The following is a 72,089-nucleotide window of genomic DNA, read 5'->3' on the forward strand; positions in this document are numbered from 1 at the left end:
TCTTCAGAACTGAAGGATTAGTGAATAGTCCTACTAGACCCAGGCTGAAGGCTCTAAAGAGTCAGGGAGCCACTTGTATTAAGAAGCTGGAAATGATCACAATAAACCAAATGGGATAAAACACAAGCGTAAAGATACCAACTGAACTCAAAAAGACTCCGACTGTACAACGTGAAGCAACATTACCAACATGACAGATAAAATAAACAAAACATGATTCATAATGACCTTAAAGAGATGCAAAATGACACAAGGTGAAGTTAAATATTTGCACGATACTCAGATGAAGATGCAAAACATATTTCATATGTTCATATTTCCATGGTTTCTGGTTGATCCGAGTGTTGGGGGTATTTTAGGTGTCCGTGTTTTCTGATCTGTCTATACCTGAGGTCAATATAATGTTGCCCCTTACCACACGGCCTCCAGGGTCACGGGTATGCAATGAAAATAGCACATATTTAAAACCAAGCCATATCCAGGAACTGCAGTCTTTCACAAGCAGAAGACATTAAGGATGAAATCATTTCGAGAAACAAACTAAGTGCATTCCCATACGTATCTACCCACTGCCTACCCCGGGCTTTCCAGCTGTCAGTCTGATCACTCTGCTTCACCACAGATTTATTCTTGGCTTTTACTAGATGCTTAGAGCAAAGGGGTCAAAGTTTTCAAAGGCAGACCTAATAATAGCTTTGACAAAACAGGTTGGGGCATTACCAGAAATAATAGAAATGTTAATAATTTAAGAGCAAGCTGAAGGCAATAGCTTTATAACTTCCTTGAGAATATAACAGGAAATGCAAACGGAGAGTGCAAGAAGACGTCTTGCAGGCTGCTCAGTGCGAAGAGGATCCTTATAACCGAATCATCCCGAGTGACATCAAACTTAAGACCGGACAATATAACCAAGGTTTGCCATAATCAGTTTTCCAACCAGAAACTGATGAGAATCTTCCAGTCTTCTAACAGGCTAGCAGCTGGATTTACATATAGGATGCAGTCGATTTTGTTTAACTAGATTGGCTACAAGCATCTAATTGAAGCCAGGCTGAGATGTTACACTCTTACATGTGATGAAGTTTCTTACATGTGATTAAGTTGGCTGCAGTTTCTTTCAGTTTCTTCCGAATATAAACTTAATCGCACCGCAATTTCACCAACTTCTTGTGCTGATGTGATGAGCTTCATAGTGGGAAAACATGCCCAGACTTCTCAAAAGCAAACATAAAACTGCGTCATATTTTTATCTTCCAAAAAACGATAACCATTAATCTTGCATAAAGACTGACATACTTCAAATTGCAATGTACTAGTGAGGTATACTGTATATCAAAGTGTAGCGCAGTACCGTAGATCTATTTAGATTTGTTGTCTTCTCAAAATGTATTTATGGCCAAATAAACAAATCAATCAATCAAGAAGATAGACGCATGAATACGTGGGATATAAAGGTTTATGTGGCTTCTCTTTCACAGCCCCAGCCCTCAAATTCCTCCGGCAGAGTAACTGTAAGAAGTCTCTCGACTGCATTAGCGGAAAAAAGCTCCCAGTTTGTGGGCAGAGGAATGCAGCTCGCATCCTTGCCATAGCAGCCGTAAAGGTAATGTGCTCGCGTGTTGGCGCTTGTCGAGGAGAGTGCACCTCCCTCTTCTGTATTAATAACCGCATGTCCTATTGCTGTATCAACTGGGCTCTGTTTTACTAGGCCTGGGTTTGCTTATGGGAAGACAAGATGATGAACGTCCCACACCTCTTGCTTTAATTTACACAATAACTTCCCCCAAAGTCTGTTTCACTGAAGTATTCCCCGTCCATGAATTAAAAACACCCATACAACCCCCACTATGTCATCCCCCACATATTATAAATGTCAGGAGCATACTTTGGCAAAGAAAAAAAATACACGTGGTTTAAAGAGGATCAGCAAGAGTATTGCATTTATGACTGAGTACGCAGACATTTTTGTGCACAACAAAAATAGTTAAAAATAGATCTGTTTACCTTTCAGAGTATTAAATTATGCTGCCAGTGAGTTCACAAATCCTGACAGGAAAAGAGCTGACTGCTCCTTTTTGGGGAGGGGGGGGGGGGGGGGGGTGATGTTGAAAAAAAATGTTTATATAAGAGCATCACCCTTGACAATTGACTTATACATAGAAGGAATTGTTATTAAGATACAGTCAACTGTCAGAATCGTGCTGTGAAAGAGAAAATCACTGGTGATGACAATGATGGCTTCCTTTCTGTCTAATATAAACATACCAGCATGATCACTTTTTCCCCCTAGGGCAAAGTCATTGTTCCATTTTGAAAGCTCTCTGTGAATGCTTGAAACGCTGCCTTGATATTTTTTCCCTCTGCTCTTTATTTGCTTGTAGCCAGGTGATGTGCCAACCTGTCACATCAAGCACACACAGCCTTACTTCCTCAGAGCAAAGGTCAAAACAATCGTCACGGGATGGGTGTGTGTGTGCGTGTGCGTGGGGGGGGTTATAGATCACACCCACGAGTTTTAGTTTGATAAATTAAGTTCAAACCAACTGCAGAAAGAGTCTCTCTCAAACCTTTCTGTAACAAATAAATGACCTATTTGCAGAAGCAAGAGATCTAAAATTCATGTGTGAAAACAAAAGATTTTGAATCCGTCTAAATGAAAAGTCTAAAAGGTCTAAGGCTGTTGTTCTATTTTGGATATTACATGAAGTTGAGCTGGTTTGATCGTAGATAATAACATGCTAATCAAAACCTAAAACAAAAACAGACCTTTTTTTCTGTCCCAAATCATGTCACTTCATATTACATGACTGAAAAAGCTAAAAGACCAAAAAAAAGAACGTTATATTTGCCTGCCACTTGGGGCCGCCAAAGTGCAGATGTGTTGGTTAAGAAATGTTTCATTACTGCATGTCCTATTTTCGAAGGACAAATACATTTCCAATGTCTCTTTAACGTAACAACAACAGAAATTACAAGTTATAAAACTGACCACATGTGTTATCTACACAAACGTTACATAGGGTTAGAACATAATAACATCTGCTGGAAAGGGTTTAGAAAAAAAAAAAACTCAACACACAGATGTCTCTAAAATCACACATCCCTTTGGGTCATAAGAAAAAAGAGGGCGGAAATGTACATGCCTGCAGAGACATGACCTTACATTTCTTTCCACCAGAGACAGTGCATGAAAATATTGTCCTCGGTTAGATGTCCCGCAGGTAAACCCCAGGTAAAACACAATCTGACTGATAAAGCCTGATTTGACTGGACTCACAAAGTTTCGCTGAACTTCTCGTGTCAGCAATGCGCTACTAAATATTGGCAGTCATTCTAAAAGAAATAAATAAAAAAAAATTAAAAATTGCAAAAACAATCAAAGTAGACATTTCTAAAGAAACTAAATAAATAAAGTGGTTGTGCTTGCCATCACTGCTTCTAGCTATCAAAACTGAAGCTGTAGAAGTACAGACTTGGCCGTTGTGAGTAGAGTGATATAGTCAATCTGACAGTAGTGCTAGCATTCCCTGAAGGCAGTTTAAAGAACAGTGTAGAATGAGATTGCATAATCCATCCTTCAGTCTCATGGAAAAGAGAGCCTGATCTCTGAGAAAGATACTGACACTTCCAAGTTGTCTTTAGAGAAGCATGTGGAGTAACGCTCTTGGCAGAAACGCAGGCGATTGTATGAAATGGAAATTTGTAGCTTAATTGATACTAGTTGCTACAAGCCGTAATAACAGAGAATGTGATGAGGGAGTGACAAGGCATGTATGAATTTTAAAAAAAAAATGGATATGAAAGTTTGCATTGTGATACATTTTTGAATAGATTTAACAGACTTTTTAGTTTTTGGTCTTCTCATAAAAAATTCAAATGGTAGAAGACTTTAGACCTGCATGCAGAAGGCATGCAAATGTGAAATGTGCTTACAAAGCTTGAATAAAAGGCACCCGCAAACTGGCAAACACAGACAATCACAATTTATGTTTCATAAGGTTTAAATATTACAGGCTGTGCTCATTTCCACCTTCAAATTTTTATTACTGAACTCTCAAAATAATTATTGTGTATCTCATAGTGCAGTGCCTCCCTTCATTTTCTCCCTGTAAGTCAGTTCTCATCTGGCTGACTGCACCCCAGAAACAGAACAGCAGGTGAGTGCACTGTGTCTCTGAGATGACCAGATTCGGGTTAACGCCGCTCAATGTCATCACACAGAGCCAAGAGTAGAAATACTGTCTGAAATTGAGAGTTTCACGAAGTCTTGAATCTGAGCTTTTGGCTATGGAGTACTTGCACATATGCAAAACTCATTATTTCAAACTTTGGTCATGTTTAATCCACTATTGTAATTGTATATATACAAGAGAACGTATGGTAAAGCAAAGAGGGTCTTTTAAAATATAACTGCTGGAGCTCGAGCAGAAGCTGCCAAACTATCGTAAGGATCCGATAAGCCTCTGGCTTGTCTAGATATATATTGCATTGTATCTGCCAGAAATATTCAGTTCTGCCATGGTTTAGCGATCAAGTAAATCCAGGTGAAAGCTGCAGAATGCTAATGCTTCTTTCAATAATACAATAATATAAAGAAAAGCAAAAGAAAAAAAGTGGAAAATGTAAAAACGGTTATCCACTTTAGTTTGCATTATTTCTAATATAATTTTGCTCTGAAGTTTTGTTCAGCCTAGTTCTGTTAAACTACGTGTATTTGGGGTTAAACTCTGTTACTGGTCAACTGCATAATACGACATCCTGGTTTGTGTTACAAAAGTATTCAGTTTCCTCAAAAGACGTTTTAAACAACTATTTAAGGTCCCTCTGTGTTTTTTTTCCAAGGTTTTACAGCAGATTGTTTGAATGTAGAAGAACAGCTTGTGCCTATTAGATGCTATCTACAGTTCCTCCTCTTCCCCACTTCCATTTCACGTGTTGTGAAAACAGTTATTTGTGTACAGTGGTGTCTGACATGCAGCTGTTCGTGTCTTTACGATTTGCAAAGAACACAATCTCTGTAGCTTTAAGTAGTATTTTAAAAAAATATATTTGTGTATATGTTTTAGCTTCAAGTCCTCTGAAGAGTACAAATACTGGAAGTTATTTACTGCAGATTTCTTAGCCCCGTACATTTCTTCACACACACACTATAAGATTGTTAATAAGGGAGATGGTGGTACAGTACCCAGCACAAACAGCCTATGCTGTGTACCACTTACACTCTGTTCAATGGGGGTACAAATGCACTCAAACAAAACACACCTGTTCTTCTCAGAGCGCAAACACGAACACACACACAAAGGCAGGATGCAGTCCTCACAGCAGACTGAATTCGGTCCTCTATCGCGTGACACCTGGACTAAAGAGAAGGGCAATATTTCCCTAATGGCTGAATGTTGTGGTTGGCTGGCACATGCTGGGTATGGATACCTGCAGTCTCACATGTGTACAGCCCACCTGCTGTGCGTCTGTGTGGTTTAACTCTTATCGTAAGGCACTGACTGACTAATGAAGGATTAAAGGGTCATTTCATATAAATTGGATAAGTAAAACATATTTCCACTCACCCTGGTGCCATTAAAGTTTGCAGGGTGTTTATATATGAAAGCTTTGAGAAGCCAGTTTCTTATTTCTGCCTTATTCTAAAGCAATGATGCCATTTTAGGGAAAAAATAGTCCCACTTGCAGAGTTGAGGATATTGAACGTGAAGTTGTGATCACCTGCACTGGAGTGGGGAAGAGCTTTTCGGTGTAGCTGAGCACAAACATCCAAAAACACTAGGCATGGCTGCCCACCCTCCCCACTCCCATTACAGTGAAGATGCGGGCCTGAGTAGGTGTCTCTTTGTCTCAGCATCTCAGATCCTCTCTTTTCTTTGCCTTTTCCCTTTTATGCACACACACGTGGGCTTTTGAAAAGACATTCAGGGTTTAACTTTTTCGTTTTTTCTCACTTAACCGTAGTGGTGACACTTTGAACCTTCACGTAGTTGCTAATTACTTAACAAAGCAACTTTTATGGAGGCAGCTGTAGTTGATCACACTACAATTACACCACACCCAAGCCCATCTTTTCATAGGCATGGTTTGCTCAACTGGCACGGTATGGATCACCTAGTGAGTACGCTCAATGAGGAACTAGACACCTGCTTTCTTCTGGGCTTTTTGGGCAGAGGCCTTGGTCAAACACAGGTCTCTTTAATGTGTTTAGCAAAGGTCATTCACCTGAGTGAGTACGGTTTAAATCTTCTGTTAAACAGAAAGACTCGGTTCATAGACTTCTTTCTAGCTGTTGTCAAGCATATGCGTATACTTTTTGCTTATTTCGTGGAAGTGACTTGGACTGTAGAGGAAGGGAGAGCTGCAGGGTGGATGTTTTTTTCCTTTTATACGTTTCTGCTTCCTGCAGTTTTAAGAGTTATGAAGATCACTAGAACTGGGAAGCGTTCGTGTTTCTTGTCCTTGCATCCTTTTGTTGATTTGTACCATTTAGTTTTTACCTTTTCAAACCGGTTTCTAAAGATAATCTTTGCTTTTAGTGCCCTTCTTTCTTGGTATCTACCTGACCGATGCCTAATTTACTGGTAATGGATGCCGGTAACTGAAGTGGAATTAAATCCTGCAAGTCAATACTCCCATTTTCTCGCCACACTTAGAGAAAGTTGTAAGCCTACTTCTATAGCACCTATATTTGAACGTGCTTTCAGTGGGATTTCAATGTGCAAGAGTGTGTCAATACCTCCAGGCTGGTTCAGTCAAACCCTGGACTGGAATTCAAGTGAACTACAATAGGGGGATTTCCACGTGCTTCGCAATCGTCTTGTTTGGAACATAAAATTGTGCGTCATCCCGTGGCTGCATCTGCTAGTGCGCCTCACTTCCTCGTGGCTAGGGGGCAAAAACTCTTCAGCTGGCAGTGAAGTAATGCTTGACTCACACTTCAGGTAAAAGCTTAATCAATTTATATCATTATGAGTCTGGCTTTGAAGTTAACGCCTGGACTTCAGTGCCACCCAGTGGAGACTACAAAGGTGGATGGTTCGTCACCTTGGACTTAAATTTCTTTTAACAGCCAGATGTGTGTTGATAATTCTGTTAATGTAGTCAGAACAGATTCTTGCAAATATTTTAAAAGAAACATAGCGTTCCCTAACCTCAGCTCTTTGGCAATGTTAAGGAACTTTACAAAGGACTGACTCAAAATATAAAGGTTGTGGAACTCTGGTATTTGGAAGCATCAGGAGATAGATAATCACAGAGTTTTCATTTAGTCTGTGACAAAAAGGCCAAATCTGGCGAATTTTGAAAGGTAATGTAGCCCATATGCTTCATAATTGTTTCTTTATGCTGAAATTTCACAGCCATGTTTTCAACAAAGGAAACTAACAACAATAACATGGATAAATTGCAAACAAATGTAAAAGGTTAATGATAAATGTAGTGTAAAAGTTCATGTAGTGATGGACAACTTAACATGCTTAACATCTGACAGTCACTGGTGTTTATGCTTAGTTTCCAGTACATGAGGTTTAATGGGGGGTGGTTTTGTGACAAAGCGAATTTATGGGCATAATAAGTTCCATATGAACGCAGCCTATTTTCGATTCATGATAATAAAAATACACTTATACCTCAGTCATCTTATATACAATATATATGGTCCAACAGTCATTTTTTACAGTTAGGTCCATAATTTGTTTGAAAAAGATCATTCCTGAATATTGTTTACAAAAACATAGAGGGACATTTTAATCAAAGCGCAGCATCAAGTCAATTAAACTTCTGGGATATTGATCTGGTGGGTAAAGAAGCAGAGGAGGTTATTAATCATTTTAAGTGCTTCGGTGTTGATGAAATTCCCAACAAGTGCACTACAGAGGCAACAATGAGACAAACCCCAAAACAGGATTGGCTTTCCAGGCGGACGCCAATGACAGCTCTTTCTTGTTTTTTCAGTAGTTTTGTATTTTGCTCGACATGGTATTATGATGCAATACCTGGGCCCTGCATTGGTTTGTTGGTTTCATCTCATTTTTTCCTTTTAGATTTCCTTCTAGCAAAATCTAATCCGGCCTTTCAATTCTTGAGTGTAACCAGTGGTTTGCACTTTGCACCTTATGTAAACCACTGGTTTAACTCTCTGTATTTTTCTACTCATGATGGCATTTTATGACCGTCAACATGGACAACGAAATGCCTAACGTTTTGAAATTGTTTTCAACTTGGTTAACGGTAGCCTACCTAAAGTTGCAATCTCTTTGAAGCTTGTATTTTAAAATTATAGTCAAAAGCTTAATAATACAAATTCAGATTTCAATTGTATTTGTGCGGTCTTAAATCTGAAATCATCCCAAGATATTGTCTGCTTAATTTGTCATGAAATAACAATGGAACAGGCCTCACCTGCCCATCAAACTGCTCATTATTCAACAATCAAATTAATTCTGAGCCCCTGAAAAGGAGACTGTATAAAAATGTCTGTAATTCCGAAACTGCTGGTGCATGATTTTTTTTTTTAATTAAACCCACTTAATTACAGCTGAAAGTTGCCACTTCAGTCACATAGTTACAAATGTGACTATAATCACACTGACAAATGGTGTTGTCTACAGTAAAGAGGGCAGAATGTAAGTCAAAGACTTACTAGAATTTATTTTATTCAGGTAAATGTTACAGATAAGTACAAAAAAAGGACGCACATGTTCCTCTCAACAAACCATTAACAATAAACTAAGTTTGATGTAGTAAATGGACACAATGCATTTTATTTTAACACACAATGGGTCAGCCAAGCTACCTAATTACAATTTATACTTGACTACATCACACAGTAAATTAAAATTTCATGTGGCTTTGTTTTGTCATCCAGTCAAACTGAAGATGGGTACTAGCTTACAGTTTGTATTTTATGTCACAGGAAAAAAAAGACAACCATTTGGATGGTGAACTAAATTCAGTGAAGTGCCATTACATGGTTTGGGACAAAGCTCACTCAGTAAAGCGATACATGCATCACCTGCTCATCATGTACTGCCAAAAAATGAAAAACAGCTCCGTTACAAAGAGTTTGCTCCTATTATCCCTTACATTTTTTACAGCCAAATTAAACCAGATGTTTGTGATTACAAAAAATATTTAAAAATAATGAGCCTTAAACATGCGTCAGCTTGTTACAAATAACAATCACTTTTTCGCACTTGGACTTGTTTAAGGTCCTGGCTTCACCGTTGCCCAAAATATGACAAACTTACACACATCGTGTGTAAAACGAAAGATCAACAACAATCAGAACAATATTCCAGACATTTTAAAAAGGTTGAAGATTTTTTTTTTACTAGAACACAATATGTGAAACAAAGACTAAGAAAACAGCTCAAAGCTGTAAAAGAAATGATTAGAAAGGGCAGGATAAAACCTAAACTGCAATTGTCGAGCTGCCAGTCTTGTAAATAAAAGCAAGAAATATTTTTACACAACACAATGTTCATTAGGACTGATATGACAGAAGTATTAAAAAAGAAATCACTCAAACACGTGCAAAGCAAAAGGACAAAAGACTGGGCCTGGCAACCTGCTGCTACTGAAACCTCAGTGTAAAGAAGACATCACTAACAATTATTAATTACATTTGGGTAAATTACAGGGCCAACTTCCATTATTAAAATTGAAGTAATACATTTTATAGCAAAAACGCTTTCTAGATAATGCAGAGTTTGAGCATATCAATTTAATTGGTTTAAGATGTGGAACATTTTGATATTAAATGAGAATAGAAACACATCATAAGCTCAGCATGAACGAGAGTTTGTTGTCATCAGAGGACTGATATATGACTGCAAACAATTACAGATATAAGTTCTTAAATTTTTTTAAGGTGATGACATGCTACTCTGATGTAATTCTCTGATACATCATACTGTACTAATATTATTAATACGTTTGTAATGTTTTCTGATGCATTACAGTACATTCAAATATAATGCAAAACAGCATTAGGGCCAATATACTCCTGGAGTTAGCAATCTGTTTTGATTTTATATGAAATATACAATAAACAAAAACATTTTAGTCAGAGCACCTGCGTTGTAAGTATTTTAATGAGAGTTGTTCATGTTGTGGACATAAATACACAACGGGGATCTGTGATAATTTTACTCTGCAAAAATTGTTTTTTAATGCATTTATTTTTGTGACATCTTTTTGTCTGTTTGCTTAATTTTTGCTGGGAGAAACATATTTATTGGTTTTGCTGGCCAAGCTGTTAAAAAAATATAATTGTATTGTATTATATTATAATGACTGATTGTGGTTTGACTAAAACGATACGGTATTCAAAAAAACGCATGTACAATCTGTAAGTCTGTAAGCGGAAATGTTTTTTCTTCAAAGCTGAAATAAATAACAACTTTTATTGTCACTAACTGATTCAATTTTTCAGCTGTCAAACGGTCCTCTTTTATTAGCTGTCTTCACCATTTACATATGCGCTGCTCAAATTCACACAAAACAGGTTTATCTCAGTTTACAGTAGAGATACATTCCCCAGTCAAAAGTTTAAGACCACTTGAAAAATGGCAACAACAAAAAAAATCTGATTTTACATGGTTGAATCTTAACAAGGTTGCAAACAGAGCTTCAACGTGTAAGAAGAAATGGGAGCAAGACAAAACATTTTTTGGAGCATGCAATTTATTGAAAACAACGCTGTAAAACAGACTGTTTCAGTTTAAGTGTTGTTTTCAATAAATTGCATGCGCAAAAAGTTGAAGCTCTACTTGGAACCTTGTTAAGATCCAACCAGGCAAAGTATGATTTTTGGCCATTTTTCAGGTGGTGTTAAACGTTTGATCAGGACTGTATTTAAAGGCACATTCTGCATAACCTCCTCTTGCAATAATGACTGAATATGATAAACAGATGCTAATCAACCAATTTCACACATTTCCACCCAGATGCTGTTTCAATGTGACCTGCATCTTCTTCAGTATTTGAAGAAAGTGGGACGTTCAATGAGGATATCACCACCTACAGGCAAGGAAAGGAATAGCTTCTGTATTGTGACACTTACACCACCTGCAGGCAGCGTTTCAACAGTTTTAAAATTTTGTTTACTTTTTGTCAAGCACATTTGTGTTAGTGAGTCCTTCTGCTGGTATAAAAATAATACTGTTTTGCCAACAGGGCGTACGAAAGAACTAGCAACTACTAACTAGGTTAGGTTCTAAGTTTGACCTGTTTTTGGTTTTGAATACTTCAAGTATAAGATTTATTGTTAACTAATAATGATCATATTCAGTGATACACAGGAGCTACATAAATCTACAGGTAGTATAAATTTTAGAAACTTTTCCTTTCCTGTAGTAGCAACACAGACCCCGCCCATTGTGATGCACGCAGCTTCCCCTTGCAGCAAATCTACAGTCTGCTAAACATGAATCGAGTCTGTGAAAGAACCAACTCAATAAAGTCCTTTCAGTCTAGGAAAAAACGAAGAAGAAAAACATTGAAACCTAAATCTATGCATTGATGGCTTTACCATATTTCAGCACTCAGTCCATTTTCATCTGATCATAGTCCTTCACAGGGCTGAAAGAAGGAGACCGATTAGGAAATCTAGCCGACTGTGCCTTTAAATGCCTTATAGGATGCAAATGTACAAATGCTTTAATGTATGTGTATGTTACTTCTTCTCAGTCTTCAGTGTTTGCACAAAACTCCAAAGATCCTTGACCACCTGTGGAAGGAGAGGGAAAAGAGGGATAACACCAAAATAAGAAACAAGAAAAGAAAGAGAAAAATTACAAATTATCTAAATGAAGTGCTACACAGCATGAGACACATGACTCACTTTTACTACAACATGCTTTTGTGCGTCTCGGCTGTGGGAACACTGAATTTGGATGGGGCTGTTGGGGGAACAACGAGGGGCTGGGTGGGGGCAGCATTACATACCAGAGTATATGACTAGGTGCTCCAGGTCTGACAGATCTCAGCCTTGGCTGATGAAACCAAAGCACTTCCACAGATGTTTCTACACAGTGGGATCAACAAGCTCTCCCTGACCCAACTCCACCCCCACTCTTTCCCTTGTCCACCCAACCCATGTGCCGCTCTAAAGAGCTTTCACCTGCTCTCATAACTGTACAGTTATTATTTAAACACTGCAAAGCAATCACATATGAATGTTCAAATAGCTCGGTTCAAGTGATCGCCATCTAACAGATGCCTTAATACAGAAAACACAACTTCACTATCTGACACACTGCCCAGAATCATTAAGTCTGCAGTGATCATCTAAGGGTTTAAGGGTGATTAATTCATGCTTTGCAAAATAATGTGCAGGGGATGTTGTTTTTCTTCTGAAACGACAGAAGCCGCATTAGAAAAGATTTAAGGCTTGCATTTGGTCAAAGGCCTTGAAAGCGAAAAAGGCTGGTACCACGCACATACCACCAGTCGCTTCATTAGGGCTACAAAAGACACACTTCCATTAAATCACCGTGAAAGAGTTTGCCTTGGCAGGTGTACTCCCAAATCCATCTCGCAAGAGCCCACCGAAACAGTGTGAATATAATTCAAAGAGTACACACTGTGCTGGAGAAACATTTGAGGCAAACTGAACAGAATAAGGTATGAGGACAGTGAGAGGAAGAATAACGTATGCCCGGTTATACATCACGGCAATGAGCTCTTACAGATAAAACGAGTTTGGGCATAAATGCGACTGCTAACACTCTACATCTGAAGGAGTATTTCTAGAAACCTGGCGGAAAACAGCCACTCTCGAGTGAGCGTTTACGAGACAGATTACACAGACTGCAGAACAGCAGAAAATTGATGAGAACTGCACATGGGATAAAAATGTACAAACTTAAAGGGAGCACATATACACACCCCTTATTATGCTCATCTCAGGCATATATCTGGTGTGAGCACAGGCCTCTCTCACCTGCTATTCAAAGCTTTTATTTACAAGGGACAGCCAATCGGACAAACGCTGGCTTAAATGGAAGCTAAAGGGGCTCCAACATATTGGATAAAGATTATTTTGAACTGTGCGGGATGAAAAACTATTCTAGCAGGGCCCAAAAAGATATACATGAAGTTGGAAATAAGCACAACAGGTCCGCTTTAATAATTTACATAAGCAAAAAGCTCTCACAACACTGTACAAAGATTACTTACTTGTTTGTCTGAGATTTTAAAAGCACTTCTCAAGTAATTCTCAAACTTCGGCTCTGTCTTTGGAAGTGGCTTTCCCTGAAGAAAAGGACCATTAAATCATCATAATCTTAACTGTCATTAAATTATGAAGGATCATTTAAAAACAAATAAAAAAAACAGCAGCCTTACCTCCTTGGCTGCAGTTGACAACTTGCTCTTAATCTCAGGCAGAGATTTAGATGGGCCGGGCTGTTGTTTGTCTTTTCCCGGAGCAGGTATCTGGAAACGTACATCAGCTAGATAAGATACTAGAAATTTACAGAGCTATAGATAAAATGATGGCTTCCGATTATGCCACAGCATTTCATCGTTAACACAAGCTCAGTTCTTGCCATCAGTATTATTTTGCTAAAATGAACCAAACACACAGTTGCTAAATTTAGCATGCTGCTGATTAATTAATCTGTTGACCAACAGGCCAGTGTGGGCAAAAGCCCTGTCGTGACCCACTTAGTCTTGGTCTGTGTTTAAAGCCTTGGCGTGGGCAACCAGCTGGAAGGGGATAAAAGAATTGGAGAGGACAACAAATTCTAACCTTATTACACCATCATCCTTTTTTTAACAAATACATCAGGTACAAATTATGTTTTGATTGTCTGCAAGCAGGAGAGGGCAAGCCCTGACTCTCCAATGAGCAATTCAGGTTGTTTGTCAAGTGTTTTTCATTGAAGAAAAGTTTCTCAAACACTGAATTCAAAAGAAAAAAAGTGCAACTTTAGCTTTTATGGCTGCTGTCAGTAAAAGATTTCTACTGAATATCAAATTATTGATTTGCACAAATAAAGCGACAGATTTTCTTTTCAACAGATAGTACTGTCTGGGCAAAACGCAGCCACTCATTTCTGTATATTTTCTTTGGAAAATGGAAAACAGGTGCAGTGATTTATTGAAACATGTAAACATAAATGGAAATACAGTATATCAGGTAAAAACAGAGTTTGCTTTCTGCCGCTCAAAATATAAAGAAATTATGTGCAGCTCAAGAATTTTGCACAGTACTGTATTTACTACCAATGGTCAGGATTAAAAAAACAATACTATCACCAGATTTGCAACACAAATGTTTTATTTCAAAACACAAAGACTTTGCTGTGTTTCTGAGGAAGAGAAGTGCGAGCACTGAACTAGTAGGCCAATAGGTGTGTCCAGACCTGGGCAGCCAACGACTCAGGTCCTCAATTAGCAAGTGTCTGAATGTGACACAACAAAAACACACATACACCATACTCTGTTACTGCATGTTATGCAAGCCATGGAGCTTGCCCCTACATGCAAAGCGGAGTGTGGAATTCAGCGAAATTGCAGGGTTTCATTGATAGCCAGAGACACATCGGAAAGATGACAGTGTATAGATGTACAGAGAAACTCTATACCCACTCTATAGTCAACCAACTGTATGTCTGTGTGCCTGCATTACGACACTATACTATTTCATGGTGACATCTAGCAGCTCACTAGTTAACAAAGACATAGAAATCACTATGTTTGTAGTGTCATTCCTACTGGAACTAGTGGTCATTATATGTATCTTTAATTTTAGATACTGAGTCAAAATGTGCTGATTGCAAAAAAGAACAATAACTGCATAACATAATATATGTAATGTCTTGCCATGCATAACCTAAGTTTAACAGGCCTTCCAGGAGAAGCTATCATCTTCCAAATACCAGACCCAAAATGTTGCAATTAGTCGTACACGTGTAGCCACAATGCCCTGTCCCTGCCTCTGAGAGATCAGGTTCTTTTTTAATAGCAGAGATTAAAAGGTATAAAATGAACAAAACCTTGGCACACACATACCACACTAAGAAAATGGCCTTTTTTCTGGCTCCTAGCCAAACAAATGCACTACACGTTTATTATTTACAGGCAGCTCTCCACTTCCAAGGGACAGCTGTGGACCTGAAACAGCTGATAAACACACAAAGCCAACAAGCTTTTTCATCTGGCCCAGACACTGATTACAGATGCCATGAGACATGGAACTTAATCACAAGCACACTATCATTTGATGTAATCTCTCATCTTCGAACCAGTGCAAATACATGGTTGTGACATTTTTGCTCATCAAGGCTGTTCAGGGATAGTAATTGTCATTTTGCTGGAATGAAAACCTTGGAGGCACAAGTAGGGGGAAAATGTCAGGTCACACGGAAAAACCGTGACTCTCATCCTATAAAGCCTCTGTATGTACAGGTACTTTAATGAGTTGATCTTTTGGTCTATCTTTGAGTCCAAATGGTAAAATGACAGATTGACAAAAGACATTAAAGCACTTACAAGATATGCACCTGCTGTAACACATGCCAATCAGTCGCTAAAACAATGACTCAAACACTTGTGGGATAAGGCTGAGTGAAGTAGTTAACAACTTTACGACTCTGACGTGTGCTCGAAGGCATCGGCTTCGCCAAACCCATCAATCAAACGACACCAGCTGCAAGATAAAGTTACTTCAGATCAGCGCAAGTCGAGTTAGCTGGTTCTCATGTCGAGCCTGTTACACAAGAAGGTGCAGCTACACGCTGGGCCGTGAGAGGTGAGAACCGTGGTACTGGCAACAGATCTGACAAGCCAATCTAATGACCAGTCACCTGCATTTAGGAACGAAAAAAACAGACACCCACACCCGCTTCCTCGCTCCTCAGGGGCATCTGGAAGCGCAAGCTGCACCAGACATCAAACACTGGTAATGAGAGCAATTGGGAGAAGGTGTGTCCAGGAAGTGAGGGGTGTGAAGAGGTGGTGGAGAGAGAACAGTTGTGAAGAAGCTGAGAGGGGATGGAAGCATTCAAAGCACCACAGGCAAGAAAGTTAAACCAGCAGGTTGGTTTGGGGCGATTTAGTCGCCCATTGGCTAATCCCCAAGAGCATTTCAAGAGTCGCTGTGTTATGTCTGGACAACAACTACTGCATTATAAGCTGCGCTCACCCATACAGCATGCCCTTCAGGGCACTACACCTTCAGGGGTTCGGTAATCCCGTGGCTTAGTGTTTAACATGACAAAAAAGAAAAATCACAAAGCTTTCCATCAAGATGTCAGACGAGAAACGATAATCTTCTCACGCGCCCTGTCTGCGTAAGTGAGCGCAAGTCATGTTTCTATCCTACAAACAGACAACGTTCGCATGCCGACACATAACACCTTATCTGAGCCGAGTTTCTGTCCAAGTATTTTCTTTCACAGTAACGCGCTTTAAGAAGTATGTAAACCTGCAGAGAAGCTTGACAATTTGTTTTTCTTAAAGTGTGCGCGAGCTACAGAGGGGTGAGGGGCATCAAAGGTGGCTGCAACTTAAGATGGCGAGGTCAAGCTAAAGGGTCGCAGGTTTAAACCTTGCCCCAGGAAACCCGTTTAGAGGTCAGGTGTGTTTGCTTAAAGACAGGCAGAGTTCAAGCTTTAGGTTTTCAGAAGTGGCTGTCCGAGACATTCCATCGAAGAAATTAACTATCAGGTTGGACTAATTGCACCATGCATTTATCACATTCCTTGGCTTTGGAATGGGAAGGCTCTCCAAGTTTTTTGTGTGTCTTTTCCCCTCCATTTGGTGAGCCTGCATTTTTTTAAATTGATAATGGCAGTAAATGCAAACAACCAATTTAGCAAAGTTCCCTGACCTTCTGTAACACATTATGTAATTGTATACTTGTTTATCCACTCTTCTGTAAAACTTTTCATCATCTATTGTTTGTATACTTGTTTCTATGCCTAACATGACACATTTCTTTACAAATACAACTACTGGCTTTGACTTTACCCTGCTGTAACTAGTGACATAATAAAAAAATTCCTTTAAAAATTGCAATGTTACACATTTTCTTAAACACTTTTGATCTCGAGTACAACGGTTAACAACTGGGTATTTTAAATACCCACAAGCCAACCACAGGTAAACAAAGATTTACTTCGGAAATCTTTTGGGCATACCTTAATCTGTGGTTTGACAGCTGATCCTGAGGCTTTTCCTGCAGGGCCATTTTGTTTTACTGGAGTCTTGTCGGGCTTCTTAGGTGAGGACTCCGGGATCTGAGGAAATGAACAACATTCCCAGTAAGATATCTCAGAGCTTCATAGAAATGTGTTTAAACAGCTCAATTCACCACACCGGGTTCCTGAAATTCATAAAGATGTTAATACTTTCTTAATGCATGCACTACAGCCCTGAGCTTTCCTTCATACTATCTGACAGAGATATTGTTTGGAACATGTAAAACTTTTTAACCTATCAGCTCCTTTGTACAAAGACTATGTCCACACGGAAATAGCGCTGGTAATTGTCTAGTAAATTCAGAGCGACTGAGGGGGCATCATGCATCTTACACATTCTACCTAGGGCACACCCTTTCAAAATAATGTGCAGGGGATGTTGTTTTCTACCCAGGACACATCCTGTCTCTGAATCAGATTTCTGCTGTGTGCTGTAAATGAGAAAATTCAAGTTTGGATCATTTTTAGAATTTATGTGTGAAAACAGCTAGTGGCAGTTAATCACGCTAAACAAAACCAAAAGTGACAGACTAAAGTTACTTAACTGCTGTTGTTCATTGCTGACAACTCAATGAAGCCTGCCCTCGTGTTCTCAACTCAACTAACTAAATATTCAATGCAACACATGTGGCTCAGTTTAGACTGCTGGCCATTTACAATTTCCTAACCCTCTAAAAATCTGTATCCCACTGATGTTCTTGCTAAACGCAATGCCCCCTTTTATAGCCGATAAATAATAAATGGCAAGTGACAAAACATTATCCTCATTTGCAGTAACTCCATTTCTTGTTTTGCCATGACTTGTCACAATATTTTCTCCTAAAACCTAAACCTAAACCAAAAAAAGAGAAAAGAAATAGCATCAGTTATAAGGTGATGCAGCTAATTAGATATGACAGCAAAACAATTGCCTTCCTTTGCCATCTACGTTAAAAGCATACCTTTAATAGCGCTACCTAAACTGCAGAGGAAGGACTACACTTAATTAGTGATTTCTCATTGATCAGGTACTTAGTACCCAGACAACCTGTAATTGTTGCACTGGATTCCTTCCCGTCAGGTCTTGATTGCTCTCAGTCACATGTGTAATTACCTTGGAAAAGCTGGCAAGTACCTGAATTTCCTAAGCAGCAAATCCTTTCTTGCAATCACTGGTATTCACCTTGGAATGGACTAGAAGTGTAATTGCCTGTGTTGACACAAATGCTACAATGCAATCACGCATGTAATATCCTACAGCAACGCCTGCAATATAAGATGCTGGAAGTAACAGTGAGGTTTCAAAGCCTTAATTCCTGAAGGACAAAATTCAATCAAGATAAACTAAACATCACCATGGATGCATCTGAGTCTACCAAACAGAATCTGTACATCAACATATGTATCTAATTTTTCTGTTTTATATGGTTATATTACACCAACCATCTGAATCTCCTGACCTCTGAAATACCCCCAAAAATGTTGGGGGTATTTCAGACAAATTGTGGAGACAAATTGTGGGGAAATTTGAATGAGATTAGGATGAGCACAACGATTATACCAAGGGTTAGGGTTATGTAGGTACTAGAGATGGACCAATCCGATATTACGTATCGGTATCGGTCCGATACTGACCCAAATTACTGGATCGGATATCGGAGAGAAATAAAAAATGTAATCGATCCATTAAATATCAAAAAAGCACCTCACAAAACTTGCGACATGGCGTAACTCGCCTCATAACCGTAGCACATCGGAGCAGTATGCATCACGTGATAGAGCGGCTGTGTGTATTTGTAGCCTCGCTACCAAACCAGCATTTCATCTCCGAGGAAGTTATCCCAGAGAGAAGTAAAGCAAGTGTGGAAGTTCATCTGAATGTTTGCATTCCCACGTTAAGCTTAACAACCGATATATGGAGCGACTGCCTCTTCTTGCTGCTACTTCAATCGTGAAACTGATTAATGATCAGCTGATCAGCTTTTCTGTTGTGAGTCCGTCTCTCTTCTTTGTTTTTGGCCCACTTTGCACCAGAAAGAGGAAACCAGCAGCTGAACAACAGAAGCACGTTTAACCCTGATAAGCTGTTGTTAGAATGTATTTAATATTACTTTCTACACCAGGATCCTTTTCTACGTAGCTGACGGCTGTAACTGTGCAGGGGCGGATCTAGCAAAGTTTAGCCAGGGGGGCTGATAGGGCATGAACAGGGAAAAGGGGGCACAAAGACATACTTTTCTTTCTAATTCTCATTTAAAATGTCGAGCTTTTAATAAATAATTATCTGAATCTTACACCCAAAGTTTTTATCTGATGTAAACTGTATAGAAGTCCATTACTGTATATAGTAACTGTTAAGTCTAATATACCCTAGTAAGCTATAGTACGTTTTCCTTTGGGAAGGTACCATCTGTGCAGTCTGCAGTTCTGTTGAAGAAAGATGTTGAATCTATTTAATTATTCTTGAAAAATAATTTATTTCTGTGCATTTTTTTTCCACGCTGCATCAAATTAAAGTTGATTACGTCGATTAAGCATCATGAGGTGGAGGGTGGGGGGTTCCCTATTGTTTTTGCTGGGAGTTTGCAATCCTATTAGTTAGGTTGCTTAATATTTCTGCTAAGTACTCTTTAAAATACCAGAATAGGGAGGATGGTGCAGGTTTAAGTTTATTAGATTGATCAGTTTTGCTGAACTATGAAATATTTTGGGTGCAGTGTATTTTTTACATACAGGTATAACAGAATAGCTTTAGAGTTGCTGTTTATTTAAACTTGAGTATGAACTTATACAAAATGCAGCAAGATATTAAAAAACAGTTTTATTGATTAAAAAACACACTATATCGGATTTATATCGGTATCGGCAGATATCCAAATTTATGATATCGGTATCGTATCGGTCATAAAAAAGTGGTATCGTGCCATCTCTAGTAGGTACCCAGTCAAAAAGGACTTTACGACCAATGCAAACCTGCAACTCTTGTAATTTTTAAAGTTTAATCAAAAATATCTACCACATCTACCCAAACACAGAGATTCTGTAATATGTCAGCAGGTGGATGACCTCGGAAACTCTTGTTTTTCCATTGTTTTTTTGTTTTCTTCACACCTTTCTACCATCTCTTTCCAACTCAGGAGTTATGAAGGTATTCTGGGTGCAACTTTAGAGCGCTCATGTTGCTACAAAGCACTAAGACCCATTCACAGAAAGAGGAAACCAAAGACCAACTCTTGAAGGATGATGAGATGAGTGACACGCGTGTCAGCTTGTGGTAAGGAACATTTTCCAGTCTTTCAACAGGCTCAACAGTTATTACAGTCCATTAATAATGATATTAAGTGTTTAGAGAGAGCACGAAATCTTCCAATCAATAGGCCATTTGCTGTCCAGTAAATTTGAGTAAAGAACATTTATTAACCCTGTACAAATCTGTTGCAAGAAACACAAAAGTAGTGTGTAATTATTTAAAACACGTGAGATCCCATGACGATACTAATCTACACAAGAACAGCATAATAATCTGATTACCTGTTCATCAAAAATACATGATCAAATAATAACAAGAAATGTAGATTCATATGAAAAAGGATTTGATTCAATTTTGATACTGAATATGTCTGAGATATTTTGGGTCCTATTCAGTACAGTATGGAGGCTTGACAAGAAAAAGAAAGCAAAATATAGCTTGAAACACAGCTGAATTAGCAGTCAAAAAAAAAGGGATAATAATTGTTCCCAGCCCTACTTCCCCAAAGCTTTGTGCTTTCATTATTAAAGAATGAGACAGGGTAGCTATTGAGCTAAAGAGATGAAGGGTGAAAAAAAGGATTAAGGTCATGGAAGGAATGGGGTGTGGGGTGCAGGAGGAATTGGAAGAGAAGACAACAGAATAAATCAACAGGTGACAGAAATGCTCAGCTGTCATCTGACCCTGAGGGAAGGATCGGCGCTCACGTCGCAGGTATGCGCATCTGCCCTGCTTTGATCTTTTGCCTGGCAGAGTTTGCACTTGGATAGCGTGCTTTTAAAAAAAAATAGAAGAACGAAATCACAAACAGACACCGACGTAAAAATGAGGCAGATACACACACACGCACCCACACACTTGCAAGCGATTGTGGTAACATGCAAAACAAGTGTTCAAAGGCAAAACCCAGGTGCAAAGCTGAAATGGCATGAGAAACGATAAAAAGGAGCAATCATATTAACAGTGGGATGACAGAGGGACAAAGATATGCAGTGTTTCAGAAAAATGGTTGAAGATGTTTCCCATAACTGAAGTGCATGTGCGTGTGAGCACGCATGGGTGAGAAACAGTATGTAGAGTGCAGTTCTCTGCTTATGCACTACCAGTATGAAGTGCATATGTTTGCAGACTTTGTGCATTTACGCTAGAGATTATATGTACTTATATGTTCAAATGTGCATGTCTACTAAAGTGTATCTATCCCTTTATATAGGTGTGTGTGTGTCTGCTTACGCACAGCATAACATACTGTTGTCTTGCTGGTGAGACGGTGAGAATTCAAGCAGATTACAGAGGAGAAATCCGATCATTACACCACACAGACCCTGTGTTTTACTCTAGGAAAACAGGTGGGTACTTGAGCGAACAGGATGAAAAAGTTCCATGTTTTGTCTCATACAAAGAGGTGGACGGTCAGCGAGTGCACGAATGGGGAGGGCCCGCTAAAATGAAATGCTACTGTAGCATACAGTGAGTGGAAGTTTAAATTATGTGGTTTAAAAAAAGGGTTAGAGAAATTCTTTCTAGACACACACGCACACACAAACAAACATTAAGGGGACGCTAATGGCTGCCCTGACATCTAGTGGACAACAAAGAATCAGAGTTACTGAAACGCAAGAAATATCCACAGCTCTCAAAGACAGGCTGGAAAAATATGTCCTTGCATCTAATGAATTTTGTCAAATACAAATTATCCGAGCCTATCAGATAGTAGCTTCTCAAATGGGGGTAACAGCACCCTGAGAATTGCTCTAGCTCTACTAATCTATCAAGTGCCTTAAAAAGCTCATAGAAAAGAAAGCAAGAAAGCAAAGAAAGCAATAAACAACTGAATTCACTGTGAGTGGAAATAAACAAAATGGACTTGCCCTTCTTCTCTGTAATTATGACCGCAACAAAGCAATGAAAAACGCTGTGTATGGAAAAGTAGTTTGATCATGGCAGTTTCCTCTCAGGTACTGAGAACTACGAAGATCCGCAATGATCTGCTTGTGTTTTTTACCAAGCTTAAAGGGCAACAGTCATCACAGTACATTACATGATAAAAGTTTGGTTCAATGTGATTTAAATAGCAAAATTCGAGACACTGATGGTGATGGCATCTCTTTGTTAGCTTTTTATTGTTGTTTTCTTTAACTAAAAAGTTGTAAATAAAAAGTTTTTTCTGGACAGAAGCTCTAAAAAGTTAAACAATTTTTATTAATATTCAGAGATATTCCAATTTAACTGCTCATTATGTTCTTAGGGTTAGAAAAACAACTAAATTCTGATGCTCTGATGAGCACTGGTTCATATTAATTTTGTAGCAACGTTTCCCAAACATACTACCATAAATGGTTATGAAATGTAAACAGTCCTCTTTATTTATTTACAATGACACTAACGTTAATACTTAAATGAGCAAGGACAGAATCGTATGTTTCTCTCCTTTAAGCTGTATGACTGGGGTTAAACAGAAATGATACTTTCTGCATGTACGAGTCCACTCGGGTCCTGGTGACGCTCGAGGCGGCAGACTTCAAAGAAGCATCACAGGAATCAGTACTCGGCCACTGAGTCTCCAGCTGTCCGTGTCCACAACCTAGTATAATCCAGGCTTCATCTGGTGCCACTAGAGTTCCAATAACACTCTTTCAGTGGGCCAGTTGGTGTGCAGCATTTTTATAAACAAATGAAGGTTTATTAACGTCAAGTCAGACAGAGATTAATGGAGTTTGATGAAGCAAATAGGTGATTTCTGCTTTTCTAAAGCTGTTTAACGCACAAACTTTAAAAAATATGGTGAGAATCAGGTCAGATTATCCTTTCTCACATGTAGCACAAAGCAAGGGACTGCCCACTTTTGACACACTCACTACTGGAAATATTCTGTTTAATTTAGCAAAGGGTGCTACCTAAATCAAAGATGCAGAAAGCAGGCACATGATATGTCTGTGTAGGTTCTCAGTCATCCAGGTCAAGTTAGTCTAAGCAGCTTGGAAGCTCCTCAGATGAGAGGAGAAATGTCTTCAAGAAACTTCCAGTCACTTTCTTTCCAAGCTCCATAGACCACCCACATGATTACAAATCCAAACTGCATTTATCACAAACTCCATGATACACAAATGTTTTTATGTGACCATATTTCCTCCATATTTGATTGTACCTCAAACCTACTCTCATATTTTTTAACATGGAGAACCTAAAGGTTGATTGTTATTTGTAATAAAACAAAACGGATGAAGCTTACCTTTGGAAGCACTTTTCCCACATTCTTCTGTGGCTTCACATCATTTTCATCACTGTCATCATCGCTACAAGAAGCAAGTAAGCTGGTTAAAAGCTACACTGCTCGATGTTTGTGCCCAAAATTTAAAAAAAAACCCCACACAAAATAATAGATTTTATACTATGAGTTTACAAAGATGTTATCTTTTAGAATGCAAAATTATTTAGAAAACTCAGCTAATTAAATAAATGAATAAAAACATACTCATCATCATCTTCATCACTGTCTTCTTCATCGTCATCATCGTCATCATCATCAGAATCCATCTTCAGCTTTTTCTACAAAAAATATGAATCGTCTTTTTGTCAAAAACAACATTTGAGGCTTATTTGGGGTGTCAGAATAAGTAACAGTGTACACTTTAATGCTGACGTCCCGCGATAGCATCTTATCACCAATTACTAAACGTGACAACCATTAAACAGAAGGCTATGCAGTAAGCCACCACTCGGCAGGAGAACAATTTCTGTAAACAATGATTCATTTCACTATAAGTGCAAATATAAAACATTTAAAGCAATGTAATACGACAATGTCAGTAACTACCATTGGGGGTTTCTTCCCTGCCAGCAGATTTGCAGGCCGCTTTACCGGCGACGAATTGTTCTCCTCCTCTTCGTCATCAGAATCCTTCACACCTGACAGAGCGAACACACTGGTCAACATATTGTCAAACAATCATACAACTTTTCTTTATGTTATTTTACCCCAAAACATTGTTTTAGAAGAAAAACTTACTCAAGAAATTAAGTGTAAAGTCATATGTGGACTTTTTTCAGGCTGGAAAATTTGACCCTGTATAGTTTTACCGAGCGTGAAGGTCAGACTTACAACTTGCTATTTTTCCACTGACAAGGTCTTCAGTAGGTATGCCTACTTTATTTTAACAATGAGGCAAATAGTTACCTGAGTCTTAACTTTAATACTCACTAATAAAATGTTGCCCGCTTATGTAAACTGGTCCAGAACCAGACTGGAGACGGAAGGTAACTGGAGGTGTAATCTCAAATCCACCTAAACTCATCTGGAGAAAAACATAGCAGGAAGGAAGATGACATTATAAGTATTTTGTCAACGATTTATGAATTGTTTAGATTTATCAGCACAGTGTAATGTTTGTATTTATGGTTCTGAGAGAATGCCTTTTCTTTTTAGTTCTCTTTTTTATTAGGCATGAAGAGCGTAAAAACAAGTTAATTTAAACCAGAAGCCTCTTAAATACTTCTGTCAGTGTTGGTGCTGACTCACAGAGGGCAGGACGGAAGGTTTAAGGACAGCTAGCGGCACTTTTGTCGTCTTCCCGTCGTAAGTGAGGCCTTCAACTTCCACCATGTGGAACTTATCTTCAGCCTCAGCTCCCAGACACACCTGGAACAAAATAACAGTGTGCTATATAACACTACCTCCATGTACTGGCAAAATGTCTCTCTTTTTTTTTTTGGTGCAAACATAAACTGTTCTTGTTAATGTTACTGCTAATCTGATTAAACTCCTGTTTTATCATCTTTAAATAGCCTACTGCATCAGTAAGGTTAGCAGACTAACGTTGTGAATGCTCCATGACAATAAATTAATAAATAAATATAAATTAATACCAAAAATCCAATATGTTAACATTTCAGAAATCATCTTCTCAGGAGAATATAAGATAGAGCTGAAACTCCGATCCGCTGCTCACTAGCTCACAAACTACTGGTAAGGAACTTTTGCTAGGGTGCAAGGAGTGGGGTTTTTTTTCAATGTGGGATTTTTTGATCCTTCAACCAGCAGCCTTCCCTCATGCATCTGATTAGGCTAAACACCCAGTTTAAGTCTGTTTAGTCCATATTTGAAATACATGCAATTTATTTGTCTTTCAAAGCTCTTCTTTGGATGTCAGCTGCCTTTTATTCAGTTCTGTCAAGATGATCCCACACTGCTTCAATAAGGTCCAGGTCTGGGCTCTGGGGAGGTCAAACCACGACTGACTGGAATCTTCCATTGTGTTTTTTTTTTTATTGAGATATGCTTTTACTGCACTGGGTGTATTCTGGATTATTGTCAGGATGAAAAATGAAGCCATTAACAAGGAGATTCTTGCCAGTGGAGTAAAATCTGACAGGTTTTTTTCTACATTCTGTTTTTCAGAAATAGCGACACTCACCCTTTCTCCTGACCTCATCCGTACATACACAAGGCAATTTGAACCAAAAATGTTAAATCTGGATTCATTTCTCCATGAGACCTGTTACCAGTCACTTTCTGTCCAGCTCTTGTGTATTTTGGCATACCTCAGACTTTTCTCCCCATCTCCTTTCCTTTAAAATGGCTTTTCGACAGCCACCCTTCCACTTACACATTTCTGATAAGATTTTAGTAACTAGTAATGGAAGAAAGATCTGATGTCTCAGGTCCTGTTTCAGGTCTTTGCTGGATTTATTTCCTGTTTCTTAAGGATATGACTGTAAATAGTTTTTTCATACTGCCACTTCTTTTTTTTGGTCCTCCACATGTCCTGTTTCCTCAATTCTTTTTAAGGATACAGTATACACCATGTCATTCTCTTATGTTTGCCATTTTTCGTAACGGAAAAGAACAGCAAATGAGTGAGAAAGCACCGAATTTCCAAAGAAAAGCTTTGAAAGACCTCCAGAAATCCTGAGGAAATATTGCTCAAGACCACTTTATAATTTAAAAGAGCCAGAAAGTCTGGCTCTTAGGAAGCGAATTATAGAAAATTTGAGGGGTGGATGTCTTTTAGGGGTGGATGTATTTTAAATTATATATATACTATATGTAATATTATTCTCTCTGTTTATTGCCTATACCTTTGTCTTCACGTGCCATAACAAAGGCATTTCCCAATTTCTGGATAATTAATATCTTATCGCGATAAAACAAACTATGTTATTACGAATTCACAAGACACATAACAATTTATCGCGAGAGTATAACATTAAACAATAACGGCGCTCAATGTCGATCTCGGCTTCCGTAGTTAATAGCCGTATTAGTCAAAGAATTAATTTTTTTCAAGACCAGGCAAACTCGATCTAAAGTCTGATTCTTACTGCTTTCAGTGACAGCTGCTGCTCCGTTTCATCGCCGTCTAGGTCAACTTTGAATTCCCGTTTGTCCGATTTCAAGGTGCAACCTGAGGGGGAAACAATACGTGTAACCAACCGTGGGTTGCGCTCGTCTTAAATAAACATACGCACATGCATATCATTTTATCAGATAAAGAGGTGTATATACATTTTGCTTCTTTACGTGGCTCCACGCCATGCTCTGCTAGCTAACAAAAGAGCTGAATTGGCGCGAGTGGGAGGGGGTAAGCAGGCTAGCCAGCTGTTTAGCTATCTTCCGATTAAGAATCTCCAGTGGCTATTTGTGCATGACAACATGACGTTAAAACTGATTGTGCAAACAAAAAAATCGGGTTTGTCAGAATTAGCGAGCTCACCAAATAAGTACATTTGTGGTCTGCTCATATCTGAGATATCGTCCTCCATCTTTGTAGTGGGTGGATACAGTTCCGTAAACTCGTATGACGGACACATGAAAGAGCCACTAGGACGATGAAACGTCACTTGGGGGGGGACAAGTGATCTGGAGCCAATAGAAATTAGAGCGGAGAGAAAACTCAAGGTGAGCGGTCATCTGGATGAACACGAGATGGCGCCGTTGATTGAATATTTGGTAGTTTTATCTTTAATAAACCTTGATATATAACGTATACATACATAATACTAACTAAAGGAAGGAAGACATGACAGACTATTATCGTTTTTTTGAACATGATTGAGACAAGCATAGGTTATAATACTTGGCAAACAAATCCAAACTAAAAGCTATAGTAAAGCTTGAAGTCTATATGTTGTTGTTTATTTTTTGTGTGTGTATCTAGATAGATAGATAGATAGATAGATAGATAGATAGATAGATAGATAGATAGATAGATAGATAGATAGCAGGGTTTATATTTAGATTGCGATCTTTTCCCTCATGTCCATTGTCTAATGTGCTGTTTGAACTAAATAAAAGAGGCCTTTGGTCAGTAATATTAAAAGTCCAGCCCAGGGGGCAGTTGCAGAATGGAAGAGTCCTCTGCGGTTGTTAAAAATATTCATAATACAGTGAAGAATCATTGCAGCCTTGCATATTACAGGAGAAATTAACCATTATGACGTTCCAGACTGAAACAGATCCATCTCCTTAAACCCATTGTTTTTGTGATGGTCACTTTAAATGTATAAAAACATTACCCTTTTTGGTTTGGTGATCACGTGAATGACCGTATTGTTCTTTTTAATTACAAGGCAGGGGATAGAATAAATCAGATAACTGCCTTTGTCCTGCATGGTTATAACATTTTGTTAGCATTCTTTTATTGTAACCACCTTGTGATGACTGTTGTTGAGAACTGGTGCTATATGAAAATAAATCTGAACTGAAAGGAGCATTCAAATCGGATTCTTCCATAAAAAGAAAAGAAAAGCTGCAGTAAAGTATTTGTTGTGTTACCATGTACCTCCAGAGTGACACTTGTGCCTTGCCATTCATTCTCTAAGTCTTTAGAATTACTGCAAGAATGGTGGACCATTCTTCTGGTTTGGTATCTGATGACTGCATAGAACATAGTATGTGAGTACCATCAGTTTCATCATGGAAGAGACTCCTTAAGGTCAGAAATGTTTCTTTGCATGATAAAGGTTATCACTTCCACTGACACGGAGTAACCTTTCCTTCTTAGAGGACAAGTGAACCCAGCCCATGCCAGCAAAAATCTGCCATTCACATGGCTATTTTACTTGCCTTTAACCATTTCCAGGGCACACAAACAAATGTGTAAAGTGTAATAGGAAAACGACAGCTGAGGTATTACTCAACCTATATTACTCAACAAGAATAAGTCCTCTTCATGCATGCTTGGAAGCTTGAGAAAGCTTTAATGTGTCATATACTGTTGGGACACGTCTGCAGATCCGTTCTCATGAATGATGTGACTTTGATGTGCATGGGCATTACTGAAAACTAGTTTTGCACTTTAGCACAGATAGTAATGTTGTAAGACTGTATGAATGTATGAAGTTGCTGGTGACTGGTCATTTTCTATCACCAATTAGCTTATACTGCTTAATAAAAAATTTAAGTACTTCTTTTAGATTACAGTTATGCTAGAATAATTTTACCATATGAGATAAAAAGAACATACAATGAAATGTTCCCATGTACATATATCCCATATGTATAAATCTTCCTTCCTCCTAACCTTAACAGGGAAATGCTCACATTTCCTTGTTCTCTTTTCCTTGTATGCATTCTTATGTGTAAATATGCAAAAGTGTAACTCTTTGCACACACTTAGGGTTCAATTGTATATGTGTGTACATCAAAGAGAGAGCCATGAGAGCATAGCATGTCAACAGACAGAGTTTATTCATGTCGTGGCATCAAACAGCAGAAAGAGTTCCTCATTCGTCACTTTGACTTCTGACTTGATCCTTATGGAATTTCCTTGTTTGTTTTTTTAAAATTATCATATTAAACCAATATTTTTAACCGTCTTGCCTTCTACTTCTGTACCATAAAATCATGTGCACTTTTTGTTAAATATTCTGTATGACTTTATATATCTTTGAAAATGTTAGGGTTTTACTTGCCAATTCAGGCCGAATCCCGTCCATGGATGTGTTTAGTATTAGTTATTTAGTCAAAATAACATTTCTCTAAGAAAATCTATTGTTTGTGCTTCAAACTTTTCATCAAACGTAAAAAATAAATTTGTTTAACCTTATTTGGGTGTTTTATCAAACAGAGCTAAACTTGCTGACAAGCCTAATTTGCCCACATGTAATAACCTGCTTATAAGCACCTTTTTCAAGAATCTGTCACACTTGACAAAGCATTAGAGGTAAACTGCACAGATCACCTTTGGAGTATTTTGCAGATTTAGTGCAAACCGCTACCAAGTATATTGTTAATCTTCAGTAGAGTTCTTCTTCATTGAGCATTTTCTGCTACACAAAAGGATCACAGTGCTACATTAGAGCCAAGAACCATAGACGACCTTTTGTCAACAAAGCCTCGCGTGTCAACACATTAGCAGTTTGGCAGTGTCAGACTGTGTTTGCCTTCCTCTGAAATATTGCAGCTGCCACAGACGGAAAAGTTGTTATAACTGCTGAGTGATGACAATACATCTAGAAAAAAAAGAATCTCAAAGAATTTATATCCTGCTTATTTATGCGGTAGATATGCCATGGGATGTTTGTGCATTTGAACATTGGTGTCATGGCATCAAGCCAGTCTGGAAATAAACCTTATCAGATGCTTGGTTTTGTAAAGAATGACAAATATGTCACTGAATTAAATGGAATTTAGTATATTTATTGTCCAGATGAGGCTGTAAAATTATGCTTTTTGTGCCAAATGTGCAGGTCACAGGCATTTTACTTATATATATATGTCGATAGATGGATAGATAGATGTATATATCGACACTAAAATATGCAGGGTGATAACAAGTAGGAAATATTTATTGCACAAGAGCAGATCTGACTTGATAGTCATACTATAGAAGTCAAGCTTTCAATGCTCGAAGAGCTAAACCCACCGAAGCGTCAACAACTGCCTGATAACGGCTTAAATGTTTACTGCATTTCTCAAGAATGGAAACAGCTGATTGGAGGAGACAGAGCACAATGTGGTGAGCACTTTTTTCGTTTATAGTGCTCCTGTTCAAAACAAAATGCTTGATAGGAAGTCTGATATACCTTGAGCCTCTTTGTTCTTGTTCATCTTGTGTGGTGACATTTTATTGGATAAGGACAGGGCTCCTCAGTGGCAACAGATAGGGGGGTGGGAGAAAAAAATCCAGTGCCACGATAGGAGAGGAGGAAAAAAAATCTTTAAGCACCTGTAGCAAAACACAATGAGCAGTTTTGAAAACGGTAAAAGGAAGGAATTTTTCTAAAATGGGCCAAGTCACGTCTTCAAGGCATTCGAGATAGAGAGATGAAAGCAGCAGGGAGCGGAGGAAGTGGGGGTTGAGGAGGATTCACCTGGAGAGCTGGCGGTTATTGACACGATCTCAACCAGGCAAGACGCTCTGGAAACTGACTAAACATTGGCACTATGCCGCTGAGAAAACAGAGGGTTGTTGAGGGTGGCTGCAGCTGCAGACAGCTGTTTCAAACCACATTATCAAGCTGCTCTAAGAGAAAGGCAAGGCTCAAACAGGCAGATCTCAAAAAAGAAGGTAAGGGACAGGCCTTCTGATAGGTATTTTTCAGTGGCAGGTACAGCCAAGATTAACAAGAGGTTGGTGTTATGCTTTACAGTCCTAATGAACTTAGTAGCTCACTGTTAAGGAAACAAGATAGAGCACAACAAGGCCCATTTCCTGTGACGTTCTTTGTGTTGAAGGCTCATTTACAAGCAGGGAACCTGAATGATGTGTTTACTGTGCCTAGGTCTGCCTAGGTCGTTTTTGTTTTGACTTGGGCGATAAGCACGATAGGCTGGATGTGTTGATAACAAATGTTTGCGACTGTCTGGTGCACAGGTGGCCACGATTCGCCCAGACAACAATGGAGACAAACACCAAAAATGGCTACTCTCCAATAGAGAATGTTTTGTTTTCGTTTTCTAAATAATAGTGCTGTCTTTTGGCATTCCGCTTGTACATTTACTGTAAGTTTAAGTTTAATCGCATTCTTTTTAGCCAAAAGAAGAAACTCTTTCGAAACGTAAAGATACATTAACCATAAAAAAAGCAACAGGTATTTGAGAGATTATTTAGGGTTGAGATTTGCATTCCTGCTGGATTACAGTAAAAGGCAAATGAACTCTGATCAAATCAAACATCAAAATTCTTGTTTAAGGTAACTGTTGCTCTCACTCGGTTATGTAATATGTTTTTTTGTGCTGGAATGAAGGAAGGAATGACATTATTTAACAACATATCTCCCCCCCGATAGTTTCAGCCGTTCCCTGCTATCCGTGCTGTTGAGACCCTATCTCAATCAGTGACCCACAGAAAAAGGCTAAACTTGTTAGCCTTTCATTTGTTGCTTGGTTTCCTGCACCAATAACTGGACAACTGCTTCGTTAAGTCCTCGCAGTTCAGTGGAGTAAAACAAAAATACAAACAAAATCAGGCTGCCGCATTTCAGATGTTCATTTGGCACAGGCACAGCTCGTACTTTCTCATGTACTCTCATTCTAATTTGAGCTGGCATCGGTTTTCAAACCTTTTATTTATCCAGGGAGGCTTTTGCCGAGCACGCTTGCTGTTTTTTCGGCAACGCCCTGCTTCACGTTCACACATGGGAGCTGTAGTCATCAGTTTTTATGGATAAAAAAAGGTATTGCTCTGTCCTACTCATACAGTTTGATGGTATCTTACCTTTGGGTGGTTTGAAACTTTAATGTGTAATCATAGCCAATTCCCATGAGGCTAACTACATCCCTAAAATCATAAAGTATTATTGCACAGTTTTCATAATGGTGACAAACAACAAACAGGAAGTGAGTGAGAGAACCCAACAAGACAATAAGAGGCAAGAAAAACGGAGAGGTTTGTCATCTTTTCAAAAAGTCACAATATTATTTAATATAAAACACCTTTAAATTCGACATAATGAGGAATCCGTGATCAGGGCTTTCACCAATCCACTACCATTTGAACACTGCGGTTGGGGAGGAGATCCACCTTGGCAGCCGCTGACTTCAATGGTACATCCGAGTGCACACAGAAAAGGGTTGAAACATGCATTTACTACATTGTTACAAAGTCAAAAGCGAAAACATGAGGTCTCTTTTTGCCATTATTGGCAAAGAGTCTCTCTGCCACCTTGTGAGGGATCCAGAGGCAAAAGAGGGTACAGTCTTGACAGTTGGGCATGTACAGAGGTGTCCATTTGTTTCCTGGCACTTAGGGATAAAGTGCCCTCTTCTCTTTTAGACCGACAGCTGAAGGGAGAGCGGAAACTTGGTGTAAGGCAGGGAATTACTCAACATGCTTTAGATATTTAAGATAACAGTTTTAGACTTGCTTAGTTTTGACAAACATCAATGTAAGTGCGGCTCCTGTGCTGTGAAGGCCGCAAACAGTGTTTTGCAGGTCTGGTCAGTAACCGATAGCTGTGTCTTTCTCTCTACACACTCTTCCCCACCATGTTGCTGGTAACGATCAATGAGTGAATAAGCACATTGTCCATTATTTGATTTGTTTTTTTTCCAAAGTAAGCATCCTGCATCTATGATATCCCAAAATGGTTCTGAGTTTTTGAATGTCAGTCTTGGAAGAAATTCCTCTCTTGTGTCCATTCACACTCACGACACTTTGATCAAGGCTTTCTGTTTTCTCCCCTTCCCTCCCTTTCTCTTCTAAACACACACACACACTCACACACGCTCACACTACAGATGCTACAGAGGTGACGGAGGTCACCTTATTGTCTTCTGCCCAGGGCTGCAGGTTCTGCAGGGCGTAGAGGGAGGAGTTGTGCAGGCAGAGTGGGTCCGGCTGCAGTGGCTGGCTCAACGTCTTCTGGAAAGCTTCCTGCTGAAGTTGCAGCATCAGCCGGTTGGCCTGCTGCCTCTCAGCCTCCCTCTCCTCCGCAGTCTGTCTCCTGGGTGAAAGGAGGAGACAAAGCAGAGCAAAGGAGGATTTAAGACCAATATAATATTTCTTTTTATGGCGATTGTACACAGTATCGACTTGTACCACGTGGCAGAGCGTTTTAGCAGTGTGCTATGCTTTAATAAAGAAACAGTGGGACTCTCTCCCTCCTTCTTCCTTTACTTTTTAAACAGACACGATATGTAGAATAGATCTGCAATTCTGTATTAGGTGCTTCTGTTAAAATTTTCCTGGATAAGTTAGCATATCCAGGGCTCATTTATTATCATTTCTAATTGACAAAACCAAGAAAAAGCTGGCAGTCTTTGGTACTAGTGGTGAAGAATTTCAATCATATGCCGCAATGCCTTAAAATAACAAGAAAAAAAAATTATATATATATATATATATATATATATATATATATATATATATATATATATATATATATTAAAAAGCCACTGACCACTGTAGTCAAAGGAATCAAGAAAAAAAAAAAGCTTTTAGCGATCAGATGAGATTGCAAATTTCATAATAAATCCTGTGGATTTGCAAATTGCCTGTTTTTTCTTCTGTCTTTGTGCTACACCTGTGCCAGATACTCCTTCTGCTTTTGGCTTCACGACAGCTGATCAAGATGAGTGACAGGTGTTGCTGAAGGAACGTGACTAATAGAGGGGGAAGACATACAAAGCACTTCCTGCCTCAAGGTGAAAAGTTGCATCTGTTTCTTTTCTTTTCAAAGAAACGACTACGCACATCCTGTATATGCGCTGTGCTGATATCAACATTTGCTGCGTTGAAAAGTCGTGCGTCTTCCTAAAAAAACAGCCTGTTTTGTAGCGTTTATGTTGGAAAACCTCCAGAGTGAACTGGTGTTTTAGTACTCAACAAAAATTACACTTCTATTTCAATTTAAATAGTGAATGCAAATACTTTTGGCATTTTACTTGAATTACTTTACAAAGGCAAGCTTATCTATAAACAGTGGAACATTTTACTCTATCAGTCTTGAAAATTTCTTATTACCATAACAGAATAATTCATGGTGATTTATTTACGGACATTTGGAAATGATATGTTAAACAACATGTAATAAATGTTCAATTCTCTTAAAAATACAAAGCAAAATACAAATGGCAGCTAGAAATCACCAGCATAAGCACACCTCTAAAAACACTCTTTCAAGCACGCCAACCTCCATCCATTAGCCACACATTATTGTTAACAGCATTATCATAATCTGATTCCCTGGCTGTTGATTTGATCATCCTCTTGTTACTCGCGTAGTCGTCACACAAAGACATCCCTCATGCTCATCCTATCAGGTGCACACTACAGGGAAATGGCATAAATCTCAGCAAAAGTAGGAAATCAGAAAAGCGAGTTAAGCCAATTCCCTTGTTACTCGTGACATGCCGTTCAGTCTGCTGTTTATTTTAAGCAAATTCATTTTTACTGCACTTTGTAGTGGAAACTGTGCCATAGCGTTTTATGGCTTAAGGACATGATTGCTGCAGGTTTATTTTCTATAAATGATTTTTTTTTAAAGAAAATGTAAATGAACATCCTTAAACCAAAATTCGATATTATACTTTAATTTACAACAAAGAAGGCAGTGATTTTTAACTGTTTTCTTTAACTTTTAAATAGAAAATCATTCGAAACAGCTTTAAAGCCATTTACACATAAAAACCCTTAGCGTAATGACTTAAGGTAATTTAGCTGTGTGTAATATGCGTTTGAAATATGTATCCTGCTCCTTTAACAAGGGGCAGGGCATCATAATTTGATTTACTACTCATTTACTTTCAAATGGCTATAAACAACAGTTAGAATGAAGTGAATGAGTGTGTGTTTTTTTCATGGACTCTGCAGTCAATTCCTCCTGTGAGTGTTTCAGTATTGCTTTGGACAGCAGGTTTCTAAAAGGCCTTTCAGGAGGCTCAGGAGTAATTGTGCTTGGTCAAGTGAACTGGCCTCAACTGGCAGCTAAGCTAAGCAAAATAGGTGTTGTGTTGTACAACTCCTTCAATGCAATGTGGGCCATTTTACTTGTCTTCAAAGTAAGACACCAGTAAGCATTTTTGGACGCAAGTGTAAAACAGAGACACATTCTGTAATGTCAGTTTGTGGGACAAGAAGATTTGTAATTCTGAGCAAACATCCTGTCCTAATGAAGTCAAAAACCATCGAGGCCTGTTTGTTTTGCTTAAGTATATAGTGGGATGCAAAACAAAGAGCAAGGCGTGACACGTAGAACGGAGAATTATGTTACTTTAGCATCCAATAACACCCTGCTGTAATCTTACCGCCATTTTGTCCGCCTGTTTTGAAACCAGGTCTTAACTTGTGCATCCGTCATCTTCAGCGCCTTGGCCAGGGTGGCACGCTCGGCCGATGCCAGGTACTTCTGTCGGTGAAAACGTTTCTCAAGCTCACAGATCTGCACCCGGCTGAAGGAGGTGCGAGGCTTTTTCCTCTTAGGTGGCGTCCGGTTCTGGTACGGGTGGCCGATTCGACGGGTCACAGAAAAGGGCGAGAGGGCAGCTGAAAGAGGGAGGAAAATGAGGATTAATTTGTCTGATGAGTGTTTTAAATTTGTAAAATTCTAAAGATTTAACATGAATGCTTGATTGATTACTTATTTCCATTTCTAAGCTGGAGTGACCTGTTCTTCTGAATTATAAATGTATTTCCCCTGAGGATTTATTTCTATAGACTCGTAAACCTAGTTAGCTTTCCATTCCTTGGTAAGATAAAAATTATTGTTCATTTGCTGCTAACTGAAAAAAAAAACTATGATGTTTGGGGAGTCTTAAGAGAAGGCCTAGAAGCTGCCAACTGAAGAAGATAAACGTCACTGCCACATTTTCCATTTCTGAAGAGCACGCTGAGATGTGCAAACAGAAAATCCAAGGAAAAAGTAACTGAGGCAGAAGTAGAAAGATGGTATGTGAATTATCACTTCAAAATTTAAAGTGCTAGAGGATAAAGACGTGAAAAATACTGACGCATATTAAGATTTCAAATGCTGTTTTAGATCCAGTTTATACTTTCTGGTGGCACACGATGGTGTCTCTTAAAAATTAGCTACAGGTGAGGTTTTTTGGTGGGGGAGAGGGGGTGACTCACCTGGGCAAGCACCCTTTGGAAAAGGATAGTCTGCTAGAAGGCCATTGCCGTCTCGCAGGTGGGCAAGCTCGGGGTAATAACATTTGGCTAATGTCTCCACCGTGCTCCAGACAGGGACCCTGCCGATGTCTCCCTTGGGGAGAGGACAGAGGGATCCGGTGGCCCCCGGCCCCCCTGTGGCCTCTCCGGCTCGGCTCTCCTCTGCCTGCTCCCCTAAAGGAAAGGGAGACACAGTGAGGTCCCGCATCTGGAGCACAGCAGCAGCTGCCGCCGGGCGGGCACCGACGCATAGCAGCTAATCACATGAAGGAGGCCTAAATGATGAACAGAGTCTACTTTAATGCCATTTGCTTCTAGTCTCTTAAGTTAGCGTTTGGAGATCTTTAGCTAAGAAATGAGATATATGCCATTCAGAAAAAAAATAAGTGACATCTAGCAGGATTACACAGATACAGATAAATCAAGCCCTGGCTGACCAATCAAAAACCTACAGCCAAGGTCATCCTCTGACAATGTGATGAAGCTCCATAAGTACTATTCACAGACCTACATAATATAATTGTAAGCCTAACAAAACACAATTTCTGAAGGAAAGTAGATTTTGGTGGGTCTTTTTTCATCACAATAATTACATTTAAAAAATATTTGATATTTGCAAAATGTCTTGGAGCACAAACATGAAGCGTGTGTCATTACAACTCAAGCAATAACCTCAATTTGCAATTGTGTAACGTCTTTCACAGTGACATCATTTTTTGCAGAATAGGCGGCCATAAACTTTACATGCATTACTATTTAGAATATAGACACTTTGTAATAAATGCTATTTCAAAGTATTGCTGTATTGTCTTACTTTGTCTCTTGTCGCTTAGTCACTGTTCCTTCTCAAAAATATAAACTGCAGTTTTGCACTGTAAGGGTGTGCATTGTGTTTTTCTTCACTCTCTGCCTCAGTGCCTCGTGGTTCTCTTTCAACTGCCGGGTATTAATAACAACTTATCTTCTTGCATCATAAAATATCTATGAATCCTGTCTATTTTGTCAGCCATGGGTAAACAGAAGATCGATAAATGTAATGAGATCGTTGGCCATAGATCCACTCCCGAGCCACATTCTCATTCTGAATGGAAATCAACAGAAGAAAAGAGAAAAAAAAATACTTTCTGTCTTCGTCTCTCCTTCTCTCTCTATCTCTATGTCATCCGTCCCCAGCAAGCTGTTTTGCCTGCTGTCTTACAGGGTGTTTATTTGTTTTTGTTTTGTCAGAAAAGCTCACCAGGAGCCAAAATGAATATGAAAACATCTGCATAGGTGTCCCCTCAGGGTTACGTGCTGCTCCTGCTGCTGCTGTTCTCAGAGTTTTCAGCGACTTGAAAATTCATTTGCTATACAGACGATGACAATTTGGATGTAAAATAGAACATGAAGTTATTACGCACTTGGCAGTCATTTCAAGGGAGCCGCCAACGTCCCCTGATGGTGCTGAACACGAGTGGCAAATTGAAGCGTACACAAACAAATGATTTGTAAAGTAAAGATGAATAGCTACTATGCACTGTTACGGTAGGTCACATAAAGTTAACATCACGTAAGTGCAAATTAGCAACACAGATTTAGTGTCTGAAGTGAAAATGTGCTACAGTTATTGGCTTTTGCAGGGATTTATAGTGACCATGACCTCTTCGTTCCCTCTCATTATTATTTTTAATCTTCTATGTTAATATTCTTATAATAATTTCACATTATGTGCTGCTCTGATGCTCAATAATAATAAAAAATGGTAATTGTACCCCTCCAATATTCCTTTTGGGACTTAGACCGGCATCTGTAGTATTTAATCACGAGTTTCTAATGACAAAATCCCCAAGATATTTCTATAACACTACTATAGGTGCTCACAATGGACTGGAGCACCTCCACAGTCCTTAATACTGAATTATACGGCCCTTATTGGACTTCATAGTGTGTTTCTAAATCTCCTGTAAAGCCACATTCTTACAGTAACTTTAAAGTGGAGTCTTAAATGAACAGCACATATGTTAAGCAACATATCGTTTTTGCTTTTTGTGTCATTGCCCAAATCTATTTGGAGCTTTATGGGTCCCACAGAGAAAGCAAGCGTGCCTGTTGTTGCTCCCAGCGGCAGGTCTGGCTAACTAATACAGCATTAGATGGCTATTTCAGGCCATCTGTGGGCTAAGTAATGGGCCAGGCACATACAAGCACGTTCAGAGGCAACCTAACATGCAGCAGCACCCTTTAGACCTGACAAGTACAGCAAGGCTTTGCTTTACAGTGTGCAAAATCCTGATAAATATATGATCCTGTGGTGTCATACCCCACCAGACATGTTTAATGCTTTTTTTTTCTTTGGTTTTACTCCATATGCCTTCAGGTTTATCCATTACTATAATTATCGAGACTGTGAACTGCAGTATAGAATCAAAATGAATTATGCAATGTGCTGGATTTTAAGCCAAACCAATTAAGAATACCCTTGCTCAATTGCATCAGTGAGTAGGTTAGCTTAGTGACAGTCAGTGTAAACTAGCTGGATATAACTGGATTATAAGTAATATGTTGCAAATAATAGTACCGAAAATTAAAGCCATATGGAATAACAAATATAGTAGTCAAACTTTTATGAATCTGAAATATATCAGAAATACTGATGGCAGTAATTTGTATCTGAAGAAGAATACCACTCCTGTACAGATTCCAAATGTAAGGGTATAATAAGTCCCACGAGCTTAGAGCTTCCATAATTAGGAAATGAGTTATTAAATAAAGCTATAAAACATAATTATTTTTCTAATAATTAATTGTTTTCCTATAGCTCGGAAAACAGTTAAGCAGTCTGTATGTGGCCATTATCCCCAACAAAAAAAGCGATCATGTAAGTGTTCCCATGAAACAAAGAAAATGAAAAGAATCACCAGCAACCAAAAATAAATGCTGCGAAACACATTGCACATTTTGTTCCCCCTCTTCATCAAATGGAAAAGAAAATGGGTGCGAATGCTAAATCTGTTGCCTGGATAATACAATTTAGCATAAGCATATCAAAAAATAAAATGCTACCGTGGAGAATATGTTTGCCATAATAAAACCACTTATACTTAATAACACTTCCCGGTGACAGCGCCTCCCGTCCCCACGGCGGATATTACCTTTGTAGCAATCTAATAAATATATCCGTGAAGGATTCTAAAGGGGATATTGAAATATAACATGAACATATATTGCTATTTATTACACTATACGCAACAAAAAGCAGGGATACTGTCTTTTGTCACACGGAAAATCAGGCCAGCGTGGAAGCAAAAGGGCAGGAGCGGGTTCAGCTCTGAAATAAAATCATATTTTTTTCGGCCCTGCTGCCATTTACACCCAGACACAGATAAACAGGAGAGAAAAGGCGCTTTAATTATATTTCTTTTATTGCTGTTAGGTGGTCTACGGTGAAAGACGCTGTATTATTGCTCTGTTTATTGTCAAAATGTCCAAACAATTCAAAGAACATATTATTATGTACTTTGATCCTTCATCACAGATCACAAATTTCTGTTAGATTATTATTATTATTATTATTAGTAGTAGTAGTAGTAGTAGTAGTAATCACTAGTGGTAAAAGGCTTGGTTTCTTAAAATTAGTGCATATTTTACTTGACATTTTGTGCTGTAAAGCCCACTTTTCATTTCACTATCCATTACATTTTTCTTCAGTTACTAACTAGTCTTAATTTTCATTACATATTAGTGTGCTATGTTTTATGTTATTAATGCATTATTTTTTTATTTCGTTTCTGACGTAAAAAAAATAATAATGTGAAAAAAAATAACATTACAAATAAATCTTGAACCCGGGTTTATTTATTTTTTTGAGCAGAGTACATTGAAAAATAAAGGTGGCTACTGTTAGCCTCCGAGTACTACTGCTGCTGTTGCTGCTATAGTAGTGCGTGTGTACTTTTACGCACGGTGCGGCTTTATGTATGATTTTACTCTTCTCTGGTTGATTTTTGCCTACATGTTCAGGAACAGCAGATGGAAAATAGCAGCTAGCTAACCCTGGTGAACTTATTTTAATTCTTCACTCGTCCTTCAGAAATAAATAAAAATAAAATAACACATAAATTAGTTGTAATAAAATAGCCTGGCGCACAACATTTTAGGCCTGTAAGCGCTGAGTGAATACACAGAGGAGTGGGTGACCACCAAGGATTCATCAGTAGTGTATCTTTACAGATGGATAAATGATGCCCCTATAACCCGTAAATCTTTTGCGACAGTCCAATCCAGCTTACTGTGATTAATAACACGAGTTTGTGCCATGTGGGAGGCATCCCGGCGTGAAAAATGAGAATCTATTGTCCAAGTTAACAGGTTTCGTTTACATCTCTGCAAGAAAAAAAAAAAGAAAGAAATCCTGCCATGAATGCCAGAGCTGGAAGCATTTGGCAACATGTTTAGCTGTTTAAAGCTGCACGGGACCGTTTTTCTCCTCCGGTTTCAACTTGGAAGGCGAAAAGGAAAAACAAGAAACAAGGAGAAACATTTAAAACGGTGCTCTACCCATCAGGATAGATGATAGTCCATTTGATTTACGGCCTTTTATGGGAAACAGAGCAGGCTAAATCTGGAGTGTTTGTGTGTGTATATCTGAATGTGTGTGTGTGTCTGCGCGCGTGTGTGTGTGTATGTGTGGATAGTGCTACTGTAGTTGCTGCTGTAGCTGGTCCTGCTGCTGGTGATCTTTGGCTGATCAATACAGAGGAAAGATATAAGCTGCGAAATAATTACAGCGACACAAAGCTGAGAGAAATTAAACGAGGGGCCCTCGGTGACTATGAGTAAAATTGATAAGCCTATTTACACTGTATCTTTTTGCAGATGACATATCGTCCCCCGGTATTTAATAATTAATCAGGTAGAAAGAACTGAAGAGTGAATATTTAATGCATGGAGAGGAGGGGGCGTGCGCGCGCAAATCCATGATGTTCTTCCTTTATAGCAATGAGGTCATGAGAAAAATATAAGCTGAACCACCCCTCCCCCACTCAAAAAAAGAAAACAGAGAACGCAGAAATCGTTTTTATGAAATACGTTTACCTATCTCAGCTTATTCCATTAAAATTTTATTGGCTATCGTTATTTTTTTTCTTTACCATTTTCTCTCTGAGAATTATCTTTCGTATGTTTTTCATATAATTTATTATAAACAATATATAGTCGTTATACTAGAAAAGAACTTATTTTCAATTGCATTACATTTGAATATTTAAATAAGCATATATATAATATTTAAATAAGTAAAGCAAAGTTCTCATTTTGGATTGAGAAGGAAACAAATACCGTAAACAAAACTATGTCAGCCTTTAAGTAGCATGTAATTCTGATAGTGTTGAAGGGCGTGTGGGGTTTTGGGAACAAAAATGGCTGCATGTGTTTGCAGACACCTGAATAAAAAACATAGGCAGGAATTATGTAACTCATCGTGGGCATTAAAAGCCCAAATGGCACAAAAATCGACTTCGGTGAATTTCATTTTTAAGGCAAAAAATAAAAGCAGCTGGTTCTGAAAGAAGTAAAATTGGAAATAAAAACTACAAATTAAAAAAAAACCCACTGAAGTCTACATATAGTCTGCTAGAGTAAATTCTGCAAGCAATATTGTAGCTGTTGTCCAATTATAGGTTACTGCTGTGTCATAACATTTAACCTACTATTTATTATTATCTATTTACTAGCCTAATTTACTCAGCTCAAATAATAATAATAATAATAATAATACGTTATCATACATTCTTGTTTAGAATTTAACATGTCATATATTGTTACTACGGTGACTCATCTTCTTGCTTTCTCAATTGGCTCTCCGGGAGAGGGAAAAAAAATCATTCATCCTCATGAAAAAACGGGGGACGTCGTTATCCGTCATCCGCTGTAAATGGAGAGTGATGGTCCAATACTGATTCATCAGCATGTCCGAGTCAATTTCTCCACTCGTTTATCAGGCTGCCCTTCCAGCATAATAAAACTGACTGTGTGCGCATATATGATTCGTTATAGATTACAACCTAAAGATGAAATCATCAGCGCCACTTTGTTGAGCCATTAGGCCCACTTCACGCTTCGTCGGTCGGAGGTTGTTTTCAACACAAGTGTTAGTAAATTCATAATTTCCTCTTTAGTGGCTGTGAGGAAAATATTCACTTTTTTGGTGGTAAATAACGAGGTCTTGCTTTCTGACCTACTATGTCTGTGTTCATGAAAAACATTCAACTACAAGTGTTGTGGGACCAGGATAAGATTTATTCTTTACCTGTTAATCTGTCCTTGGCAAATCTTCTGCTGCTTTCCATCCACGGAAATGTGAAGTTTGCTGCATTCCCCATTCCCATCCCCGGCATCGAGGGGATGCCGGGTCCGATGCCCGGTGGATGCGTCGATGGGGGTGGATGAGGAGCAGCAGCGGCGGGTGGCGGTGGCGGAGGCGGCATGGGCCTGTGCGCCGGCACCCGAATTACCCCACCTGCACCTCCAGAGTTCACGTTAACGTTCATGTTCATGTTCATACTGACGTTCATGTTCATGTTGACATTATAAGAGCCGGCTAAACCCGCCGCTGCTGCCATGGAGCAGGCCGGGTTGTAGACGCTGTTGTACCCGTTGCTGTAGACATTAGAGGCCAGCGCGTAATCCGGGTCACCGGTCCGGTTGGGGAGCATGCAGCCGCTGGACTGGTCCGAGCTGTTGAGGATCTGGTCGATGCCGAAGCTGATGGGTTCATGCTGCTGCTGGTGCGTCTGGTTCACCTCCTCTATCCCAGTGTGCTCCATAGTTTTTGTTCGTAATGTGCTTGTCAGTATATTTTATCAGCGCACGGATGTGTTTTTGACATAAAGCAATTCACGCCTTTGGAAATGAAGTATTTGGATGTAGTCTGCAGTGGTGAGCTTTTTTTTTTTTTTTTTTTTTTTGCTTTCGAGCATCGACACGGGCCTGTTCTACTCCCAGGAAACCAATAAGGTGTCCAGCGCTATCCAAAATCTTCCCATTATTTTTTGTCCAACAGTGGGATCGGGTGTTCCCTAAATTAAATGCCTATCCGTCGGACTAAGAAATACCGTATCCATCTTTAATAGCGAGTTCTTTCCAAGTGAATTAGATACAAGGCAGCTTTACAACAAGAAAAACAGCCGATAAATGCCAAATGGCTATCCCGAGTAGCCTACTTACTGAGAAAAATCCGAGATTTTGGGGGGGAGGCACCTCTCTGGAGAGACTTGATGCGCTTTGTTCGCCTACTCGGGCAAAGACGATCCATACGCTGGGGTCATGATAGGATAACCAAGCTCGTCGCATCAAAATGGAGCTGAAGACAAAACAAAACAACTCCGAAGAAGCGAAACGAAGCGCTGACCTCGCAGGCGTGTTTATTAATTGGAGGGGAGCGCGGAAGAGAGCTCTGTAGTTCTGAATGGTGAAGTGCGTTTCAGCAGGTGAGACTACCCTCTGCGTAAAAGCTGCCATTCGGTCCTCCAGCCAACCCTCCTTCCCTCCCTCTCTTCTTCCCTCCCGCCTCCACGGTAGGACAGTTGTTTTGCTCGGATGTCTTAAAGAAACCGCAGCTTTTTATTTTTTATTCAGCTCTTCTGGTTTCAAATGCAAGGTTTCGTGCATTTAGTGGAACTTAGGCCCGCGTCAAGTGGCTACTTTCACCTTAATGCTCCTCTACGTATCAGAGATTTGAGAACTATGCTAGGTCTTCAGGAATTATAATAGTTTTTCAGTTTTAAGAAAGTAAATTATTTAACAAAAATCAAAATTGAACAACAGTGGGGGACGAAATCACAGGACAAAAAAAATGAACATTGCTGTCTGTGAACATAAACTAAAGATTTATTTAAATATTTCCCACAATAACATTATGTGGTTTATGACAGCAAATGGTCTGATAATCATTATCTTTATGTTATGACCAAGGTTTTCAAATCAGTGCTCTCTGTTAGGATTTTATTCTTTCCCCAAGGAAACCTGCTGCTGAACATGATTTGGAACAGAACTTAATAGCAAGGGGACGCTTTAAGGAAAACAACAGTTTACTCTTCAATTAATCCTACTTTATGTGTAATCCACGAAGCCACTTAAACTGCATACACAGTGGCACATGGATATTCCGCCAGAGTTTGTTGGTACCATCATTTATCCATTATTCACCAATATTCTAGCCAGTAGAAACGGACAGAAGATCAAAAGAAGTGACAGTGAGCTGTGTGGTATCTCCGCTGATTTGATGGCAGCTGATAGCAGTACAATTTATCCTAAATGAAACAACAAACTGTGAGCAAGTGTAAAGGTGCTTGTTGCGCACAATGAAGTCATAAATCTCAGATTTTGATGTGACCACTGTAGTCTCATTCCAATACACACGATCACAAAACTAGATAGATAGATAGATAGATAGATAGATAGATAGATAGATAGATAGATAGATAGATAGATAGATAGATAGATAGATAGATAGATAGATAGAATTAAACAAATAAATAGCAGGACAGATATCAAGAAGCCAAATGTGAAAAGCGGCGTTTCTGATTTGCACAAATTATTTAACCTTTCCCCGCCCGGAGCGACGACGTGGATCAGTCGGGTCTCAATTCAATAAAAATGAAAAATGGCTCATAATAAAAGCGCGACACGGGGAAAAACGAATTTAATATATCACCGTTTTATTACGCACTTATTTCACTTTCTGTGCGAATAAAGATATCTCTCAACTGCACAAGGTGGCTAGAGGGAAGCATAAAAATCAATTGTGTGAATTCGAGGCCATATCAATAACGGTGCGGGACGAGACCGGTGCGAGTGTAGCTGCTATTAGGCCTGTTTATATTTGTGCGTTACAATAAAATGAATAGGGACGGGAGGATGCACTGAGACTCGGATCAGCTTACTGACAAGGCAATTGGCCGTTTATGCAAAACCAGGAAGATCTATGGGCAGGAAGGCGGAAAATAATGTTTGCAAGCCACTTTGGGGTAACACATCTCTCCCTGTTGGTGATGTCAGCAGCTGTGATGTGATGTCTGATTGGTCGTCACCTTAAGTGACATTTTTTTTTCTTTTTTGGATACAGAGCATGCAGGGAATCCCATTTTTTCCATGTCCAGCAAATAGAAAATCTGATGTACTGATGCACGATTTACAGAACTGTGTCTAAAATATCCGACTGCTCTATTGTTGCGCAACACTGTAATGTAGATTCAGACTTTTAAAAGGATGATCAACTTGTGTGTGGGGTCAGCGTTAGATGAATACGTCCTATCACAAATTCTGAGTGATTATAATCTAAAACATTTGGGATTTGAGGGATCTGAGGGAAGCTGTTAGATCGCATATTCCGATTAGATCATAATAATAATAGTAATTAGTAGTAGTATTAGTAGCATTTACTTACATACATATTGATTATTTGACATCTCATTTCCGAAGGATTTTAAGAGACATAATCATGTTAAACAAAAGAGTTAAAGTGTAAACCTCTAATGTAGGTGTAATATCTGAGATCTCTTTATTGAGCTTGACAACCTGAGCCTGCTCAATAGGACACCAAGCGTCTTGTTTCATTATTCTCAACAATTTAGACTGCACACCATGATTAGCTCTCGTGTAAAATGAACGTATTATAATGAGACACCAGGGAGTTAAGATAGGGTTTTAAAATTTATCTGATGTCTAATGTGTAGTTTGGGACTCTTTAGATGGATCGAGCAACTTCTTATCCTGTGACCTGTAGCAGGGTTTCCTTCTACTTGTATACCCTTTTTATTATTTTCAATCCATTAAATGGTTATTGGATTTTTTTTTAATTCTCTGGATTTTCTTTTCTTTTGCCATCCAAAGCACCAGGTTTTGAGCCATATCTTGCTAAATCTTATAGACGCATATGTTCGTCTGACATAGCGCATTGTGAAACACCGTTGGGACTGTTCTCTGTGGACTCCATATTCTCTCTAGCTTCAAGTGCGAGTTAAAATATCTTCCTCTGGCCACATTTCCCACTTATATATATCTCCCAGTCTGCGAATCTGCGGTGGCAATTACCCAGTTTTCCAAAAGAGACTGTTTTTTCTTCCAATGTGCTACACCTGCAGAACGTCTTAAATTATTGTAGATTTTTGAATAAAGATCCCTGAACTTGTTTTGTCATTATAAAAATCTATAATAGGCCCATAGGAGGTTTATCTATAGGTTTTAAACGTAAACTCAACATGATGCTGTGCAGGTTTGCAATCAGCAGTTTTACTAATGCAATAAAACCCCATAGCCAATTAAGATACCCCCCGCCCCCCCTCGCACGCACACACACACGCACACACACACACACTCAGACACGCACATCCCAACACACACAAACACACGTGCGCATGCTCGCATGCTCTCTACTCTCTCTTAATATGAAAGCCCCTTGCTGACTTTGCCCAAAGGCGTTGTCTATGGTTGCCGGCTGTGCGTGATGAATCGTTATCTCCAGGCCATGTTGCTCGTCTGGGTAATAAAGTACCAGCAAAGCGGAGACAAAAGGAATTTGTCACAGTTGCCTCCCCGATATATTAGTGACCTATAGGCCGATTTAGCTCTCATTTGGGGGACTGAGGGAGCTGCACACCAAATTAAAATGAACAGAAGAGGATGATAAAAAAAAAGACGCAAAAGGCAAAGTTACGTATAAGCAAAGAGCCAAAGGATGCTCGGGCTTTGGGAGAGGACCGTATAGATCTCCTCCTGGGCTTACAAATTCATAATAATATACAACTAGCGGTATACTTTAGTTACAGGTAATCTTTCACATAATGCTCTAAGATGCATGCGAACCAGCTTTCAGTGCTGCAAGTGTTCAACGTTTTCCAATACATTTCAGCCTGTCATAAATCTGGATTAGGCCTAATTCTCCAGCACTGAGGGGATCACAGTTCAGGCCTATTCTAAGTTATTATTTATATGTAATCCTTGAGGTGTTTTATTGACAGAACGTTGATAAGAAAGGAATACAAGACAAAATAGCCAAGTCACCAAACAGAAAAAGCTTAAGGTTAAATACTGGACACAATGTTACTTAAATTTAAAAAAAAAAAAAAAAAGTATAATTTTACCCAGTGAATCATCAACAAAACTTTAAGCAAAGTTCACCATTTCCCCCTGAAATGAATGGAAATACTCAAGTAAAATATTGTTTTCTTAAAAGTGGCCTGGAGGATTCACTCTCTGTAATAATATTGTTTTGTATCACTGGTTTTGTATCTTTAGATTGTACTATGAATTTTTTTACTGTCCATGGATTTTTTGTACAGGAAGAACCCCACCCACACCCCTCCATTCACTTAAAGTTGACTTCATTTTTCCATAAAACAACAAAATAAAACAAAACTAAGAAACATTAGAGAGCACGTTGATAAGTGTGAACATCTTCCTGCCTAGTTGACACACACACACACAAAGCCTGCAGTTAACACATGAAAATTTCACTAAGGACAAACACAGGCATCTCATAATGGATGTCTACCTGCCAAGTTATATGATCTTTTCTTTCCAGTTTTGTTTGGTTCCCTGTTGCTATTAGGTTGAAATTCAGAGGAGACACACCTAGAAAAAATAACAAGGTCCAACTGTTAAAGGACTCATCCATGCATCAAGTTAAAAAATAAAATGTACTGTTCCAAAGACCTAAAAATGTCATTATAAAATACCCATGAATTTTAATAAACTCAAAAGTTCGATACCACGTGTTTATTGGAAACACATAGCATTACTACGGCACGTTTTGTTGTCTGTGAGAAGAACATGAGTTCTTCTACAAAAACCTTTTCACAGTTACTTGATACAAGTATATTTGTCTGATTTGTCTGTATTTGCTTTACGTTTGGTGGTGAATTCTGCTGTTGCCCTTACCTTTACAGTTCAAGCCAAATCAGTGATCATCTTAGGCACATTTACAGATTTCTGATTCATAGCAAGACTACAGGCACGGGTGTCTTGGTAGTCTTTGAGTGGGTTTAGTTCCCACAGTCTTTTCTCCAGGTAGCGAGATAAATAAATGGACACCTGCACAAAAATCATATTTGGCCTCAATGCTAGCACCTTAATGATCTCTGAAAGTATCTAGAAATATATAACAGCTAGAGTATTTTGTGCTGCCAGGAGCCTTGTTTTATTGCAATTCAAAGTATACAAATTTGTGTACACATAGACAGAAATTGATCTTTTTCAGCCCAGATTACATTCAAAGTAAAAGTTACTTGTGCGTAGGTACATTCTTGGACAAATGCCTGCTAACACTTGGCTGCTGTGTGCCCACAAATTTTAAACCACACTAACATGGTGGGATACTTGAAAACCTTCTTTGATATGACAACTTCCTATCTAGAAATAGTTTTAAGAAATGGGTTTCTGAAGACAAGAAACAAGAGGTTAGCCTTGTGCTGTTCCATCTCTTTTCATTTTAGATCAAAAATAGTTCGTTTGACAGTTTTGTGTGAGTTTCCAAAGGGTAGCAAATCCGACCTGACACCACTTATCCTTGACCTCAGTAGGCTTGACTTTGACTGTATGGAATTAAGTATCAGCTAACTTAATAGTCAGTCTCTCTGAAAGCATTGCCTTGCATGACTAAATAGACAGTGGATGGGAAGTATAGAAATATGCTAACGGAAGTTGTTGAAATCTTGCATGTCTGCACCAATTTCGAGCTCGTCACACTGGTAACCTTGAAAATAAAAGGTTTCCAACAATGTGGAGAATTATGTAAAAATGTCTGTAAGTCTAAAATTTTTTAAAAAAAATATAGTTATTAATTATAGTGCCTTAATGCAGCCAAAAACTGAAAAGTAAAAATAAGTTGTAAAATCTTAGGAAACAAAGTGTAAACATATTGGTTCCACATGGGGCACAAACCCTGGTGTCTTGAGTCAAAGTCTTTGGACATAAAAGAAGAAAAAAGCCACAAGAATAGGATATACCCATAGAACCATGAATCATGTCATTCTCCAGTTACAAAACTGTGGTGCAATAACTATGCTGTGGTCCGCAGACGGTACCGAAGGTGTAGAATTCAGGCTTCAAGAGGGTAATGTACTTATGCTTTTTTCCAAACACTTATAGGAGCCTCATTGAAACAGAGAAGCAGAAGAAATTCATAGAAAAATATTTCAGGTTTTCTGTGCACTTGTTTTTTAACTCATGCCCACTTGATACATGGAGAATTATAACTTATTGACTTTACTGTCTAAAAGATGGTCCATATTAATGTATTTTTTAAATATAAAATGCATGAACTGAGAAGTCCTCTTGGCTCCATGAGCTGTGACAGAAGTATTAATCAAAGTAGATGAATGCAACTGTTTATATTTTTTACATTTATTTTCCAGGATATCTAGCAACTGGGTTAAATAGGTCTCTATTAAAGCTAAGAGCTATAAAATTGTTTTTGTTGTTGTTGTTGTTTTTTAGAAATATAAAACAATCATTCTACTTAGTAAAATTGAAGCTCTACAGTATTAGATTGTTCAAACTTTTCACTGGTTCCAGACAGTGACAGGTTTTACTCTTGGCAGCCAGGGTTGTTTACTCACACGAAAATCACTTTCATTTTCTGTTTTGGTAATATCGTTAAGTTATGTTTGCAATCTGCAGGTTGTGTTGGGTTTTTTGCTGAGCACTGATTTCGCCATATCCCCAGTTTTCAAAATTCAGAATCCCATTTTCTGCCATAGGAACGACACCTATAATCACCAGTGACCCTCCTCGTGTTGCCACCCTGTAGCCATCAACCTTCATGGTGTTGAGCCTTTTATCGAGTGTAGACAAACAAGACTCAGCGACTCAAGAAACACCATCAGCATGTAGAGTGCAGCGCCACCAGTGTTCTGCTACAAATCACAGAACCCATAAAGAACCGTCATGTACGTGGAACCCTTTTTGTTGAGAGTGTAGGATTACATTATTCTGCATTTGGAGGGTTCAGTCCTTGACTCTTCGCCTCCCTCAGGGGAAAACCTGGCGCCTCATGCCCCTATCAGACGACTCAACTGGACTGAATGGAGAGGAGGAGGGGAGGAAGAGGGGAGGAAAACCAGTGAAAAAAGAGATGAGAAACCGCTGAAATACAGGCATGGGACTGGGAGGATGGAGGGATGTCATGTTTCTGCACAAGGCCTAAAAAAAGAATCGGGTAATGATTATTATTATTATTATTATTATTATTATTATTATTATTATTATTATTATTATTGCTTTTATTGTTGTGATACATGTATTTCTTTTAAAAAGCTAAACTGTATTTAATCTCTAAGTTTTTATGGGAAAAATAGACCCAAAAAAAGGTAAAATAGAAGCGATCGTTTCATTACTGGACGTCAGATTTCTTGAGTTTATCTTTTTCTCCTTTCCTTATAAATGCAAACCGATTCATTTTGCCCTTCTCAGCTGTTTGCCTCAGATAAACCTATCGATTAGACATCAGTTAGATTCCTAGCCAGGGTTTTATTGAGTAAGTTGGTGAACCTTAAAGTGAATTACAGGAACTGCTCTGCCCCTCCGGTGAACTATTTAGTTGAATCTAATTTACTTTGATAAAGACCATCTATTTTATTTACTCTGATCGCCATTTTCATCGAAGCTTTATTGTGAGACTGTGAGGGCAGAGTTGGTGGAGGTTTTTTCGGGAGGAAAGAAAATTAGGATTTTGCATTAGGATTCGATATTTACAGGTTTAAACAGAAGAACAGAAAAAAAGAAGAAGAAAGCCGCAAGATGACATATTTATAAAATTATTATTATTATTATTATTATTATTATTATTATTATTATTATTATTATTATTATTATTATTACCTGTAATTTTTTGTAAATGTGATAATATTCACTCAGTAAAACCGATAAAGTTTTTTTTATTATTATTTTTTTAATTTAATTTTTTGTGTGCAGGAGTAACAGAAATCTGCAATTTCCTCGTGAGCTGCTACAAGATGTACGAGAAGACTTCTTTCCACTTCTCCAGTGAACCTATATAAAACGGAGCATCTTTTTAATTGACTAATTATGTTTTTTTTTCCCCTTAAATAAATTATTTGAAATTATATTTGATTAGATGGATTATTAATAATGCAGGTACTGTAGGGAAAAGTTAAGATTTACATTTTACACTTTAGATTCTTTTTTTAATGGGAGGATAGAAATACGTGTTTTTCCTGAATGCTAATTTTGCAGTTAGCACAAACACACACACACACACACACACACACACACACACACACACACACACACAGAGAGACATATAAATAAAAGATAATATTTGGCCACAAAAACGTGACGAATCTCTGCAGGACAACCAGGATCAAACGTGATAAACAAACTGGACAGAGGTTGTTTGTCGTCCCCTTCATTCCCTGAGTCTACAGTCCAAATCCCGACTGCTCGGAGAGCCTGTTGTACACATGCGTCGTATTTAAGTGTAATTGGCCGTATCATTGGCTTTTGTCTTGTTTACAAAGCGGGCAACAGGAGCGGTAATTTAATTTCCGCCGCCGCATTGAAGAGCCACCAGCCGCCTGTCAGGGCCGAGCTCAGCCTCCCCATCCCCGGGCAGCGGGTAGGAGAAAGGCCCGGGGCGATTCTGGAGAGAGAGTAAGGGAGAAAGAGGAGGGGCGGAGGGTGAGGAAGGCGACATCTGCCTCACAATAAAAGTCAATATGAATGATATGCTGGGATGCAATGGAGGATGGACATGTCATTATGGCTTAAAAATATTTATACTGCTGTGACCAAGTGGTGACCAAGAGTGTTTTCCTTTTCGTAAATGTACATTTTCTTTGTTTACCCGTTAGCTTCCAGTCGCACATATCTTCTTATCAATGGATTATTTCATATTAACATTATAGCAACATAAGCTATACTCATTCGCTTTCATCACCTTTAGATTGTTTACAGATTATTTAAAGATTATTTAAAGATTTTTAATTTTATCCGTCACTTATTTTTTATTGTTTAATTTAAATGTAAGCTCACTCTCGTCTTGTTTTTTTCCCCTCGCCACAAAAATTTGAGTTAACGTAAAAAATTAACCTAAACCTACCTAACCTAGAATCCGAGACAGTAGAACAAAAAAGGGAAGAATAAGATCACAATATTACCCTTTCCGTTATCATCACAGACTTTGTACAAAAAACTAGGACGAAGAAAGAAAGCAAAAGGGCAAAAACACATCCCACTTGACGCTCTTATGTGAAAGAGGAGCAAAGTAAAATTAAAAGCAACCGTGCCAAGTTCAAGTCTGGAAAAGAGGAAGCACTACTTACACTTTATAAAAAAATAAATATATCAATAAATAATGATAATAATATACAAGAATTAAATTTAGACCACACAGCGGGCTGAAGTTGCTGATTTCACATTGGAGACATTTGGTGGTGTTTTTAGGACAAATTCAAATTTAAATGAGCACAGTTGGAAGGGGGGAAAAGGCTCTGCTACGCATTTAAAACTCAGACCTGTCTTTAAATGTCATTTAATTTCTCATTTGGAAAAAAAAAAAGAAAGAAAGAAAAAAATCTTTATAGGGTTGATTCTTGTGTATGTTTTAGAAATTAAATAATACATTTAAAAGATTAAATTTGTTTGCAAGAAGAAAAAAAATAAGAAGCTTTTATAAATGAACTCTTTATTGGTATTAAACAAGTCTGGGGAAGAATGAACCATGTACCGAGCTGTGTGTGTTTGTTTACTAGACCAGCAGCGAGGGAGAGAGCGAGAGAGAAAGAAAGATGGCACATTAGGCCTGGGGGCACATCATTATTAGAGAGCCTGGCTTCGCTCCCTTTCTCTCCATTTCCATCTCCACCTCTCTCTCGCTCTCTCTTACTCTCTGCCTCTTCTTAACTCTACCAGACCCAATGCATCCAATCACAGGGGTGGTCGAAGGACAAACAGAACGGCCATCGTGCGGAAGCTTCCGTACAGGGCAGCGCAGTTCCTGTTCTCTAATTAAACCATGATACAATGCAATATTCCTCTCCAAATATTCTCACATAAATTCATTTCACAACCCATTAAAGATACAGCGGGTGAGATCATTTACATCACAGTGTCCCAGTACAATACAGCATGATGCCGGCTTTAACAATGCCGCCAAATGTGCCAAGTCCCCCCGGTTGAACGGCAACCTGGTAGGCATTAACTCAACATAATGTCTCACAAATTAAAGTATTGCTGGGGCTACCACCATGGCGTCAGATAAATGTTCTCTATTAGGAGGCCCCAAGCTGTGCAGAAAACAATTGATTGCTTGTTTGTGTTTTCATATGGCATCCGTGAACATGCAGAGTGATGGATGAGAGCCCACCATCTCAAGTTGCTCTTAGTCGATTGCTATTGGTGATTTTTTTTTTTTCCTCCTCTCTTCTAATAGGAAAGTTAGCCAGTGTGCACACATACACCTTATATTCTCTTTATTGAGGCTGTAGGAAGACAGAGAGGGAGAGACGGTGCAAAGCGGGCTAATGGGAGTTGAACTTGGGCAGATGTAATTGCAGAAGGAGTAAGGTGTTAACTGCAGTTATGTTGACACTCCAGGACTTCTTCTCGTGTTTCTAAATGATGCCTGTGTAAGATTTTAGTTTGATTTTATGCTTTTTTGACAGTTTACATATATTTCTGGGCGTGGTCGAATTCTGCTTCCAATCTCTGTTGACAAGGGTATGAAGTAAAGCTAACCACTAAAGCTGTTTAGCTTTCTTTGCATCTTTGTGTGTCATTGTTCGGGATGCTAACGTTCAGTAGAAGTGCTGCTTAATTTATTAACCGTAGATCCCTCTTAAGGATAATTGTTTTCACACATGCAGCCCTGAATGTTTTTAGATCCTGCCTTATGAAATGCTTGGTCTGATTGAACACTAAACTGTATTTACTGTGCTGGTTTTCTGGTGCAACGTTTGTGCCTCCTGCACAACTAATCAGATGGCCCACTGACAAAGAAAAGAAAATCTTTCTGGTGTTCAGAATTTGTCTGAAGCAGACTATCTACTGATGTGTGCCGTAAATCAGATCAACTATAATGTTTCAAAATGATTCTTCAGCGAAGTCAGCTGATGACTCAGCTTTTTCCCTTTTCATAACAACTAAAGAGCACAACATTTCTGTCTAACCTAAGGAGCAAAACATTTTCAGCAGCAGTATCCAAGACAAGGGCCAAAAACCTCAATTTAGTCAAATCGCTTCTCAAGCAGAATGCAGAGAAAGGTCCAAAGACAAGTTGATGCACTGACTCAACAAAAACTACAACTCTTTACTGCAAAAATAGAACATGTAATTTATTGTTTTTCACAATATTCACCTAAATGCCAACAACCAACCAAGGAAGTAGTAGCAAAAGGGTTTTAGGACAGAGGTCAGAGTGATGTGCAAGTAGAGAGGACACCTGGCTTTCATGTAGTACATGCCACACACCACATAGCAAAAAGTTACATTATTTGTAATCCTTATTTAAGTTACACCAAACGTTTGTGCACCCCTTATATTTGCACACTGACAGAAACTAGGCATTTTAGGTCCCTCCCTGTCCCATAAAGCCAACTTTCTTCTGCAGGCTGCAAACATACGGTTTGAACAGCATGTGGGTTTGACTTCTGACCATATTAAGGACATGCCATCTGTTTGACATCAGACGAGGTAGCGCTGGAGAAAAATGAACAGAATCATCTGGTTTCCCTATATTTATTCGTCAAAATGAGCCAAAAGAATATATAGTATTTTCTAATTAGGTGAGGAAACTGGAAGGAGGGGCCCAAAAAGTACTCAGACAGTGTCTCCTCTTATGGGCTGATGATGAGATAAATCTGTGTTGTTACCCCCTTTTATATAATCTGTTTACACCATTTGTTTTCACCAACTCAAATGTTTAATCAGATTAAACATGTTTTCCATTGACTTCAAAGACGCCTCAGTGTGAAAGTAATTACAAAAATGCATGCAATGCTTTTTTGCTGTGTACTAAATGGCTAAAAGTGAGTTTTTAACAATAAAAGAAAATCATGTCTGTACATTAGTGTAGTTAGTTTGCCATTAATAAGTTGTAGTGGTGTCTCTCCATGTCTTTCTAATGTCACGTTAATTATCAGGTTATTTACGTCTTCTGTTTTATTTATTTTTTTCTTACATTCACCAGTATTACCTATTTATAAAAATAAAGCATTTTTTAAAGAAATCAAATATGTTTTGTTTACTGCGTAACGTTTAAATATCATGACATAACACATCAGAAAAGGGATTTCCTTGTTCCTCTGTCCTCGATGTAGAAACTGAAATCTGTCATCATAGCATTTGTGGGGCAGTCCAGATAAGGTCAGAATTAAATGCACTGTGATTAAAGCCCTTCACTGAAACATCTTCAATCAGTGTCACTTGGTTCCTCACAGCCATCGCAGAAATCAGGAGGCTGCTTCTGTGAGTCTACGTGAAGGTGGACTAGGACCCCCCCCTCCTTACTCTCTTCCACAATCCCTCCAACTAACTAACCGACCACCCCTAAGACACCTGTGAAATCAACAGAAAAGGCTTAAATTTAAAAGAAAATAATTGTTTCAGGATATAAATCATCAGCCTTGTGGTGCTTTTTATCACTCAGAAAGAGAAACCGAAAGAATTTACTGTATTTCATGCAGAGTCTTATCAGGCAGAAAGTACGAGCACATTTGATACTTGTGGTATGACAGGATGTTGGGGAGAAAAAAGTAACGTTTAGCATGATGCATAACCGGCTTTAGGTTATCGCCGACTCGATCCCGAGTCTCCTGCTGTAAACTGGGTGTTTTATCTTTGGGAAGCAAGCAGCCAGAGGAGGCCTGGCTGCAACGCCAGCCAAGACAGCTAATTACATTTTCCATCTCGACAAGAATGGAGGATACCTTCCTATGTTATTAATCATAATGAGGGGAATATAATAAGCTACCATACATCATGCTGTTGACAGTCGTAGTTTGCCATTTGCAAGCCCAAGCATTCTTCTTCTTTTAATGGCCATAAACTGAATTAATGTACGCTGAGTTCGATGCCCACAATCAATTGTGGATGAGATTCAAGGCCTTTTAGCCTCAACCTCCTAGATTTTGGATGGATAGCAAGAATTAAGCTTCCCAGGAAATAACTATAGGTGTTTATATGTACTGAGCAACAGCGATTCTCATAATGAATCGTCATAGATGAATAGTTTCCACCAGTCATGCACTTTGGAGGAAAATCATGCGTATTTGCATACTATTTTGGTTAACAAAACATACAGGTTGCAGGATGCTTTATTTAATAGCTCTATGCATGGCTGCAGAAAGCTTTTCTTTAGTAAATGAAGCTTGTCAAAATGTTATTTAATTTGCTTTCACATTGACCGAGGCAACTGAAGCACAATTAAGCTTTTTAAATGTTTAAACATCACTAATTAATATTATAAAGATTTCAGTTTAAAAACCCACAGAGAAACATCAATGAACTTCTGAATGAATGTCTGTAGCCTTTTTTAGCTCATGTTTGTATTTTACACCACATTCACTGTACGGTTCAGTCTCAAGGCTCTCGTTAACCTGGTTTGAAAGCAGCAGCAGGCAGCTGTTTCCAGAGAGAGAAAAAACATATTGTAGTCATCCACTCAGTAGAGCTGGGTGTCTTCTTCATAGTATCACTGCGCTAATTTACAAAGTGAAATATGATCTTCTTTAGCGAGCTTTTGCTGATCACTCTGATCATGTTTTATCCATACAACACCTAACACCAGTGATTAAACACACGGTAAACTGTGCTATGTATGTGCTAAATGTGCAAATTAAATATGATTTCATTTGGTTAACATGTTGGTCACATTAGCAGTAGGCAATCATATTATGTGTCAGAGTTCTGTTCTTCTTCCTAGTGGCTAGAAATAACAACATATTTTGCTACTCTCTATCAGTATTAGGAGTAGGATTGTGCAACAATCAAAATTCCGCAGTAAAGGAAGCAAATATAGGGATTAATCTTTTGTTTAACCCCTAGTAAAGAGATGTGTTTGCTCACTTGCAAACTCTTGCCAAGAGCGCACAAAAACTTCGCTGGGGCTAGAAACTGGTTAGCTTAGTCAGTATAAGGACCGATAAAAAGACGTGGCACTGTACAAGAGTAACAGAAATTTCAAGTTATTCTTTCAATTTTTATTTTTGGTTGTTTAGGTTGTTTTAGGTTACAATTTTTTTAAAAAGATTTCTTTGTAGATGTTTAAAGGTTTTAATAAGATGCTCATCAGTGGAACCACAGTGTTGTTTTCAAAAGGCAACTAAACCGCTCATATCAAGAAGACGGTAAGGTCATAGTTAAAAATTGAAAAACGCAGAGCTGCATCCCTGTTTTTCCTGCACATTTTATTTCCTATTCAGACTGCAAATGTTGAAGTAAGCGTATATCAGATCAACTTCATGAATTACATTCTAGGTCGCTGTATTTTTGTGTGGCTGCATGACATAGCTTTTCCTTGTGTGTGTGTTTTTCGCCACTGATTTGATGTTGAGGGTGACAGTAAAGTGCAAACAGCAATCCACATTTCTCCTTCTGTTGTCAACCCTGGCATTTCTGAATCAACTAGGGGAAGGCGATTTTATCACTAGGTTTAATAACGGCACGAAAAATGAAAAGCTCCTGAAGGTAGCTATACCTCCTGAACGGCTATCTGGAGAGAGAAACAGCACAGCAATGTAATTTATCGTGACTGAGCTCACAGCCCTCGGGCTTCTTCTAAAGGAAAAAAATGTAAAAATCGAACAAATAGGAAATAAAGGCATTTTCTCCTCTTAATCCTCTTCACCTCAAGGGTGAAAGACATAGGTTAAGGACTTCACGGCCCTATACAAGTGAGATAAGTTCTAAGTCAGTCTGGTCAGTATTTCAATAACGTCATCAATCCTGGAAAATGCAATCAGATACAGTCCAACTCTAAGCTGCTGTTGCCCTTTGGGAGGCTGAGAGAGACATTCATTTTGGTGAAGAGGGCACACGATCTCCCTTTTGTAATTAAGAGTACCCAAATAAACTGTGTGTGTTACCCCTGAAGTGGAACAGTTAGAAACAAATAAAAGGCTAATGAAGAAATGATTGCTCTTTTACAGCAAGAGGGAAGAGAAGGAGTCTTATGGCACTGAGTTCCATGTATGCAGCGGGCCAAACTAGCTTTGCTTACGGTTGAAATTAGTCAAAAATAAATGAGGACTGGTACACACCCAGATGTTACACAAGATAGTTAGGAGTCACCTAGAAGACATGATTTGACCTCCTTAAGGTGTGCATCTTTGTTGAAAGGGGGCCTACAATGATATCAAACAAGTGTGTCTCAACCAGTAATTCCTGTTCTGTAATCGGAGCTGGAGACGTTTTGTCAAGCCTGGAAAATAAGTAATCTCTCCTGCGCTTTTTTGATTTGAAGTGAAAGAAGGGTCTAAAAAGTAAGAGGACTTGCCAAGCAGGCAGAATATAATGAAGAATTTGAGTTTCGTTATGTGGTAAAAACAGTATTTCTGACCATTAGCCTGCAGGGGCATCACAGCTTCTTGTGCTACTGATTCCAACCAGCATTTTTCCACCATTTGCCATTAGCCAGCTTTCATTCAACCAAACCAATGCACTCCTTGTGCATGTCCCAAGCCTAGATAAATGTGGAGTTTTGCAGCCTCTATATTTGCCTAATCAAACAGGTTGAAGACAAAGTTAGAGAGGCAAGGCTAAGATTATTTAGACATGCAGAGAAGGAATAGTGGCTATACTGGACAGAAAATGTCAAATATTGAGCTGCCAATCAGGAGGAAAACAGGAAGACCACAGAAAAGATTTGTGGATGTAGTGAAGAACAGCAGGGATAGGGTGAGATGCAAGCAGATGATCCACTGTAGGGATTGCTAAAGGGAGCAGCCAAAAGAAGAAGAAGTAACGAAAACCAGCAGGGCCCCAAAAGAACTTACGTCAGTTGTAGTTCAGTCCAAAAATAGCTATAGTACTCAAAGCAGCTTTTTCTATCTTCCTGCAAACAATTTTATCTTTACCTTAAAGTTGTAGAGATTTTTAGTATTTTGATATTTGGTAGTACAGTTTTTCAGATACGGAGGTTGTCTCTCAGCTGAGGCATCATTTAATGCTGTCACTATCAGCTTTCAGTGAAATCATATTTGCTAATGAATCATAATGTGATCTTGCAAACTTTGAAGGTGCACAATGAATGTTTTCTTTTTTTTTTCCAAAGCAGCCTGATGGAATGTTTTGGAGGATTGCATCACCTACAGGATTGAACTTTACTTGATTGTCCATGCAAAAAATATTTTGTTTTCAAGCATGCCATGACAAAATATTTTTTAGGATGTACATTTAAACATTTTGAACCTTTAAATATTGCGTTTATAATGTTTAAGAATCGGAGGACTTCTTCAACTCATCGTCTGCTCGCAGGTCACGAGCTGTAAATCGCTTGAACACTTTAAGCATTCACAAGTTGCCCATAATTAAAATGTTTTTCATGGTCTCAGTTACTCTATATTTCTAAAAGTGCGGGCCTTTTGGTTTCATATTTACTTTTCTTGGCAGATAACTGACGGCAGATCAAGACGCTGAACCAATTGCGATGAAAGGTTTTGACTGCGGAGATGAAAGTTTGTGAATTCCAGAGAACAACTACGTCTCTGGTTACAAAGCAAGGTCAATCCACTTGTGGTGACTAGATTTTTGTGTTCGGGGCGCCACAGGTATATGAAAAGACACAGCAGACATGTCTGGCACTTTGAGATTTCAGCTCTCTTTCCCAGAGAAACACAAAGCTGTGAGGCTTTTTACATAGGGTCTAAAAAGAAGACAAAAAATTGGTCATGTGTCATCAAAAATGTCATCAACCATGGAGAGTGGGGCACATACCTTTGTGCAGAGCTGTTGCAGAGGCTTGTTGGAGCTATTGGTGTATCAACCTTCATCTGAAACATGATCCTCCACATCTGCGTCTTTCCACCATGGCCAAATTCCTGGCTACTGTAACTAAGGGGATTTTTTTTCCCACAGCAGTGCAACTTCTACTCCCTTTTGACTGTCCACCCATAAAAGTGTCAAGATTGAAATATCTGGATTAAGCATGAGTGAAGTGGCTGCAGTTTTCACCAGCTTGTGCGAAACGTCTGTGTCGTCGACGGTGCGGCCTTCTAGCAGGAGGAAAATGCATTAGTCCCAATGGATTGTAGTCCTCCGGAAACCAGATATGCTTCTTTTATAAAGAAGGACACAAGTTAATTTATGTCAGAGCTTAAAATGAGCCTGTTGCCGTTTCTTATGTTAATCATGAAGCAGGTGCTGTGGGGTTTAACCTCACAACAACAACTGGCTCTGTCTCAAGGTTGTGCCAGATTGTAAATGCTTTAATTTTCAAAGATTATTTGCGGCTTATAAAGTTAACATGGAGAAGAGTAGTAATGATCTCTTATTGGCACCAACTCTGACGATCTTTAGGAAGATAAGAAAACACCAACATGCATACACAAGTTTTCACTGCTTAAAGAGTTACTTAAGAGGTTCAGATAAGTAACCCATACACAAACATTAGACAGGAGGAGTCAGAGAAGGAGCTGACACTGATGAACTTGGCCTGTCCAAGCCTGCAGGTCTTACTAATATTGAAGCACGCAAATGATGAAGTCTGAAGAACACGACCTGGAAAAAAAAACAAAAGAAAAAATCCCCACCTTCTCCCTCCCTCCACCTCACTTCCAAACAGTGATCGACACGCTGACTCATGGTAAAGCTGAAAAGAGGCATCTGGATAGCATCTCTTGACTGACTCCTCTGAACTATTCAGCCTCTTAAAACGTTTTGTCGCCATGCTGTCCAGCCTGTGCCATTTTCATTCCAGTGCAGCCGCTCTGCTCTTCCACCTGTCATCTCCACTCTGAGCTCCCTACGGCCGACCTGCTGACAGCTTCTGAACGTGAGGGGAGTCACAACACCAGCAGCTGGGGGATAAGTGTTTTAAAAACAGCCTATATACCATATTTAGTCGTCACTACACTGATGAAGTGCTTTGAAAAAACCATCAGTGCATTTTGGTAAAACATCATGAGACTTATCAATCAATCTGAAAAGAGCAGCAATTTCTAGCAAGAACTAACACCCTGTGCACTGACTGACAGAAATAGCTTCCTCTTATTTCTGCATTTTTGTACCACAAATAATCCTTACAAATGTACAAATATTTTGTATGTATCATTAAAACCACTTATGACAATTATCACTTACAATAAGAGAATTAATAGACTAATGAATGAATTAAAAAAAAATCTGTGTTTGGCATTGTCACATAGACTTAAGCAAGCAAAACACGGTAATCTTAGCTGTTAATGTTTCCTTTTATTAATAACTTCACCTTTTCCTACTTTGAAGTCCATGTAGTCAAAAAGTGCGGCTCACAATTTAAATTTAATGACCTCTTCCCCCTCTTGTAGTTTTTTTAGGGCCTTTTATGCTTTGGACACAATCGTCTACAAAACGATTATGATGCATTTTTACATCGTATGGGTGTATGCAATTATTGCTAATTATTTAATTAGGTATCTGAAGCGTCTTTGTAACAGCATTTCCACCAATTAGTTGGACCGCGTCTCACTGTTATTTCATCTATACCAGCTTTTCCAGGTCTTGCGGGCATTATGAGCACTTACTCACTGCTGGAGACAGTTTGTATTCCACTCTTAAATTTCAATTTGGTTCTTGCTGTTTTCTCTTGTGCCCATCCTTGATGCTATAATTACATTTGGGCAATAGGGTCTACAGTATTTCAATTAAAGTAGAATGGGGCACATTTCTCTGTTGTAGCCCCACTTTGTGATTCAGGCTGACGTGAAGGCAGTGCTGTCATGATAAGGCCGACCAAGCATGACACCCAGCTGGGTGTAATTTTACAGAAAAAATATTGCCTAGTTAAAGTACTACAGCAGCGAAATTTACCTTGGTGCAAAACTTTAGTAATGAAGAAACTGCATTACACGGCAGTCTTATTCTAAATGTTCCAAGTAGGAATAATTAGAAATAGAATAAGCAAAAATTTAATGTCTGTCTCTCTGCAGGTGACAGTAAATTGTCTTTGCCATGGTTCCTCAGTGAAAACACAACATATAAAAGAATAATAATGAGACACAAAACAACTACATAAAACATCTGTTTAAGCTCTCTCAAGATCATCACACAGCATGTAAACCTACAGGGGTCAAATATGAATTCAAGAATCTCATAAGATTATATTCCACACATCATGAATAAGACGAGATTTGCAATCATTAACAATTGCTTCAATCAATTGGGAAATAAGTTTGACCCGCTGCAGTTTTGCAACTTTCCTAGAGGCTTCAGACATATCTCTTAGTTTTCCAAAGGATGTCTCCTTCACAGCGTGTGAGAACGCCCTCAGCCACCATCTCTAAACAGGTGATGTATGAGGTTCAAACCATTGATGCTGTGCCATAATAACCTGAGGACAAAGCTGAGAGTGTTTGGAGAAACACAAACGCTACCATCATGGCTTTAGTCTCAATAAAGACGACCCAGATTCATTCATTCATCAACCTATCTCTGATCTTCTGCTTGAGTTGCATTACCCTCACCTTGACGGATGCTGAGAAGAGATCAAGTTAATGGCCATTAGTGATAAAGCCTTTGATGTTTCCTGATAAGGCTGTTGCTCCGGTTCTTTGTCATTTACAGTTAACTGTGTTATATTATGAAGAAAATCATTTGGTTTTTCCAAGAATATGAGAGACTAGCGCATAACAATGAAATCGTCACATGATGGAAAGACTACTTTTCAGACTTTTTTTTTCCTTCGGTCCAGGTACATAGGCTAAAAATGCCTTGATACATTCTATGATGCAAGTCTGTGTTATATACTTCATAAACTTCACAGACTGCTTTAATGAGCAATATCATCACATTAACAAATAACAACAATGATAATGATTGTGGGCAGTGTTGTCCTTTTTTCATGTTGCAAGTTAAAACCTTTTTCAACCAATTTAATGTGGTGGAAATTAAACTGATAAAGATAAGAGGGGTAGGGTTTAGTGAAATTTGCAGCAGTGCTGCTTCAATTTGCTGATCCCTTCCACAGGCCGGTGGCCTGGAACCAAACTCCACAACTTCAGAGCCCTAACTTACACAGTATTCCTTATTCATGATGGAGGGTGAGTGCCATTATTTTCTCCCTCCTTGTTATATTTAAAGGCTGGTATCTCCTCTTCCAAGTTGTCACCACCTGCTCTGCTGTTTGGACTTCCTCCACTAAATCTCCTGAAAGCTCTTAGTCTGGCTCCACTTCCACAATTCTGAATAACATCCTCTCTGCCTCTTTCAGCTGTCTGCCTTCCACTACAAAGGACACTGAATGAAAGTTTTGTTTAAAAACACTTAAGACTCAATATGAATTTTAACAATAGGTGTAATTTTTTTTAAAATCCCTCAGGATGTTCTCTTAGCAAGTACAGAAGGAATCAAATAAATCTTGTAAAGGGTGTTTGACATATAGGGCTCAGACTCATGACCCCCACATTGGACAAAAATGTATTGCTGGGTCTGCTATGCATGTGCAAAGCCATGAAACATTACAGCTTCATTTCTCGTAAATAAAGTGGCAACATGATCAACATCTAGCTGGATACAGTAACCTCGGAAAAAATGATTATGCTTATTTAGAGCTTTGTCTTCCATCAAGCAGTTAAAACTGTGGTCCAGCTTAGTGATCATGCATCAGTGCAACAAATTGACTGGCTCATATCAGCTATTGATTAGCTGTTTGGAAGCAGAGGTAGGAAATCACTGTCTTTGCCATTACAGAACCAGCCTGTAGATTTCTAATGAGGGGTTTTTGATTGCTAAATATCTTTCTTATAATGTCTTGTGACTGAGAAGGACAAGCAAAGTAATATTAAACTCAGGCTATACAGGTTCAATCTGAAATGCCACAAGCCAACTCTGGAAACTGACATTGTAGTTTTCACAAACAATTATTTGTAACAATTATTGTTACATTCATAATTGGCAGGATGGATACTAAAATGTAATGTGACCAAAGCACTTTTTTAATTGAGAAAAACTTTGAGCTGACAGTGTTTTTAATAGATGAACAAATCACGTCAATATTCAGAACTAGTTGGGAGAAATAAGACTTTTAAGAATGTTCTCATGCATTGCATCTCAGGTATTTTTTTTAACTTTATCTGCCTTTAAAAAAAAGTTTCCAAAACTTCAAGTTTTACCTTTTTTGGATGGATTCTTTTATGATATTGCAAATTAGTTTAAAGTTTATATAGATTTGCAAGTCCTTTGTAAAATAAAATAATGGATAGTTTAAGTAAATTCACACAACTCAGTTTAGTTTGATGTTACTATACCCACTTAACGCTTGTTTACATCCTCGCTGCTTAATCTGGAGAATCTAGATATGGGGAAAGGGAGGAAGTACCCCTATGTGACAATCACACCTAGCAGCCTGCATACTTCAGCTCTCTCATCTCCAGCATGATAGGGGCCAGAGGAAGGCATGTTGAATTGTGCATTTGACTTATGACTCATAATCGTGCAACCGAATGCATGAACGATGGCGGTTAATGGAGTGTGGACAGTATAGTTTCTCACTAAGTGCCATCATTCATACATTTTAAGCTTCGGTGGTTTCGTGTCAGCTGTCAGAATTGAAATGCATAATTGAAAAATGCTCCACAGCAACATGAGGATGGACAGTGATTCACGGGGCGCTTCAAACATTTTCAGTCTAATTTGAAAAGGGTTTGTAAAGGTAAACAGTACCTGACAGGAAGGTTGTTGGTGTGAATACCTGCAGCTGATTAAAAAGGATTTCATGGGTGAAGCAACCAACTTTCTTTCTTTCTTTTTTTCCCAAGATTATCAAAAGGCATTCTAGTTCAGTGGCTGAATGGTGAACTGTTTTAAAAAAATGGACTAGCTCCCTCATGTTGATTGAACTGATGTGAGTGTTGCCAAAATGTAAGAATGCACAGTCAGCGAAACGTCCCTGAATAAATGAAAGCTAAATAAAAGGAAAGCAAATGGGATTTTGTTCATCCATATTCCTCATATTGTATTTTATATATCTTGGCTGCTGCTGTAAAAACATGTAGCTTCAATTACAGAGTTGATCCCACTAGTTGACTGAATAAATAACTTTTGTTATTTCTCAGCACCACGGGCAGTAAAAAATGTATTAAAAAGACAAACAATAACAACAACATAGCATTAGAAGCACAGCTTGACTTTCAGATTCACCTGAAAGTGCTGAGAACCAATTCAAAGAAGTTGGCCAACGCCAATCAAGATACGTTTTTTTTGTTTTGTTTTTATCAAAGAAACCAATAACGCTAATCAAATTTCCAAAGTTTTTAACTGTAATCTCTGAAAGGACTGTCTGCTTTTTTAGTAATGTGGCTGTCTGAATGTGGGCCTCAATAATCTTGGGTTATAATTGACTGTTATTCACAACAAAAAGCCTAAAGATGTCCTTTGAACAGACAAAACCAAAGAGTAGATGTTTGGTGATGAGGAGTGGCTCCACATATAGCAAAGAACAAACACAGCATATCAGCACAAACATGTCAATTCAATTCAGTTATTCAATTTTATTTATATACCACCAAACCACAACAGCAGTTGCCTCTAGGTGCTTTATATTATACGATAAAGACCCTACAATAATGGAAAGAAAACAGAGGAAACCCCAACAATTACATGGCCCCCTGTGAGCAAGCAGTTTGGCAACAGTGGGAAGGAAAAACCTCCTTTATACAGGTAGAAACCACCAACAGAACCAGGATCAGGAAGGGGCAGCCATCTGCCGCGACCTGTTGTGATGAGGGGAGGAAGACAGGACAAAGACACGCTGTGGAAGAGAGCCAGAGATTAATAATAATTAATAACCAAATGCAGAGAGGTGACCTAAGAAGAAACACTCAATCCATCATGGGAATCCCCCAGCAGCTTAGACCTATGAACCATACCAACCAGCAAGCACAATGGCAGAGGGGGGATAATTCAGGCTTCTTTTTCTGCCATAGGACCTGGACAGCTTGCAGTCACAGTTGACCACAAACTCGTCTTTATACGAAAGCATTATGGAGACAAATGTGAAACAGATGAAACTTGGCTAAAATTGGCTCAGAGAGGAAAACATGCTGTGCATAAACAAATACCCACAAAACTCAATGTACTCAACTAAATTTGTAAAGAAAAGTAGTCCTGAATTCTTCCATACAATGTGAGAGACTAATAAAGCTGCTAAAAGTGGTTCTCCAAGCTATCGAATCATGCAGTGCACTTAATTTTCCAAACCTTCTTTTTCAAACAATTATTTATTAGGCTATGAGCAACTGAAACCAGAATGAATGATGTATGTTGCTAAAGTAGTTTTCCAAACACCGAAAGTGTACAGTGAATAGACATGACCACGAAGTTGAGCATCTAACTACACTAAAAGCTCCCTGAAGTTTCTACTTTTGTCCAAAAAGCAGAGCAGGAAATGACATTGTTCGTAAATGATTTGAGTCAGAGATGCATTACTGCTTCTTTAGAAAGGATTCAGACAGAACTGCACAGTGATAGGAGGACTTATTGCCATTTTGCATTAGTTTTTATTTAGTTAAAAAATTGTATGAGACTACACTCTCACGTAAGCATCCAAGACTTAATAACCATCTGTACAAAGCATCGTCATGATGGTTCTGTTGAGAAATTTGACAAAACTGGTAAAGACTAAATCTAAAAATATTTTCCGTATGTTTGAAATGCCTGGTTTTTAAATTTACTTCCATAGACTAAAATGTTTTATTAAATTTAGGATTTAGGAAGTGTTTAGTTAGTTTTTAGTTGACTACAATAATTTGGACCAGTGTAAAGACAGATGCTGTCATTCAAAGAACGGAAAGCTAAAAACAAATAAAAGACACAGTAGTATAATATAAGAATTAATAATTTTAAAATATCCAAGACTGTCACTCTAAAAACAACTGTTCATTTGTTCATTTGCCTGGTAGGAATATCGAGTTCCCAAACATGAGTGATACATGATCAGCTTCCGTACCCAAATTCTCATAACAAGATAAGTAAAAGCAACCTTCTCCTCCACAGTTGCATCCATGCTCAGTGTGGCACTAATTAAAACAAAAGATAACTAACTTTTTTGTCAATGTCAGCAATATGAGCACCAAACCAATAGCATCCAATCAGTTTAATTTGCACTGTGCTGTGGTGGTGGGCTCATGCTGATAGTGGCCTCTTGCTTAAATGAAAAGTGAATCTCTGCCCTTGCGTCATACTCTCTCTTCTACCCTTGAACAAAGAGCTGTGCTACATAAAACCTGTACTGCAAGAAATGCTTGATTCAACAACTGGTGCTCTTTTGTTTTCCTTCTTGCAAGATTATTAATGTTTAAACATGATGAATAGAAAGCAGACTGCGCTGGAGAACTGTCTTACTGTCAAAGAACGTCCTGCAACAAATCTAACAAGAAGTCAATCAGTATCAAATGGTTCAAGCTGGGGGCTTCTTTTTTAGAGAACACAAGGTAAATACGTGACACCTTTTCAGCTGCAGAGCTTTTATTTTTACACTGAAAATAAAATACCTAACCTCAGGTATTTTTCCACAATGGACAGGCTCCGTATTTACAGCATACCTGACATTTTTAGCAGCGTTTTCGTTGTTGTACAGTTGCTGCCTAAGCAAGCGGATCCTCTAATGAACCAGCGGGTATCAGCAGATGTGGGTCTATAACTTAATTTCCCCCCTCAGCTATAGCACAGATCCTATGGCGTGTAAGTGGTCTTGATGGATGAGCACTACAGCTCATCATGCCCCCACCATCATCATCACCAGCCCCTGCATACAGGACCCTTCAGCTCTGCCTCTGCTGTCCCAGAATGTGTTTTATTATGTTTTGTGTGTTATTCAAAAGCTCAAATAAATTCATGATTCCTGCAAGGCTTCAGAATATACTAATTTCATGTCAAAATACATTTTTTTCACATAAATAATGTCTTGCTGACTGTTTTGATTTTACTGCACAGTTGCATAAAGGATATAGTGGCACAATTTCATTAAAAAAAGTGATCTTTATGACCTAAAATATCACTCGATGTCAAGAGATCTAGTCCAATGTGATATTATTAATCAAGCAAATAAAGAAAAACAGGTAATATGGTAACATGAATTTAAATTAGGTTTTTTTTAATAATTAATGTATTTCAAAGCTCAAAAATAAGTATTTATTATTATCATTATTCATGTTAAAGGTAGAGAAAAAGAGAAGCTCCTAAAGTGTTTCAGGTAAGTGACCACCAGTTAATGAGCTAATATGTAAACACAGCATAACTGGGACGGCTGAAAGTGAATTTTTAATTAGATTTTTTTCAGAGCATTTCTTTTAATTACACATTGAACTTTATGCTTCAGCTCAGTCAGAGCTTCAAAACTGGCTAATTTTGCTCTTGTTCACTTTTATTTGTCTAATTATGTAGGTCTACAATAAACTATAAGATATAAACATTTAATTTTTCAGTGTAGTTTCATTTCTTTTCAAGCAAAACAACACAGAAAGCAGACAAAACACTGAGAAATTCAAGTTCGGTTAGAGGCAGCTCACTGATCAAGACATCTGTATGTCGCTCTCCTAACACCTAACTGCCGATTAACAATGGTGTAGTTCATACAATGTAGGAACCAAACAGAGAAAAAGTATTGGCTTACCAGAAATCCAAATAGATCCAAAGGTTGCACCACGTCCGATGAGTAAGGAGATGTTGAGAAGAAAAAAAAAGTCTTACCAAGAAACATTTGTTGTGAGTGTTTGCAGTGCAGTTACTGTGTGTGGAACAGTCAAAATAAAAATGCATCTATGGGTGATGAAGGCGGGGGTGATGCTTTTGGATAAAAGTATAAAGCTAATCTGTGTTTTAACCTGTGGTTTCGTTTCATTTTCAGCTGATGTTTCATCAGGTAGGCACCACTACTATTTGGGTACTTTAAGGAAAAGAAAATGTTGTTTAAATGTGGTGTTTACCATATATTGGTTTTAATTATTATCATGCCAATACTCCCATAAGATGAGTCTTGAAAAGGGTTGTGTTCTAGGGACTTTCAACTGACATATATTTGTTCAAAAGTAACATTGCATATTATTAAAAATGGCTTATGATTTTTGGAAACATACACAAACAAACAAATGAACTTTTGTGACTATTTATGAATTTTGCCACTAGACCGGTGAGCATATACACAGTTTACTGTTATGTCCCTAGTCGCCAGTGGCAGAGCTGATAGATATTTAACCAATTCGAAGTCTAAAGATCAATTATTATCCCTGGAAAAAAATGTGTATATATATTTTCTCTGAGCATTTACAGGCCCACTGGTTGATTCCTGGAAGTTTTTATTTGTGCCTAAAAATACATGATTATTAAATTACCTTTGTCTTGTTTATATCCAGCAAGTTACAGATAGTCACAAATAATTCAGCGTGATCGCTTAAACTGTGATAGAGAGACGAACAAACACACACATAACAAGCTAAATCTAAAGCTTCATATATATATACAGACACAAACACACACACAGCATCTTCTCAAAATATCCTCTGTCCCTCTCAAGGGCACGGAGCTGTGGTTCGTGCTTAAGGGCCGAAGGGAGCATGTGGCAAGGCGTCCATATGGGGTAACCTGAGTAAATGCAGGCTAAGGCCATCGTGCGTTGGTGCACTCTGTTGACTGTTTCAACAGACATGTTTTCCCAAAGCAAGAAAAAAGTACACTAAGAGGGGTGCCTTAAGTCACGGTTCAGTCCACAGAGATATCTCCCTTTAGGAATCTAATCTCACTTGAGCACTGCAGCAGGATGCAGTGTTAAAACTTGCTCTCGTTGACATTTTAACATCAGATATTAAATTAGCAACAAAATTTTATTTGAAGTGGAGATCAAGTTTGCCAACATGCTCTCGTCAATCCTCAGTTACCACAAGCATCTTCAACATCCCTAAATGTCATTTGGCTGTCTCTTTATCTTTCCCTCCCTTCAATTCACCTGCGGATGCAGTCGCAATCAAAAATGCTAATTACCCAAGTGGGTTAATCAACATTAGAATAATTACACGGTAACAATACAAGCAAGCAGCAATGAGTGTGGGATGGTAAACCCGTGTAAAACACGTGCTGTTTATTTGATTAACATCAGGATGCAAAGATGGCTCCCCCAACAGCAAAACAGGTGATTGATTGAGACTAAAAAAAATTAAGTAGCGATTAGGAAAGCAGAGGATTATTTAATGTGAATGTACACAATAACTTTAATAACTTTGCTGTGTTTCTGTGTTTCTTCACTTTCTTTTTTTAAACCAGCATTGCCTGTGGCTGTCAGAACATGCAAGATGCCCACGTCTGTTTCAGCTTTGCTCCCGACTTCTGAAAAACTTGGATATTTGCTAAATTGATGAGGAGGCCTAGATCTTATGAAATCCTTGGTGTTGAGCTGGACGCAAATCCTCGTGCTCCAGTCCCTGAATGCCTCCACAAGGTTCCTGTATCCCTGCTCTTCTCCACTCCTGATACATTCAGCAATAGCTGTATCCTCTGAGTATTTTTGGATTCCAGATGCAGCTCAAAATCCTGCCACATGCAACAATAGCAACTTACAGAATTAACGAGCAACCGTCTTTACTGTTCTTTGTGACAATGAAGCCAAAAGAATTGATTTCCAGTTGACTGAGAGTATTTCCAAGCTACTCACATTATCATCAATATTTAAGTGAAGGGTGAATAAGTGGTATTTAAGGACCGTTTTGGTGACGTTTTGACCTTAAGTGGCTCTTTACGAAGATGAGAGGGAAAATGATTTTTGGGGGAAACCGAGTCAATATTGAGACACGCAAAAGTCAATTAATGCTGTAAAGTGTCTTTTCTCTTCTTTCGCTGTTCTTCCTGAGTGACAGACTGAACTCTCAACACCATCTGCCAAAAAAGTCTCGCTAAACTTGACCCCACCGCCCCGAGGGTTTGACTGACCTCTGCTGCTAGATTCAGCTCGCTGGACCATCTAGAAAATAGAGGTCTGGGCATGAGTCAACTTGATATTTCAAGGATTTGGTGATTTATCACATCTCAGTCTTGAGACTCCCAACCTGCATTCACCAACGTCAAAACAAAAGCAGAAAGAATATAGAAGGTGAAGGGGGAAGACATTAACAGCCCATAAATCTGCCAGAAAGGTCCACAAGTGTTCTGTCTTTGCTGCTATTTAAAATGACGACCATGAGGGCTAGACAGCATGCTTCCAGAATGCATTCCACACAGGCGTCTGAGTAAGGTGCACTTTCACTGACTTGCAGAAGGCGTTGTTGATTATGCAGGATCTGTTTTTCATCTTTTCTCACAGTTTGAGCCTATATCAGTGACGCCCAGAGGCTCCAGACCAGCTTTTAATTATACAAGGGTTTGTTTTATTTTTCTTTATTTGAAACAGAAAATATAATTCATCACATCTTCAATATTGTT

At 38.6% G+C, this 72,089-nt stretch overlaps 2 protein-coding genes across 4 annotated transcripts; both read right to left on the reverse strand.

Moving 5' to 3' along the window:
- Positions 1 to 8,640: 8,640 nt before the first annotated feature.
- Positions 8,641 to 27,252, reverse strand: npm1b (nucleophosmin 1b). Of its 2 annotated transcripts, none has more exons than XM_006798893.3 (11): positions 27,156 to 27,252; positions 26,764 to 26,846; positions 24,962 to 25,081; positions 24,644 to 24,737; positions 24,260 to 24,351; positions 23,918 to 23,991; positions 23,675 to 23,738; positions 17,154 to 17,252; positions 13,354 to 13,443; positions 13,186 to 13,260; positions 8,641 to 11,734 (listed from the first exon to the last, which is right to left on the reverse strand). In XM_006798893.3, exons 1-11 carry the CDS (start codon positions 27,250 to 27,252, stop codon positions 11,681 to 11,683), a joined length of 942 nt encoding a protein of 313 aa, XP_006798956.3. In that variant the 3' UTR covers positions 8,641 to 11,680. The 2 variants fall into 2 exon arrangements, with proteins under 2 accessions (XP_006798956.3, XP_087702893.1); XM_087846767.1 differs by having other exon boundaries at positions 23,675 to 23,728; positions 23,950 to 23,991; positions 27,156 to 27,238.
- A 5,083-nt stretch (positions 27,253 to 32,335) lies between these two features.
- tlx2 (T cell leukemia homeobox 2) lies at positions 32,336 to 43,996 on the reverse strand. 2 transcript variants are annotated; one of them, XM_035911181.2, is made up of 5 exons: positions 42,781 to 43,996; positions 36,456 to 36,668; positions 35,633 to 35,870; positions 33,150 to 33,330; positions 32,336 to 32,668 (listed from the first exon to the last, which is right to left on the reverse strand). In XM_035911181.2, exons 1-5 carry the CDS (start codon positions 43,295 to 43,297, stop codon positions 32,657 to 32,659), a joined length of 1,161 nt encoding a protein of 386 aa, XP_035767074.1. In that variant the 5' UTR covers positions 43,298 to 43,996; the 3' UTR covers positions 32,336 to 32,656. The 2 variants fall into 2 exon arrangements, with proteins under 2 accessions (XP_035767074.1, XP_035767073.1); XM_035911180.2 differs by lacking the exon at positions 32,336 to 32,668 and having other exon boundaries at positions 32,982 to 33,330.
- Between the last annotated feature and the right edge of the window lie 28,093 nt (positions 43,997 to 72,089).

Source organism: Neolamprologus brichardi, chromosome 2 (genome assembly GCF_056152115.1).
Source record: "Neolamprologus brichardi isolate AB-2024 chromosome 2, ASM5615211v1, whole genome shotgun sequence".
Lineage (NCBI taxonomy): Eukaryota > Metazoa > Chordata > Actinopteri > Cichliformes > Cichlidae > Neolamprologus > Neolamprologus brichardi.

Coding starts and splice junctions, on each gene's coding strand:
- npm1b (XM_006798893.3), bottom strand. CDS start 27,252: ATGTGTCCGTCATACGAGTTTACGGAACTGTATCCACCCACTACAAAG. Junction 13,444..17,153: donor CTGTCAAACCACAGATTAAG/GTATGCCCAAAA, acceptor GTACGTTTCCAG/ATACCTGCTCCGGGAAAAGA. Junction 11,735..13,185: donor TTAAAATCTCAGACAAACAA/GTAAGTAATCTT, acceptor CTCCTTCCACAG/GTGGTCAAGGATCTTTGGAG.
- tlx2 (XM_035911180.2), bottom strand. CDS start 43,297: ATGGAGCACACTGGGATAGAGGAGGTGAACCAGACGCACCAGCAGCAG. Junction 35,871..36,455: donor TCCAAAGGGTGCTTGCCCAG/GTGAGTCACCCC, acceptor TCCCTCTTTCAG/CTGCCCTCTCGCCCTTTTCT. Junction 33,331..35,632: donor AACAGGCGGACAAAATGGCG/GTAAGATTACAG, acceptor CCTTTCACCCAG/GAGACAGACTGCGGAGGAGA.